General features: G+C 45.3%; 1 protein-coding gene and 3 pseudogenes across 1 annotated transcript in view; 1 reads left to right on the top strand and 3 right to left on the bottom strand.

Annotated features, from left to right (window-relative positions):
• LOC144329094 (regenerating islet-derived protein 4-like) overlaps nt 1-5639 on the bottom strand; it is a 6888-nt pseudogene extending 1249 nt beyond the window's left edge.
• A 12489-nt stretch (nt 5640-18128) lies between these two features.
• On the bottom strand, nt 18129-33794 carry LOC144329106 (C-type lectin BpLec-like; annotated as a pseudogene).
• Nucleotides 33795-42572: 8778 nt separating this feature from the next.
• Nucleotides 42573-57406, bottom strand: LOC144329107 (C-type lectin BpLec-like; annotated as a pseudogene).
• Nucleotides 57407-63766: 6360 nt separating this feature from the next.
• LOC114604842 (C-type lectin lectoxin-Lei1-like) overlaps nt 63767-72089 on the top strand; it is a 10123-nt gene continuing 1800 nt past the window's right edge. The window contains 6 exon segments of the mRNA XM_077935614.1: nt 63767-63839; nt 63842-63893; nt 64771-64874; nt 66895-66989; nt 68385-68534; nt 70073-70175. Coding sequence (XP_077791740.1) covers nt 63767-63839; nt 63842-63893; nt 64771-64874; nt 66895-66989; nt 68385-68534; nt 70073-70175 — 577 coding nt within the window.

Consider the following 72089-nt stretch of genomic DNA (forward strand, 5'->3'; position numbering starts at 1 on the left):
TCTTCCCCAAATCCCCACTTTAGGTTTAGAATGGTTGACTGTCAACTGCTCTTTTGTGCAAAAGACATTCAACTTCCCCAAAAGTCTCCACATCCCAAGTAAGGTAGCAGAAATCAAAACAGTACCGTCGGCATACAAAAGAACTGCGAGTTTGACATCCTCAACAGAAACAGGAAAATATTCTAGACCTCTTAGTTCTTGAACAATATCATTTATATCAAAATTGGGCGGAAAGGGTGCTAGGAGACATCCCTGTCGGACTCCCCTGTCCTTGTGGAGTTGACTAGATAGGCCATTGGCATGACCCAACCGCATTTTCTTATGTTCACATGTACTGAACTTTTCCCCCATAGGGTCGCTGCTTCTATGCTAGTAACCAAGAACCTTTCACTTATCTTTAAGGAAACTTTAATCTTTGTTTCATACAAACCTCATGGTGTACCTTCCAGTGGTGTCCAAACTTTTTTCAAAGAGGGCCAGATTTGATGAAGTGAAGGGCCGTGAGGGCCGACCAAAGGGCCAACCAAAGTTATTGACCTTTTTTTTAACGATTTTACCCCAAACCGGGTTTGGTTGAAGAATGGACTTCTGGAACGGATTAAGTTCATAAACCGAGGTACCACTGTAATATATTTATATGCCACTCATCTGACTGGGTTGCCACAGCCATTCTGGGTGGCTTCCAACAAATTAAACCCATTAAGCACAATCTTTACAACTTGTGGAAACCCCCCTCCTCACCTTCACCATACATCTCGACACAGTGTTTGTCATTTTTGCTGTTGGAGGGTTGTCCAGGTCCCCAATTCACGTAGCCGAACACGGCATTATCGGTCCATAACCACTGTATATTCTGTAAAGGTAAAGGGATCTGTGACCATTAGGTTCAGTCATGGCCGACTCTGGGGTTGTGGCACTCATCTCACTTTACTGGCTGAGGGAGCTGGCGTACAGCTTGCGGGTCATGTGGCCAGCATGACGAAGCTGCTTCTGGCGAACCAGAGCAGCGCACGGAAACACCGTTTACCTTCCCGCCGGAGCGGTACCTATTTATGTACTTCCACTTTGACATGCTTTTGAACTGCTAGGTTGGCAGGAGCAGGGACTGAGCAATGGTAGCTCATTCCGTCGTGGGGATTCGAACCGCTGACCTTCCGATCAGCAAGCCCTAGGCTCTGTGGTTTAACCCACAGCACCACAGCAAAAAGAGTTGGGGTCTGGACTGAGGAAGGGATGTCCCAACGTGAGGTCAGTCTCCCTTCTGCAGTAAGCGACTAATGAAAATATAGTGTCTGGTTTTCAGCTGGAGGGATGGGAACAAATCCCAAGGAAGATGAGGCGGTTGGACCTCTCAGACCTGTAGTGGATGGGGGAGATCTAGGAAGGATCAGCTGTTCCCCATCACCCTTCCTACGCCCCTGTCCCCACCCTTCAGCTCTTCTCCCCAGTGTGATTTTAGAGCAAGGCTGTCAGTGAATTGATTTTCAGCTGGTGGGATCAAATCCCAAGGACTTGTACTGCTTGGGGGAGATCTAGCCAGGATCAGCTGTTCTCCATCACCCAGCACAAGAAATGCACCTGCTACATCCCTGTACTCTGCAGAAGTGTTAAAGGTAGAAAAGACGGTATGTCCTCCTTTCCAACTGGATAGTCAAATACAGTGGTATCTCGGGTTACATACGCTTCAGGTTACAGACTCCGCTAACCTAGAAATAGTACCTCGGGTTAAGAACTTTGCTTCAGGTTGAGAACAGAAATCGTGCTCCTGCGGCGCGGCAGCAGTAGGAGGCACCATTAGCTAAAGTGGTGCTTCAGGTTAAGAACGGACCTCTGGAATGAATTAAGTGCTTAACCCGAGGTACCACTGTATTGCTCCAAGGCTAAGGGGCATATCAACTTTGCTGATTTAAAACCTTATTAAAGTAACATTGCGAGAGTTCTAAATGGGACCTGTGTTGCATCCTGGGGATGCAGGCAGATGGCTACTCTTTGAATTAAGAGCTTCACCAGAGCCCCAGATCCTCCCTTACAGAGATGGGAATATCTGCCCTTCACTTCCCTGCAGGGAGCTCTCGTCTTCTGGACTGCTCCTCTGTGCCCTTGCCGGCTGCTGTTCCTACTGAGAGGCAAATGAAAAAGAGAGTTTGCCCACTTTACTTACCCTCCGGGCCTTTTTCTTTCTGAACAGTCCAATCCAGATGGGGCCTTTGATCTCATATGCCCCCGTTATCGCAGAGGCTATACGTCTGTGCTCTTCCTCGCTAAGGATGGAGGCCAGGTGGCTTTTTTGCCCAAACGTTTGGCAGTCCACCTGGTAGAGAAAAAGAATAAGGGGTTTTACCCTGGAGGTGAGCGTAAGCTGCTTGTTTGCATTGAGCGGCTCCTGTAAGATTTCCCATGCAGGATTGTGCAAGGACCACAGCACAGGGCTTCCAAGAATCTCTCCTTACCTCCGCATCATTCCAACTCCGTGCAGTTTGCCTATATGAATAGCAATTCCACTGAAAGTTGATCCAGTCCTGGGGGCAGCTAAGTGCTTCCGTGCCTGTCGGAGGAGAGGGAACACAATATCAAGGTTGTGGAGAAGGTGGGTGGGTCAGAATCCGGACTATTTGCAGGAAGTGGAGAGGGGCCTCACCCAGGATCTAGGGGTGAGACCTGAAAGGCTGTGTGGCAGGCACAATCTCAAGGTTGCTGAGAACTTGTGGGAAGGGGGATCTAATATCTGCTGTGATTGAGAAGCAAGGATTTGAGCAAAATGGCACTTAGGGAAGAAGATGCAGGAGAGAGGTTGATGCAGCACGCACGGGAGGTAAGCTGGGTGAGGGGAAAGATAAAAGAGCTTTTCCCATATTGTCCAGAAATGAAAATAAAGAGGGCATAGAATTTCTCTCTATTCCCCTCTGAAATTCAGTTAAGGATCTCTCCAAAGATATAGACATTAGTTTAAAGATAAGTTTGGTTCCACCGTTGATGAACTAAGGAGAAATTTTACAACTTAAGTCCTATGAGTTTAGGACAATAAAGCTTACATCAGTATGTTACATTGGTCACAAAAACATATAATGCCCCCGTTTCGTCCTCTGATTGATGTTTGAAATCTATATTACTAGGATTTGCCTCATGAGCCATGCCTTTTCTCCTAATGGTTGCTATCTGCTTGGCTTCTCCCAGTCCAGGTTTGAGGAGCCCAGTTGGGATGTACCTTGCAGAAAGGAGCAGGCAATCAGGAAGCCCGAAATGGAGAGGTGGAAGATAGTGGTGCGTCCCATTGGCACCTGAGAAGAGAGAAGAAAAGAAGAAGAGACTCCTGAGATCTGTGAAATGGGATCGTGCATTTTATAGAATCCTCTAGATCTGTCATCTGTTGATAGAAAGGTTACGGGTGGCAGGCTAAAAGAAGAAGACACCTAATGGAGTTAATGGACAACAGGTCTTTAGCAGACGAAAGGCAGTCCTTGTTCGCACAACTCGTCATGAAAACCCTCTACTTCAAGATATAAGGAAGGCTACTGGGACTGTGGGTTAAACCACAGAGCCTAGGACTTGCTGATCAGAAGGTCGGTGGTTCCAATCCCCGCAACGGGGTGAGCTCCCGTTGCTCGGTCCCTGCTCCTGCCAACCTAGCAGTTCAAAAGCAAGTCAAAGTGCAAGTAGATAAATAGGTGGGAAGGAAACTGCGTTTCTGTGCGCTGCTCTGGTTCGCCAGAAGCAGCTTAGTCATGCTGGCCACATGACCTGGAAGCTGTACGCCGGCTCCCTCAGCCAATAAAGCGAGATGAGCGCCGCAACCCCAGAGTCGGCCACAACAGGGCCTAATGGTCAGGGGTCCCTTTACCTTTACTTACTAACTGAGGAGCAGCTCCCCAGCTGTGAGAGATGGGATGGCAGCTGTAGGGAAGACCACCTGCTTATTATTAAGGCATGGAGAAAGTGGACAGGGACAGGTTTTTTCTCATCACATTGGAAGTCATGGGCATTAAATGGATCTGAATGTTGGAAGAGTCCGGACAGGGAAAAGAAAGAACTTTCTCATGCAGTTCATCATTAAACTATGGAATTCGCTCCTCCAATAGGATTAGACAAATTCACAGAGGCCAAGGCTTTTGATGGCTATTTACTCTGATGTTCTACCTCCCCTGTCTAACGCCACAGTATGGCATTGAGTACCGGTTGCCAGAAACAGCAGGAGGGAATGTGCTGAATAAATTCAGTTTAGGATTTTATTTTATTTTCAATGTTTTTTATTAATTTTCCAAAAAATTAAAACAAACAAACAAATACACACACATCCTATTTATAATTAAACCAATCTTTGAAACATTAATAAGTGACTTCCTCAGATTCCCTTGGCTGAATTTCATTATATATCATTTTAACAGATTTCCAAAATCAATTTTCTCAAAAAATTAACTTGATCACTTAACATCTTCCACTCTTTCTAAATTAGCTTTAAACATCTTGAATCCTATCCTTACATATTTAAATCCCAAGCCTATCTAATATTTGCAAGCTTTTCCAATTAAGTTAACTTAACATATTTAGCTAAATAGTCTTTAAATTTCATCCATTCTCAGTTTAGGATTTATTGCACTCCACTACGCTTGCTTAGAAACAACACACTGTTGGAGGGTGTATTAAGGTAGATGCTTCTTTGAAACATATGTTGACATCATGGGCAACACTCACACATTTTTGGAGAAAAAAACTAAGATGTATAAATACTACTTGGGGGGAGGGAAATAACATTATCAGATGATGATATTATTTTAAACTATATGCCAACTATATGGGGTTTGACAAAGGGTCACCGCAAATGGATTCTCCATGCCCTTATTTCTGCTAAAAGGCTGATTTTAATTCCTTGAAAAGATAATACTATGGCCGCCTTTGATCAATGGATAGAAGATATGACAGTTCTTGCAACATATGAATGGATTGCTTTTAGCTGCAGATTTTGTATGGATAAATACAACCATATGTGAAATCTATTAATAAAGCATATAATGTCTTGATAATAATTTTACATTTATTGGATTAATTGTATTCCTTATATACATATATACTCTATTGTATTGTTTATGGTTATTTTATCTCCCCCCCCCCTATCACATTATTCACTTTTCCTTTCTTTTATATTATTTTTTCACTGAACGCTTATAATAGAATATAAATATTAAAAATTGTATACATTTATTCTCATTATCATATCACATTCTCCCCTGCTCTGAGATTGAAAATATTCAGTTAATAGAAGGTTAGAAAGGAAGAAAAAGGAAGAAATGATGATGACGATGATGATGATGATATAAAGTAAATTATGAAGAATTACAGACAAACAACAGGCCAAGGCATCACATTCATACCCTGCTGAGGGGCTTTCCAAAGGCATCTAAGTGGCTGTTGCTGGCTATTTCTATGAACCTTACTCACCTTGTGGCCTATTAGACTCTTTGTTTGGCAAGTCTGGAGAGATGGGAAGCTGGTCTCTTCTGCAACGGATATTATAAAGTCCTGAAACTCCCTTAGGCGAACTGGTGCGAGTGGTGTGTGCATGTGGCCCCGTCATCAGGAAGAACTACTGAACCCAAAAGCACATCTTGGCCATTTGGGAGTTTCATGGCTGAGCAGTGATCCATACGGAAACTCGGGAGAAGAATGACCAGAAAATATCCAGATTCGAGGAAGGATCTGATAAACCGTTTGCTCAAAATACACCCCTTGCCACTTCTGCAAACTCCTTAACATACCCTCCAACATTTCTCCGATAATAATAGGGATATTCTCTAGGGACATCAGGAAGCTTCTTCTGCGTTTGATCTCGCTGAACACCTAGGCACCAGGCACACGCCTACATTGATCGCCTTGAGCCAGTTGCAACCTATCTGCCTAACCTCCCATGCCAAATTGTTGTAATGAAAAAAATTCGAGGGAAGGGATCTTGTGCAATGCCTTCCCCAGATAAATGGAATAAAAGAAAAGTTCAGCTGTAATCTGCCTGGAGCCCCTGTCAGGGAAAAGGGCAGAATTAATTTTAAGATGTATTTTAATTAATTGATGTCTGTTTTCATGCAATTTGTGTTGTTTTTATGATGTTAGGTGCTCTGAGCCCGGCCTTGGCCGTGGAGGGACGGCTACAAATAAAAATATACTATTATTACCACAACAACAACAACAATGAAAATGCTCAGGAACATATCAAAGAGCAAATCCTATTGAACTCAGTCAGACTTACTTCTGAGTAAGAATGCTCAGGATTGCAGTGTAAGGCTTGCCAGTTTTTACCCAGTTACCTGGGAGTAAGCTCCATAGAACATAGTGGGACTTACTTCTGAGTAGATAGTGTACAATTGAACAGTCCCTGCATTTTTGCTAAGAAATGTCTGGCTGTGGAAGCATTGCAATGTAAGAATTTAAAATGGATTGCTTACATTCCCTTCAGAATGATAGGAAGGGCTTTTTATGACAGCTTCAGTACGTCCTTCATTTGGTGCAGCTATTTTATTTTCAGTAGAAATGGGACTCTGTTTTTGCACCCACACACCCACACACCACTTTGTTTCTGTTGATCTTTTTCCAGCTCTGATTTTATGTTCTCCACATTTCCACATCAGTCTGTATTATTTTTAAGTCCTCGTGAAAATTTGTTGATATTTTGGTGCGGATTTCTCCCAAAGCACACTCCCCCCCTGTGCAATTTTGCCTAATATACTCCCCCCCCCCCGCAAACCAATTTTACCTGATAGAAAGCATAATATACACATTTTTTTTGCATACTTTACCCCAGTGTTTGCATTTCTGCCCATATCGTGTGGCTGGAGTATCGCATTCCAAAACTCAGACAACTCTGGATTTTGAAGGATGGCTGTGTTTTGGTTCGTGGGTTGTTTAGGAAAGTGCAGATGAGTGTGATGTAGTAGTCAGAATGCCTGGCCAGGACTTGAGAGAGACCCGAGTTCAAATCCCACACTCACCCATGAAGCTCACTGCCTCTCAACCTAACCTACCTCTCAGGGTTGTTGCAGGGATCAAATGAGAACTCTCCACACCACCTTTAGCTTGGTGGAGAAAAAGGTGGGATATAAATGTGGTAAAAAACAACAACAAACCAGGTTGGTTCATCTTTAATTTCAAACTGAGCAGTCTCTCCGCTCCCCTAGCTGCAGGGGACTGAAACAGCTTGCTATCTTGAAAAAGTACAGCCATCAATCGATTCCATCTGCCAAGTCCCATTTCTCTGTCCTTCCTGGTACCTAGCTCACTGCTCAACCATGACAGCATGGAAATGGACATTATCCGACTTTGATTTGGTGTTGAAAGACAGCGGTCACTTCCAGCATTGGCCCCCGAGGCAAACAAGAGCACCCACCTTCACCTCGAACCCGTGCAAGAAAGATTGAGTTCTCTAAGGAAGGGAAGTTGTCATCATTTATAACAGACACAGGGATGTTGAGTACACTGCAAAATGGGGGGGGGGATGGGGATATTTTCCAAAGCTATCCCATTGATGATGACTCAGATGTAGAATCTGATGTTGACAGTGACATGGAGAATACTGAGGTGAGTTCCACTGATACAGTGTAGGGCATGCGCCTGATACACAGATCAGAAGGAGCTACGAAGGGTGAGAGACTCACCAGGTATGCGCGCAAGTTTGCTAACACAGTTGTTGCAGTTTTAGCTGCAGCTAGTAGCTTGACGCAGGTCTTGGAACACAAAGTCTTGAAAGAGGTACAAGGTTTGTCCTCAAAGGACGGGAAACCACGCCCAAAGGCTCTAAGGGTAGACACTGCTTCCTCAGAGAGGAACAGAGCTAGTCCCATGGAAGGAGAGTAACCAGAAGTGCAAGATGGTAAGGCCCAAGGCTAGTCCTGTTGCAGGTAGTTCCAAGGGTGGAACGGGGATACAGGGGTATACTATGTGCATGACATCTGTGTGAGGGGAATCAGAGCTTACAGGCATAACAGCTCAGAGTCCAGTGGCAAAAGAGACCATGTCAACAGAGACCAGCTGCGACCAGAGTAACGTGCTGAACTGGGTAATTGACAGTGGAGCTTCACATCACCTGGTGCCATCTGGTGGTTTGCTGCAGAACTGCAAGGCTTTGAAATCTGGACACACAGTTTCTCTTGCAGATGGATCCAAACATGAACTAACCATGTCTGGCTCTCTGTATTGTTCTTTCTTACAGGAGGAGATTCAAGCTTACGTCGTTCCAGAGATGACTTGTTGTCTGTTTTCTGTTCCTGCTCTGGTTGCTGACGGTTTCAGAGTGTGTTTTGAAAATAACATGTGTTCAATTTCCAGGGGTGGGCGTCAACTGGTCAGTGTTGAATGCAAAGACAGGCTGTTTGTCCTAGAAACGCCTGCTGCAGGTAAAAGTCCCACTGAGTCAGCACAAGCACAGTGTGCCAACATCCCCATCCATGATGGGTGTCAGCATCTTTGGCACAGAAGATTAGCACACGTGAACTGGTGTTACGTGAAGAAGATCCCTGGGTGCGCTGAGGGGTGCAAAATGAAGGCATGTGACAAATACCTTGATTGCAGGGCCTGTAAAAAAGCCAAGGTAAAAATGTGCTCTTATCCTAGGTCTGACAGGGTAACCACCAAACCTTTTGAGCTAGTCCATGCAGACCTGTGCGGCCCTATGCTAGTAGCCAGTCTGGGCGGGGGCAAGTTCATTCTTTTGCTAGTGGATGATTTTTCACGAAATGGCTGGGTTTTCATACTGAAGCACAAGGGAGAAGCTGCAGCTCTGGTGAAAGACTGGATAACTGCGGCTGAGTTACAGTTCTTACTGCATGTTAAGATCTTTCAATCAGATCACGGTGGAGAGTTCACCGGGTCTGCACTGAAGAGCTTCTTCCACCAGAAAAGGATATGTCACAGGTTGACTGTTCCGAATTCTCCCCAGGAGAATGGAATTGTGGAATGCTGGAACAGAACGCTGCAGGAGGCATTTGAGGTGCAGCTTTTTGTTTCAGGTTTGCCTCAGCGGTTTTGGGGAGAAGCATGGAAATCCGCAACATTAACTCTTAACTGCTCTTATTGTTCTGTTGTAGGGGACACACCCTATTTTCTGCTGCACGGCAAGAAGCCCAAGGTGCATTTCTTCTGTGTACAGTTGTGCCCCGCAAGACGAATGCCTCGCAAGACGGAAAACCCGCTAGATGAAAGGGTTTTCCGTTTTGGAGGTGCTTCGCAAAACGCAATATTCCTATGGGCTTGCTTCGCAAGACGAAAATGTCTTGCGAGTTCCTGCAGAAATCTGCCCAAAGACTTGCTCCGACCACAATGCCCTGAAAATGGAATTAAGACTTACTCCAGCCGGTTCCTTCAGATGGAAAATGAATGACACCCTCTTTAGAGATCAAGAGATCGTAAAGAAGGCCCAAAAAACTTTAAAGGATTATTTTGAAATCAACTTGAATACCTCAGTGGAGAAAAGAACAATCTGGGACGCCAGTAAAGCTGTAATGAGGGGGTTTCTGATACAACAAAACTCAATTAAGAAAAAACTCTGGAATGGGAAAAAGGATAAAATATTGGAGAAGATAAGAGATGGAGAGAAAAGGTTGAGATCTAAACCAAAATCCAAAGAGATCTTGCGTGAAATTAAATTCCATCAGGCACAATATTTGAAGTTGATAAATCAAGAAGTGGAATGGAAAATTAAACAAATGAGACAAAGATCCTTTGAGTCAGCAAACAAATGTGGGAAACTGCTGGCATGGCAGTTGAAAAAAAGACAGAAACTTAATTACGTTACCAATCTAGAGGTGGAAGGGAAAAATATCCAGAAACCAGGTGAAATTAGAAAGTGTTTCCAGAAATACTTCAAAAAGTTGTATACACAAGGGCCTGAGGAAGTGTCTGAGATGGAACGATTTTTGAAACTCAATGGCTTACCAGAACTGTCTCAGGAGAAGAGATCAATCTTGGATTGTAAAATAACACAACAGGAAATGGAGGATGCCATTCAGAATATGCAGTTGGGCAAATCTCCAGGCCCAGATGGGCTTACCTCCAAATACTATAAGACATTAAAAGACTATTTGATTCTACCACTAATGGAGGTTTGCAATCAGATTATGGGGGGAAGAAGGGCACCGGAAACGTGGAAAGAAGCTTTCATCACATTGATACCCAAAGTGGAAACTGAAAAGACTCAACTTAGGAATTACCGTCCCATCTCACTCCTAAATGTGGATTACAAAATATTTGCAGACATTTTGGCAAGTAGACTGAAAAAGGTGTTAAATGAAGTAATTCATAAGGACCAAGCAGGCTTTCTTCCTGGCAGGCATTTGTTTGACAATACTCGGAATATTATCGATATTCTGGAACTTTTACAAACAAATATTAACACTAAAGCAGTGTTAATCTTTATTGATGCCGAGAAGGCCTTTGACAATATTTCTTGGAAATTTATGAAGAAAAACTTGGAAGGGATGGGAGTGGGACGAGGGTTTGAAAATGGTATAGAAGCAATTTATTCAGAACAAAAAGCTAAGTTGATAGTGAACAATGTGGTGACAGAGGAGTTTTATATTGAAAAAGGAACACGCCAGGGGTGCCCCTTATCCCCCCTACTATTTATATCAGTCCTGGAGGTTTTGCTGAACATGATCAGGAGGGACCGGCAAATACAGGGGATTACGGTCGGAGTGAAACAATATAAACTGAAAGCATTTGCAGATGACTTAGTAATAACATTACAGGAGCCAGAATCTAGTACAAAAAGAGTTCTGGAACTGATACAAGAATTTGGTCGGGTGGCAGGATTTAAGTTGAACAAACAAAAAACTAAAGTTTTGGGGAAAAACTTGACGCCTTTAGAAATAGAGGGGTTTCAGAAGGAAACAGAGTTAACTGTGGTTAAGAAAGTGAAATACCTGGGGGTAAACTTGACGCCTAGAAATTTGAATTTGTTTAAGGACAATTATGAGAAATGCTGGTCAGAAGTTAAGAAAGATTTGGAAACTTGGTCGAGACTGAAGCTTTCCTTGCTGGGCCGAATTGCTGCTGTCAAGATGAATGTTTTGCCAAAAATGTTGTTTTTATTTCAAACCTTGCAGGTCGTGGACAGAGTGGAATGTTTTGGAAAGTGGCAGAGGGATATCTCAAAGTTTGTCTGGCAGGGCAAAAAGCCCCGAATAAAGTTCAAAATACTAACTGATGCAAAAGAAAGAGGGGGGTTTGCCCTGCCAGACTTAAGGTTATACTATGAGGCGGCAGCCTTCTGCTGGTTGAAAGATTGGATTCTATTAGAGAATACAGATGTCCTAGACCTGGAAGGTTTTAATAACTCGTTAGGATGGCATGCTTATCTGTGGTACGGCAAGGCAAAAACACATGGAATGTTCAAAAACCATATTGTCAGGAAAGCAATTTTTATGGTCTGGCTGAAATACAAAGACTTACTTGAAAGTAAGACTCCGAGGTGGTTATCACCAGTGGAGGCTAAGGCGTGGAAAAAACCCAATATGGAGACCGGCTGGCCGAAATATTGGGAACTAATAGAAAAAGTAGGTGACAATTGGAGGTTGCGGAGCTTTGAAAATTTAAAAGATAAGGTGCGAGATTGGTTTCATTATGCCCAAATTAACGAGGTGGTTAAGTTGGACAAAAAAACAGGATTCCAGGTGGAAAAATCGAAACTTGAGACAGAATTGTTAGAACCAAAGACCAAGGTTTTATCGAGAATGTATAACTTGCTGCTTAAGTGGAATACGCAGGATGAGACAGTTAAATCAGCCATGATAAAGTGGGCTCAGGACATTGGTTACAATATCATGTTTGAAGACTGGGAAAGGTTATGGACCACCGGTATGAAATTTACGGCATGTAATGCCTTGAAAGAAAACATTATGAAAATGGTATACAGGTGGTACATGACCCCAGTCAAGCTTGCTAAGATATACCATTTGTCTGATAACAAATGTTGGAAGTGCAAAGAGGCTGAAGGAACATTCTTTCACCTTTGGTGGACTTGCCCAAGAGTGAAGGCCTTCTGGGAAATGATCTACAACGAGTTAAAAAAGGTGTTTAAGTACACCTTCCCTAAAAAACCGGAGGCCTTCCTCTTGGGTATTGTCGGCCAAAAGGTTTTAAAGAAGGATAGAACGTTTTTTATGTATGCTACCACTGCAGCAAGAATTTTGATCGCCAAACACTGGAAGACTCAAGATTTACCCACGCTGGAAGAGTGGCAAACGCAACTGATTGACTACATGGAATTGGCCGAAATGACTGCCAGAATCCGAGACCTGGGAGAAGAAGCAATGGAGGAGGACTGGAAAAAATTCAAGAATTACTTGCAAAGATTTTATAAGTTATATGAACTATAAAATGATGCATAATTTGAAATGCTAGCCCCAGCAATGAGAATGCAACATTTACGGAATTGGATAACGTTATTGAAAGAATCAATGTTTAAATGTTAAAAATGATAATATATTCTGTTTTTAGAGTAAATGGACAACAAGGGATTTAAACTTAAACTGTAATTGAAAGTATAAAAGAAACACACGAAACAAGGTTATAATTTGCTGATAAATTTATTGTTAAGAATGCATTGTGCGGGAGATGCGGGGAAGCTCGATAGAAATAAGTTGTTGAAAGGTCATGATTCTTTGTATCTGCTTTTTGTTTTTTTTTCTTTCCTTTTTTTTTCTTTTTTTTTCTGTCTATGTCTGAAAAAATGCAATAAAAATTATTTAAAAAAAAAAAAAAGAGAAGCATGGAAATCCGCAACATTAACTCTTAACCGCTCTTATTGTTCTGTTGTAGGGGACACACCCTATTTTCTGCTGCACGGCAAGAAGCCCAAGGTGCATTTGTTCTGTGTTCAGTGGTAGAATCATAGAATCATAGAATCATAGAATCATAGAATCATAGAATCATAGAGTTGGAAGAGACCACAAGGGCCATCGAGTCCAACCCCCTGCCAAGCAGGAAACACCATCAGAGCACTCCTGACATATGGTTGTCAAGCCTCTGCTTAAAGACCTCCAAAGAAGGAGACTCCACCACACTCCTTGGCAGCAAATTCCACTGTCGAACAGCTCTTACTGTCAGGAAGTTCTTCCTAATGTTTAGGTGGAATCTTCTTTCTTGTAATTTGGATCCATTGCTCCGTGTCCGCTTCTCTGGAGCAGCAGAAAACAACCTTTCTCCCTCCTCTATGTGACATCCTTTTATATATTTGAACATGGCTATCATATCACCCCTTAACCTCCTCTTCTCCAGGCTAAACATGCCCAGCTCCCTTAGCCGTTCCTCATAAGGCATCATTTCCAGGCCTTTGACCATTTTGGTTGCCCTCCTCTGGACACGTTCCAGTTTGTCAGTGTCCTTCTTGAACTGTGGTGCCCAGAACTGGACACAGTACTCCAGGTGAGGTCTGACCAGAGCAGAATACAGTGGCACTATTACTTCCCTTGATCTAGATGCTATACTCCTATTGATGAGGCCCAGAATTGCATTGGCTTTTTTAGCTGCCGCGTCACATTGTTGGCTCATGTCAAGTTTGTGGTCAACCAAGACTCCTAGATCCTTTTCACATGTACTGCTCTCAAGCCAGGTGTCACCCATCTTGTATTTGTGCCTCTCATTTTTTTTGCCCAAGTGCAATACTTTACATTTCTCCCTGTGCCCCGCAAGATGAATGCCTCACAAGACGGAAAACCCGCTAGACGAAAGGGTTTTCCGTTTTGGAGGTGCTTCGCAAAACGAATTTCCTATGGGCTTGCTTCGCAAGACGAAAATGTCTTGCGAGTTCCTGCAGGGTTTTTTTCCTCCCCCCCTTTTCCCCAAGCCGCTAAGCCGCTTATCAGCTGATCCGCTAAGCCGCTAAGCCGCTTAACAGCTGATCTGCTAAGCCGCTAAGCCGCTTAACAGCTGATCCGCTAAGCCGCTAAGCCGCTTAATAGCTGTGCGGTAAGCCGCTTATCAGCTGATCCGCTAATCCGCTAAGCCGCTTATCAGCTGATCCGCTAATCCGCTAAGCCTCTTATCAGCTGATCCGCTAAGCCCACTAAGCCGCTAATAGCGCTAAGCCGCTAAGCCGCTAATGGGCTTGCTTTGGAAGACGAAAAAACCGCAAGACGAAGAGACTTGCGGAACGGATTCTTTTCATCTTGCGAGGCACCACTGTATTTGCCTGTGAGCCTTGGGTCCTTGTTCCAAAGGCCAAGCACAGAAAAGGTGGACCTAGGTCCCGAAGGATGATCTTCTGTGGGTATAAGGCAGGAACCAAGGGGGGGAGGTTTGCCTATCCAGAAGGCAATCAGTCCAGGGTTCTATTCAGCAGGAGTGCTGAGTTCTCTGAGCAGAGTGGGTGGAAATGCATACATGGGAATCCCGATGTTCTTTCAGAGAGGCTGCTTGCCTCTGCTGATGAGGGAGAGCTAGAAACTGATCCTGCTGCTGAGGCACAGAGTCCAGACCCAGAGCAGGAACAGCCAAGGGCATCTCCTAAAGTTGTCAAGTTAGTGGAAAAGCGTGCGCTTTCCTCACCCACAAGTCCAGTTGAGAAGTTCAGGAGGCACAGAAAGGCAGAGGGGGAGTTCTCTGAAGCCAAGGACACCCTAGTGGGTTAGAGGGGGTACCTGAAGTTTTGCTGAGGCGTTCAACTCGCGCCACTAAGGGTAAACCACCCTACAGGTTTGAGGTCACTAGTGTGTAGGTTGGTGTAGCTCACTGTGAACCTGAGAGTTATGAGGAAGTTCAGAAATTCCCTGAAGCAGAACCCAGGAAATGGCAAGAGGCAATGCAGAAGGAGATGAACTCAATGGAGTCTCGAGGTGCGTTCTCCATCACGACACTGCCAGCAGGTAAACAGGCTGTGAGCAGCTTTTGGGTTTACCATCTTAAACCCACAGCAACTGGAGAACCACAGTACAAGGCTAGGCTGGTAGCCAGAGGCTGCATTACACTGAGGTGTATGCTCCTACTGCCCGGAGTAAAACTCTGCACATGCTCTTAGCCAATGCTGCACAGAGAGGTCATCAAGTGCATCACTTTGATGTGGATGTAGTCTACTTAACTCAGACCTCCAAGAGGATCTGTACATGCTTCCTCCTCCAGGGTTAGAGGGCAATAGGCCAGATGCAATGTGGAAACTTCACAAGTCCATTTACGGACTGAAACAGGTGGCCAGGAACTGCAACTTGTGTCTGAATGAAGCCTTAGAGAGTTTAGGTTTCAAGAGGAGTCTTGCTGACAGCTGCCTGTACCTGAAAGGGTCAGGAGAGTCACAAGAACTGGTCTTGATCTTTGTGGATGATATAGTTTATGTGGCAAGGACAGAGAAGCAGGTTCAAGGCTTTGCCACAAGGCTTGGAAAAGGGTTGCAACTCAAGAACCTAGGTTCAGTGAAAGTTTACCTCGGAGTCCAGATAGAGCGATCTGAAGATGGAAGCTTCTTGCTCAGTCAAAAAGGCAAGATTGAGCAGTTGCTTGAGAAGTTCAGAATGTCTGAATGTGCAAGGGTCAGAACACCCATGGAGACAAGCTACGTGGAAACCTCAAACTGGGGGTGTTAAAGGGAAAGGGACATGCCACCTAACTCCTCGAAATACAATTGTCTTCCGCATTTCCACTACATACCACAATTTAAGAAGGATGTTGACAAGCTGGAACGTGTCCACCGGAGAATGACCAGGATGATCAGGGGCCTGGAAATGGTTATGAAGAATAGTTAAGGCAGTGATGGCCAAACTCAGCCCTCCGGATGTTTTGGGACTACAACTCCCATCGCCCCTACTAACAGGACCAGTGGTCAGGGATGATGGGAACTGTAGTCCCAAAACAGCTGGAGGGCCAAGTTTGGCCATCACTGCGTTAAGGGAACTGGGCATGTTTAGCCTGGAGAAGAGGAGAGCCATAGGAGAAATCTGAAGGGCTGTCACAAGGAAGATGGAGCAAGCTTGTTTTCTCCTGTTCTGGAGGGCAGGACTCGGATTCAAATTGCAAGAATGGAAATTCCGACTAAACATCAGGAAGAACGTTCTGACAGTAAGAGCTGCTCAGCAGTGGAACTGTCTCCCTCTGGAGGTGGTGGACTCTCCTCCTTCCTTGGAGGTTTTTAAGCAGAGGTTGGATGGCCATCTGTCATGGATGCTCTAGTTGAGATTCCTGCATTGCGGGGGGTTGGACTAGATGACCCCTGGGGTCCCTTCCAACTCTACAATTTTATGATTCTATGTTTCTATACTTGGTGGGTAGGGCTGCTAGTTTCTATGCATCTTCTCCATGATTACTTAGGGGTTTCCCATTATTTCTCTGCATCCACTAGTAGTAGCAGGACTGTTTATAGTCAAATTAAAAACATAAGAAGAGTGCTGGATTAGGCCAATGGCCCATCTAGTCTAAGGTTACCAGACGTCCCCGTTTCCCGGAGACAGTCCCTGGATTTACAAATCAGTCCCCGTACAAAATCCATTGAAGTCCCTGGATTCATTGAAAAAAATCTGGTAACCTTAATCTACCCCAGCATCCTGTTCTCAGAGGGGCCAAGCAGATGCCCCAGTGGGAAGCCCGTGAGCAGGATCCGAGCACAAGAGCCCTCTCCCCTCCTGTCGTTTCTACCAGCTGGGATTCAGAAACATTAATGCCTCTGACCGTTGAGCCTGAGCACAGCCATCCTGGCTGCTAACACTCTCCTCCGCGAATCTGTCCAATTCCCTTTTAAAGCCAACTATGTTGGTGACCTTCACGGCCTCCGGTGTTATACCATTGGGGGAGTGGTGCAGGAAAAACAACTTACTCCTTAACTTAAAGAAAAATTAGATTATTGTGGACTTTAGGAAATGTAAATTGAATATTCAGCCACTCATTATTGAGGGGAAGTGTGTGGAACAGGTCCTGGTGTTTTGATTTCTGGGAATGGAGTTGAGAGATGATCTAACCTGTGGAGAAAACAGAGAAGACCTGATGAAGAGAGCACTGCAGAGGTTATATTTTCTGAGAATCCTCCGGGAAAACAATCTCTCAAAGGACCTGTCGATGGCATTTTACCATTGTACCGTTGAGAGTGTATTATGGTCAGCTGCACGGTCAGGGGAAAAACAATGCTGTCCAGGGTTGTGAAGACTGCGGAGAGAATAATTGGGTGCCCTCTTCCCACCTTGGATCAAATCTATGCTTCCAGGTGCCATAAGAAAGTGGCAGAGATAGCGCAGGATAGTGCACACCCTGGAAAGGATCTCTTTCAGCTTCTGCCTTCTGGAAGAAGGTCCAGGGTTATAAAGACTAGGACTAGCCGCCTGAGAAACAGTTTCTATCCAAATGTGATTTTGGTTTTAAACGCAGTGTAAGGTAGTCTCTGTGGGAGTATATTGTATTTAAAAATGGGGCATCAGAGTTTTTAGGGGGCTAACCAGGTTGGGATAGTTGGAATAGCAGGCTTGTTGGTTTTTGAATGTCTTATGTAGATTTTTTCAATTTCGTTGTTCTGTATGGGACAATGACAATAAAGATTATTGCACTGTATTGTATCATAATATAAGCCTCATTTCCCCCCCAAATTCCGAACATGAAAAGTTAAAGTGCGGCTTATATTCGCGACCTTACTGTATGAAGCCAGGAGCATGGGGGAAACAGCGCCAGGAGCGTGGCAAAACGGCGCCCAACCTGTGCGTAGGCCCCCGTCTGGAAAGGGAGAGAAAGGAAGGGGAAAGGCCGCCAGCAACGCAGCATCGCTCCCCCCCCCCCGCACGCCCAGTATGCAGCCAGGAACAGCGAGGAAGAGAGCAAATAATATTCAGGTATTTTTTTTCCTCCCCACCCCCTCCAATTTTCAAGGTGCGGCTTATATTCAGGTGCGGCTTATATTCGGGCCAATACGGTATGTGTTTTGTTTGTGGTGATGTAATTTCTCTCCACCCCAAAAACATTACGAGTCCTCTAGTATCCCCATGGACAATTTGAAGGAGACAGAGGCCGACGTGTAGGAGAATCGCTTTATTAATGTCTCGACACAGAGAAGAGCAAGTCTGGTTCACGAGCGATCTCGAAAGCTGTGACGGCTGGGCAGGCAGGTGGACTTGGGCAACTGTGGAAGACAAGGACCTACAACTTGGTCCCATTCTCCAAAGCGCTGAAATTGCCGAAGCCCATTCCTACAGCGGGAGTTTGCAGATGTAGTAATTCTCAGTATCGCATTGAGTATCATTCCAGTCCAACAATTCTAGAAAGACGAGGAAGAAGAAACATCAGTTGGAGGAAACAGTGTTTCTGAACAACATCTGCTGGAAGCCAGAGGAAGAGAGAGGACTCAGAGTCCTACTTGTGGGTTTGCAATTGCAATTGCTCTAGGAAGCATTTTTTTAAAGGGAACCTAGTATTACTCATAGGGACGTGGGTGGCGCTGTGGGTAAAAGCCTCAGCACCTAGGGCTTGCCGATCGAAAGGTCGGCGGTTCGAATCCCCGTGGCGGGGTGCGCTCCCGTTGCTCGGTCCCAGCGCCTGCCAACCTAGCAGTTCGAAAGCACCCCCGGGTGCAAGTAGATAAATAGGGACCGCTTACTGGCAGGAAGGTAAACGGCGTTTCCGTGTGCGGCTCTGGCTCGCCAGATGCAGCTTTGTCACGCTGGCCACGTGACCCGGAAGTGTCTCCAGACAGTGCTGGCCCTCGGCCTCTTAAGTGAGATGGGCGCACAATCCTAGAGTCTGTCAAGACTGGCCCGTACGGGCAGGGGTACCTTTACCTTTACCTAGTATTACTCATGCTAGCCACTTTCATCCAGTATAGGGCTAGAGCTACATGCACACTGGTTTGTAAGGAGAAGGGTCTTCTCGGTGGTGACGCCCGCCCTATGGAGTGCCCTCCCATCAGATGTCAAGGAAATAAACAACTATCTGACATTTAGAAGACATCTGAAGGCAGCCCTGTTTAGGGAAGTTTTTAATGACTGATGTTTTAATGCAGGCTTCCTCAACCTCGGCCATCCAGATGTTTTGGACTACAATTCCCAACATCCCTCACCACTGGTCCTGCTAGCTAGGGATCATGGGAGTTGTAGGCCAAAATCAACTGGAGGGCTGAGGTTGAGGGAGACTGTTTTAATGTATTTTTAATCTTTTGTTGGCAGCCGCCCAGAGTGGCTGGGGAAACCCCGCCAGATGAGCAGGGTATAAATAATAAATAATAAATTAAGATTATGATTCTTAGCCCTGTTTCAGCTCTTAAAAAGGGGGCGGGTGTAGCTTTGGAGACAAACAGCAGTGATTTCAGGAAGGCGTTCTGACGGGAGGAGATTCCTATATCCCCAGATCTCTGCACCGTACAATAATTGTGGCACTATCTTCTTTAGAAATACCTCAACTGTGGGAGCTACTAAGCTCCCCCCGTCCTGAACTCTGGAAAACCGTAATAAAGAGTGGATAGAGAGAGAGGATTTCAATTTAGCTGCGATTATGTGTGACTTCCAGGATAGTTTTGAATTAAAACCCAAGCCCAGGTACTTATAATAGCATTGTTGTTCAATAGGTTTACAGTGGCACCTCCGGTTGGGAACTTAATTCGTTCTGGAGGTCCATTCTTATCCTGAAACTGTTCTTAACATGAGGCGCCATTAGCGAAAGGGCGCCTCTCGCTGCACGCAGGCCTCCAGTGCGCGATTTCGGCTCACATCCCAGGGCAAGGTTTGCATCCGGGAGCAACTACTTCCGGGTTAGCGCAGCTCGTAATCCGACGCGTACGCAACCAGAAGCGTTCATATCTAGAGGTATCTGTGAGGTTTTCTCCTCTTCCCCAAATCCCCACTTTAGGTTTAGAATGGTTGACTGTCAACTGCTCTTTTGTGCAAAAGACATTCAACTTCCCCCAAAGTCTTCACATCCCAAGTAAGGTAGCAGAAATCAAAACAGTACCGTCGGCATACAAAAGAACTGCGAGTTTGACATCCTCAACAGAAACAGGAAAATATTGTAGACCTCTTAGTTCTTGAACAATATCATTTATATCAAAATTGGGCGGAAAGGGTGCTAGGAGACATCCCTGTCGGACTCCCCTGTCCTTGTGGATTTGACTAGATAGGCCATTGGCATGACCCAACCGCATTTTCTTATGTTCATATGTACTGAAATTTTCCTCCATAGGGTCGCTGCTTCTATGCTAGTAACCAAGAACCTTTCACTTATCTTTAAGGAAACTTTAATCTTTGTTTCATACAAACCTCATGGTGTCCCTTCCAGTGGTGTCCAAACCTTTTTCAAAGAGGGCCAGATTTGATGAAGTGAAGGGCCGTGAGGGCCGACCAAAGGGCCAACCAAAGTTATTGACCTTTTTTTAAAACGATTTTATCCCAAAGGTTTTTTTAAAGATTGATGTTGTTGAGTTTTCTTAGGGTTGAAATTCTTGAGCATTTTTTAGGATGGAAGTTGTTGAGGTTTTTTTAAGATTTTACACCAGGAAACAAACCGCCACAGCGGCCGGATTAAACTGACCAGCGGGCTGAATTAGGTCCCCAACACGGACTTTGGACATGCCTGTGAGTTGTTCTAGAGGAGAGAGAAAACATCTGAGAAACCCTGGTTGCCATATATCTGGGAAACCCAGGACATGTCCTCTTTTTGGGGGGACACATACCCATCCGGGCAGATTTTCCCATTTTATTTTATTTATTTTTTTCAAATGATATTTATTCAAAGTTTCATCAATACATATAAAAACCCCCAACCCTAACCCAAAAAGGAAAACAGAAAAAATAAAAAGAAAAAAGAAAGAAAAAATTACAAATCTCAAGTTACAGTTTTTCATTTCCTTAATTCTTGAACCTCCTCACACCTCCCTTTTAGTATTCTAGTTTAGTTCGTTATTTCAGCAAATTCTTCCCATATTTCTCAATTTTATTTTAAATAATTAATCTTCACACCCTATCTTATTTATCAATCAACATAACCTTTCCCTCTTTTAATATAATCTATTATTCAATTTACCTTACTCTCTTTAACCTTATCTTATCTTAAAAATCTTAAAATTTCAAAATCACATCACATTCATGCATTTCTCCTTAAAATCATTTCTACTAAAGCCAATTTAGTTCCTTTCCAGCATAATCCCTCAAATTTCAATAATATTACACTGATTCCAAAATTAACACAAGAATTTCCCTTCATATCTCTGATTTTCATCCAGCGTCCCTTCTTCCTGGTTTCAGGTCATATCAGTCCTTTCTATCCATTACATAGTCCATCAATCTGGTGTTCTAATGTCCGAGGCCCTTAAATCTCTTCTAGGCCCCTTCTGCAAATTTTTTTGTTCTTGTTTGTGCTTACGCAGTTCTTTGTCTATTGTTAGTTTCTGAGGGAGTGGGTCTCCGGAGGGTTCCATCCAGTAATGATTTCCATTTTCCTTCATCCGATTGTCCCCTTCCCCCCAGTCCTACTCCCAATCTTCATCTTTGTAATCCAAAAAGTATTTGTCCAGATTGTTGTTCACCTGTTTCACAGTCCCACTAGAGTAAAAAGCTTCCTTGACTTAAAATACTTCCCAGCACTCTCCAAGTTCAATCTTCCAACGCAGTAGCTTTTGTTCCTGCAGAACTTTGGATCTTTCCATTTGTGTTGTATAGGGAATAGCTACTACCTCTTCCTTCTCCATCTGCCCTTGGACTTGCCTTGTCAAACCAGATTCCTGAGTTGATCGCTGTGTAGCTTCTTTATCCTTGTTCCCTGTTAAATCATATTCACTGGCCACAGCACTCATGAAGTCCAATTCTTCATTCATCAGGCTCATTTTCTCGTACAGCTGCTCCAGCAAAGCATTAGTCCTGCCAAGGGCAGACACCAAACCTTCCTGCCAACACATTTCTGTTCAAGAACAAGGTCAAACGGCTGTTGCCACGGTCCAAATCTCACATATGTAAGCTGCAACCGCAAACTGACAGGCTCCCTCTAGGGGACACAATTTCTATTTGTATCCATTTTTTAAGAAAGTATTGAACAAAGAAAATTACCGTATTTTTCGCTCTATAACACGCAGATTTTTTCTCCTAAAAAGGAAGGGGAAATGTCTGTGCGTGTTATAGAGCGAATGTGTGGTCCCTGGAGCCAAAAAATCAAGCAAAAGTCAAACCGCGAGTCACGAGAAGGGAAACCTGAAAAGAGGAAGTGGCAGCTTTCCTGCATTCTGCCTCAGGGTCTTACTGCCCACCCTCCTCTGTTTCGTTGCTGTGATTGCTGAAACGGAACAAAGAGCAGGGAAAGCCCCTCCCCTCCAGGCAAGCAGAGTGCCGTTCTTTCTAATTCCTCTCTGTGCTCCGGTGCTGCTGGGGGAGAGGGAGAGAGAGTGGGGGAGGGAGAGGGAGAGGGGGGGAGGGAGAGGGAGAGAGGGGGGGAGGGAGAGAGGGGGGGGAGGGAGGGAGAGAGAGATGGCTGGCTTGGGGGGGAACTTTTGCCTTTCTTTCCTCCCACCCCAAATCCCTCTCCAGCATTCTTAGCCAGCTGCTTCTCTGCACACCCCTCTCATGTCCCTTCTTTGTTTTTCCTTCGCTCCCCACTTAAAATGTGGTTACAAAGCATAGATCAACATGGATCCTCAGGATCTTTGCATTGGGTCACCCCAAATTCACCATCAGATCACATAGCATGTCCATGGCTACAGCCTGCACCCAAAAAAAGCAAGCACCCACTGTTGCCTGGGGCTGCAATGGTGCAAAAACGTGGTTACAAAGCATGGATCCTCAGGATCTTTGCATTGGGTCACCCCAAATTCACCATCAGATCACATAGCATGTCCATGGCTACAGCCTGCACCAAAAAAATCACGCACCCACTGTTGCCTGGGGCTGCAATGGTGCAAAAACGTGGTTAAAAAGCATGGATCCACAGGGATTCTCAGGATCTTTGCATTGGGTCACCCCAAATTCACCATCAGATCACATAGCATGTCCATGGCTACAGCCTGCACCAAAAAAATCACGCACCCACTGTTGCCTGGGGCTGCAATGGTGCAAAAACATGGTTAAAAAGCATGGATCCACATGGATCCTCAGGATCTTTGCATTGGGTCACCCCAAATTCACCATCAGATCACATAGCATGTCCATGGCTACAGCCTGCACCCAAAAAATCACGCACCCACTGTTGCCTGGGGCTGCAATGGTGCAAAAACGTGGTTACAAAGCATGGATCCACAGGAATTCTCAGGATTTTTGCATTGGGTCACCCCAAATTCACCATCAGATCACATGTCTGTGGCCACAGCATGAAGCACAAAAATGATACATCCACTGTTTCATTCAGAATGTTTTTTCCCTTGTTTTCCTCCTCTAAAAATGATGTGCGTGTTATGGTCAGGTGCGTGTTATAGAGCGAAAAATACGGTACTTTCCATTTCAAGTCCTTTCGATTTCAAATACTTTGTTTCTTTAAAGGGCAAAAATGCAGAAGGTAGCGTTGAAGTTAGTTTGTTTATTTTTTATTTTTTTCTATCTGTCAAAGTACTCCACTTTCAATCAATGAACGTCTCAAACAGTTTCTGTCCCGACACCCCGTCCCCAGGTTTGGGACGGTGGAAACTTATATTCCTTTTCTCACTTCCTGCAGGATTAAACAGTCAAATCCCCCCCCCTTTTCTCCTGCTTCCAAGGGGGTTTTGTCCAAATGTCATCAGGAAAAAGTCAGCGCTCTCCGGCGATGGCTGTGCGGCTTCCCTCCATGGAAATAGCTATCGGTTCGATGCACCACGCTGCTCACCCCACTTCACTCCGGAGCCCCAAAATGGGTTTCCTCGTGAGTAGGGGAGGCGCTCTTGGTGCTCTGCCGAACCCCACGTTCCCAGGCTTCCTCCGCCTGGGATTTCTAGCAGGCCCCCAGAGAAAGGGTGAAGATTCCCCACCCCACAGAGGACAATATACTGCTGTCCTGCACTGAGGGTTCCAGGAGACAGAAGGAATCGGATGAAGACCACCTGCGGCAGATGTGGAGAAGCCTTGGACTGCAAGCCAGATTTGACCCGCCATTTGGCCCACAAGACAATGTTGGCCAAGCCATGTCCACCTCTACTAGCCCTGATGTACAACCCTGTCAAATGTTGGACCATGGAGGGGTGAGGTGAAGTGAGCATCTCATCCACAAGTCTGAGCCAATTCCCCACCTCTGACCAAAGGGCCCCATCTAATAATAATAATAATAATAATAATAATAATAATAATAATAATAATAATACAGTGGTACCTTGGTTTAAGAACAGGCCGGTTTAAGAACGATTCCATTTACAGACTCTGTCAAACCGGGTTTGGTTGAAGAATGGACTTCTGGAACGGATTAAGTTCATAAACCGAGGTACCACTGTAATATATTTATATGCCACTCATCTGACTGGGTTGCCCCAGCCATTCTGGGTGGCTTCCAACAAATTAAACCCATTAAGCACAATCTTTACAACTTGTGGAAACCCCCCTCCTCACCTTCACCATACATCTCGACACAGTTTTGGTTATTTCCGCAGTTGGAGGGTTGTCCAGGTCCCCATTTCATGTAGTCGAACGCGGCATTATCGGTCCATTCCCAGTGTACATTCTGTAAAGGTAAAGGGACCTCTGACCATTAGGTTCAGTCATGGCCGACTCTGGGGTTGTGGCGCTCATCTCAAGGGAGGCAGCGTACAGCTTCCGGGTCATGTGGCCAGCATGACTAAGCTGCTTCTGGCGAACCAGAGCAGCGCACGGGAACGCCGTTTACCTTCCCACCGGAGGTACCTATTTATCTACTTCCACTTTGAGGTGTTTTCGAACTGCTAGGTTGGCAGGAGCAGGGACCGAGCAATGGGAGCTCATCCCGTCGTGGGCATTCGAACCGCTGACCTTCCGATCAGCAAGCCCTAGGCTCTGTGGTTTAACCCACAGCACCACAGCAAAAAGAGTTGGGGTCTTGACTGAGGAAGGTATGTCCCTACGTGAGGTCAGTCTCCCTTCTGCAGTAAGCGGCTCATGAAAATACAGTGTCTGGTTTTCAGCTGGAGGGATGGGAACAAATCCCAAGGAAGATGAGGCGGTTGGACCTCTCAGACTTGTAGTGGATGGGGGAGATCTAGGAAGGATCAGCTGTTCCCAATCACCCTTCCTACGCCCCTGCCCCCACCCTTCAGCTCTTCTCCCCAGTGTGATTTTACAGCAAGGCTGTCAGTGAATTGATTTTCAGCTGGTGGGATCAAATCCCAAGGACTTGTACTGCTTTGGGGAGATCTAGCCAGGATCAGCTGTTCTCCATCACCCAGCACAAGAAATGCACCTGCTACATCCCTCTACTCTGCAGAAGTGTTAAAGGTGGAAAAGACGGTATGTCCTCCTTTCCAACTGGATAGTCAAATACAGTGGTATCTCGGGTTACATACGCTTCAGGTTACAGACTCCGCTAACCCAAAAATAGTACCTCGGGTTAAGAACTTTGCTTCAGGTTGAGAACAGAAATCGTGCTCCTGCGGCGCGGCAGCAGTAGGAGGCCCCATTAGCTAAAGTGGTGCTTCAGGTTAAGAACGGACCTCTGGAATGAATTAAGTGCTTAACCCGAGGTACCACTGTATTGCTCCAAGGCTAAGGGGCATATCAACTTTGCTGATTTAAAACCTTATTAAAGTAACATTGCGAGAGTTCTAAATGGGACCTGTGTTGCATCCTGGGGATGCAGGCAGATGGCTACTCTTTGAATTAAGAGCTTCACCAGAGCCCCAGATCCTCCCTTACAGAGATGGGAATATCTGCCCTTCACTTCCCTGCAGGGAGCTCTCGTCTTCTGGACTGCTCCTCTGTCCCCTTGCCGGCTGCTGTTCCTACTGAGAGGCAAATGAAAAAGAGAGTTTGCCCACTTTACTTACCTTCCGGGCCTTTTTCTTTCTGAACAGTCCAATCCAGACAGGGCCTTTGATCTCATATGACCCTGTTATCGCAGAGGCTATACGTCTGTGCTCTTCCTCGCTAAGGATGGAGGCCAGGTGGCTTTTTTGCCCAAACATTTGGCAGTCCGCCTGGTAGAGAAAAAGAATAAGGGGTTTTACCCTGGAGGTGAGCGTAAGCTGCTTATTTGCATCGAGCGGCTCCTGTAAGATTTCCCATGCAGGATTGTGCAAGGACCACAGCACAGCTGTAAGATTTTTGTGTAGATCACCGTGACCTCACAACCATGGATGGATCTGCAGTACCAGGTGCCAGGGATACACAAAGCAGTGTGATCAATACAGTGATTGGTTCTGCTTCTCTCAAAGAAGGCACCCCAATTTCTCATTTTTCCAACGTTAAGTTTAGCCCCATCAGATGTCCACATCATTTTGCGACTGATTGATTGATTTATTGATTAAAAACGAATTCCTCATGGAAATTCATCGATGAGACTTTCCACTTAGATACACATTTTTGCAAGCAATTTCCCCTAACATGATTCAAGTTTGCACATTTCCCCCCACTAATATCTTCTTTGTGTACTGTGCAGCCACCTTTGTGGACATCATTTGGATGGAGAACTTCATGTGTTGGCAACTTCAAGGCTGGATTGCTGCAATGTGCTCTATGTGGGGCTACCCTTGCGCTTGGTCCAGAGGAATATCAATGGAGGAAGCATATAATCCTGTCCACACACATGTCTATCCTCATTCAGGCAGGAATTGAAGAAATAAAGATGGATTTGATGTGCTTGCCTTTCTGTGGCATCCATGGCACACAGTAGGATCGATTCAGTGGGCTTCTGATTTTGCTGCACTCGTTAAAGCACACTTAAGACAGTCATGGCTGCCTGCAGAGAACCCTGGGAAATGTAGTTTGTTAAGAGTGCTGATGTCACGGAGCTCCAATTCCCAGCATCCTTATCAAACCACAGTTCCCAGGATTATCTAGAATTGTCAATATGATAAAGGAGTGTTTTAAATGTGGTGCGGATGTGAGCCTTATCTTCCGATTCAGAAGGAAAATAATCAACTGGTATCTACTCTTCATTGAGAAACCAGTTTTATATATTCCTTTTGTTATGTACTGAGTTGAATAGGATTCAGAATGAGGCAATCGGATTGGTTCTAGAACAATAGCATTCAGAATGCAGCAGTCTGATTGGTCCTAGAACAATAGGATCACGATTGCAGCAGTCTGATTGGTCCTAGAACAATAGGATTCAGAATGCAGCAGTCTGACTGGTTCTAGAACAATAAGATCCAGAATGCAGCAGTCTGATTGGTCCACAGGAGCCACCCAATCCAGCTCCAGGTGGAAGTGAATCCGCAACCTGATTGCCCTACAGGAGAATCCCAGAATTAGCCAATCATGTGGGGCCCATTGTGTAAATAATGTCTATAAAGCAGACATTTCGGGGGAACTCCCATTCCTCACTACTATAAGCCAAATAAAGAGCATGAAATCCACAATCGACTCCGAGTATCTTTCACCTTTATAGCAGCAGCAGCATCTTCCTTTCATTTTTTTTTTAACCTGCCATGTGACATATGCAGGGATAACTTTGAATCCCAAGACTATGCTTCATTTGCTGTGAGTTGCTTGCCAGGGAGGAGAGGAAGGGTGGATGGGTGTTTGACATTTGACCGGAAACATGGTGTCTGGAGGAATTTGCTACACAGGGCTTCCAAGAATCTCTCCTTACCTCCGCATCATACCAATTCCGTGCAATTTGCCTATATAAATAACAATTCCTCTGAAAGTTGATCCAGTCCTGGGGGCAGCTAAGTGCTTCTGTGCCTGTCGGAGGAGAGGGAACACAATGTCAAGGTTGTGGAGGAGGTGGCTGGGTCAGAATCTGGACTATTTGCAGGAAGTGGAGAGGGGCCTCACCCAGGACCTAGGGGTGAGACCTGAAAGGCTGTGTGGCCGGCACAATTTCAAAGATGCTGAGGACCTGTGGGAAGGGGGATCTAATATCTGCTATGATTGAGAAGCAAGGATTTGAGCAAAATGGCACTTAGGGAAGAAGATGCAGGAGAGAGGTGGATGCAGCACCCACGGGAGGTAAGCTGGGTGAGGGGAAAGATAAAAGAACCTTTCCCATATAGAATCATAGAATCCTAGAGTTGGAATAGACCACAAGGGCCATCGAGTCCAACCCCCTGCCAAGCAGGAAACACCATCAGAGCACTCCTGACATATGGTTGTCAAGCCTCTGCTTAAAGACCTCCAAAGAAGGAGACTCCACCACACTCCTTGGCAGCAAATTCCACTGTCAAACAGCTCTTACTGTCAGGAAGTTCTTCCTAATGTTTAGGTGGAATCTTCTTTCTTGTAGTTTGGATCCATTGCTCCGTGTCCGCTTCTCTGGAGCAGCAGAAAACAACCTTTCTCCCTCCACTATATGACATCCTTTTATATATTTGAATATGGCTATCATATCACTCCTTAACCTCCTCTTCTCCAGACTAAACATGCCCAGCTCCCTTAGCTGTTCCTCATAAGGCATCGTTTCCAGGCCTTTGACCATTTTGGTTGCCCTCCTCTGGACACGTTCCAGTTTGTCAGTGTCCTTCTTGAACTGTGGTGCCCAGAACTGGACACAGTACTCCAGGTGAGGTCTGACCAGAGCAGAATACAGTGGCACTATTACTTCCCTTGATCTAGATGCTATCCTCCTATTGATGCAGCCCAGAATTGCATTGGCTTTTTTAGCTGCCGCGTCACACTGTTGGCTCATGTCAAGTTTGTGGTCAACCAAGACTCCTAGATCCTTTTCACATGTACTGCTCTCAAGCCAGGTGTCCCCCATCTTGTATTTGTGCCTCTCATTTTTTTTTGCCCAAGTGCAATACTTTACATTTCTCCCTGTTAAAGTTCATCTTGTTTGTTTTGGCCCAGTTCTCTCATCTGTCAAGGTCGTTTTGAAGTGTGATCCTGTCCTCTGGGGTGTTAGCCACCCCTCCCAGTTTGGTGTCACCTGCAAATTTGATCAGGATGCCCTTGAGTCCATCATCCAAGTCGTTGATAAAGATGTTGAATAAGACCGGGCCCAAGACAGAACCCTGTGGCACCCCACTAGTCACTCTTCTCCAGGATGAAGAGGAACCATTGATGAGCACCCTTTGGGTTCGGTCAGTCAGCCAGTTACAAATCCACTGAGTGGTAGCATAGTCAAGACCGCATTTTACCAGCTTCTTTACAAGAATATCATGGGGCACCTTGTCAAATGCCTTGCTGAAATCAAGGTAGACTACATCCACTGCGTTCCCTTCATCTACCAGGCTTGTAATTCTGTCAAAAAACGAGATCAGGTTAGTCTGACATGACTTATTTTTCAGAAATCCATGCTGACTATTGGTGATCACAGCATTCCTTTCTAGGTGCTCACAGACTGTTTGCTTAATGATCTGCTCCAGAATCTTCCCTGGTATTGATGTCAGACTGACTGGGTGATAATTATTTGGGTCCTCTCTTTCCCCCCTTTTGAAAATAGGGACAACATTTGCCCTCCTCCAGTCTGCCGGGACTTTGCCTGTTCTCAAGGAATTCTCAAAGATGACTGCCAGTGGTTCTGAGATCACATCTGCCAGTTCTTTTAATACTCTTGGATGCAGTTCATCTGGCCCTGGAGACTTGAATACATCTAAACTAGCCAAGTATTCTTGTACTATCTCCTTAGTTATTCTGGGCTGTGTTTCCTCTGCTGAATCATTTGCTCCAAATTCTTCAGGTCGGTCATTGTTTTCTTTATCGGAGAAGACTGAGGCAAAGAAGGCATTGAGGAGTTCAGCCCTTTCTGTGTCCCCTGTTCGCATTTCATCATCTTCTCCTCATCTTCAATTTCCTGCCCAGAGCCTCGTAGTCTCTTTTGATCTTCTGGAGACTATTGCTTGCAGTGTCATTGGTTCCCACATGAACCAAGAGGAAGGGGTATTTGTCAGTGGGTTTTATGATTCCTTGCAGTCGTTCAGTTACATCTTGGATCTTAGCCCCGGGGAGACAGCACACCTCCCGAGACATCTTGTCAGGCCCACAGATCGCTGCTTCTGTTCCCCTCAGTAGGGAATCCCCTATCACCACTACACACCTCCTCTTAGGTTTGGTCGGGGTTCTTCCGTGAGCTGTCTGTTCCAAGGTCGCCTGCACATTCCCTGAGGACTGACTTTGCTGCTCGTCTTCATATACCTGATTGACTGTAATGAGGGAGCGATCCTCAAATGGAGTCTGTTCTTCGTCTTCCATGCTAGGGGAGAGGACTTCAAAGCGATTGTGTATTTCTAAACAATCAGAGCGAACCCTGGGCCTCCTACTTCTTTGAGTCACGTTTCTCCATATATCTGGCACCTGTGTTGGTGAACTAGCCTCCTTCTCAGGGGTGTCCCCTGTCTCCTCCTTGGTGGAGACGGTGTTCTCTGTTGCTTCCAAGAATTGCTCCAGCTCTTTAATTCTTTGGAGCGTAGCTACACATTCCTCCAGTTGCTGGACTTTGTCTTCTAAGAGGGCAATCAACATACAATTGCTGCAGGTAAAGCTGCCTGCAACCTTTGGCAAGATGGCAAACATTGCGCAGGAACCGCAGGTGACTTCAGCTGTTCCCTCACCCTCCATCTTGAGAACGTGTCATTGGGGGTGGCTACAGTGGTCCTCCATCTTAAAAAGCGTGAAGACAGGACAAATAACCCCCCCAAAAAACCTAGGTCTCCCCCAACAAACGTTTGAGACTAGCTCCCCTAAATCTAAAAGATGGATCAAACTGCACATGCTGCCAGGTGCGTGCCACTGCCCTGCAAGCTCTGATAAGCTCCTCCCACAGCTAATCATCTGACTCAACAGAAACCCTGCCCCCTCTGACCTTTGCACAGGGAGAGCAGGTAATCTGCCACAAAGAAACCACACACAAGAAAACCCTTTTGCTCCTCCTTCAGCTGCTGCCCTGCAAGCTCTGATAAGCTCCTCCCACAGCTAATCACCTGACTCAACAGAAACCCTGCCCCCTCTGACCTTTGCACAGGGAGAGCAGCACACACACAAGAAACATGCACACAAGAAAACCCTTTTGCTCCTCCTTCAGCTGCTGCCCTGCAAGCTCTCCAGAAGAGTCCAGAAATTGTCCAGAAATGAAAATAAAGAGGGCATAGATTTTCTCTCTATTCCCACCCCCTCTGAAATTCAGTTAAGGATCTCTCCAAACAAATAGACAATAGGTTAAAGATAAGTTTGGTTCCACCGTTGATGAACTAAGGAGAAATTTTACAACTTAAGTCCTATGAGCTTAGGACAATAAAGCTTACATCAGTATGTTACGTTTGTCACAAAAACATATAATGCCCCCGTTTCGTCCTCTGATTGATGTTTGAAATCTATATTACTAGGATTTGCCTCATGAGCCATGCCTTTTCTCCTAATGGTTGCTATCTGCTTGGCTTCTCCCAGTCCAGGTTTGAGGAGCCCAGTTGGGATGTACCTTGCAGAAAGGAGCAGGCAATCAGGAAGCCCGAAATGGAGAGGTGGAAGAAAGTGGTGCGTCCCATTGGCACCTGAGAAGAGAGAAGAAAAGAAGAAGAGACTCCTGAGATCTGTGAAATGGGATCGTGCATTTTATAGAATCCTCTAGATCTGTCATCTGTTGATAGAAAGGTTACGGGTGACAGGCTAAAAGAAGAAGATACCTAATGGAGTTAATGGACAACAGGTCTTTAGCAGACGAAAGGCAGTCCTTGTTCGCACAACTCGTCATGAAAACCCTCTACTCCAAGATATAAGGAAGGCTACTGGCGCTGTGGGTTAAACCACAGAGCCTAGGACTTGCTGATCAGAAGGTCGGTGGTTCGAATCCCCGCAACGGGGTGAGCTCCCGTTGCTCGGTCCCTGCTCCTGCCAACCTAGCAGTTCAAAAGCAAGTCAAAGTGCAAGTAGATAAATAGGTTGGGAGGAAACTGCATTTCTGTGTGCTGCTCTGGTTCGCCAGAAGCAGCTTAGTCATGCTGGCCACATGACCTGGAAGCTGTATGCCGGCTCCCTCAGCCAATAAAGCGAGATGAGCGCCGCAACCCCAGAATCGGCCATGACAGGGCCTAATGGTCAGGGGTCCCTTTACCTTTACTTACTAACTGAGGAGCAGCTCCCCAGCTGTGAGAGATGGGATGGCAGCTGTTGGGAAGACCACCTGCTTATTATTAAGGCATGGAGAAAGTGGACAGGGACAGGTTTTTTCTCATCACATTGGAAGTCATGGGCATTAAATGGATCTGAATGTTGGAAGAGTCCGGACAGGGAAAAGAAAGAACTTTCTCATGCAGTTCATCATTAAACTATGGAATTCGCTCCTCCAATAGGATTAGACAAATTCACAGAGGCCAAGGCTTTTGATGGCTATTTACTCTGATGTTCTACCTCCCCTGTCTAACGCCACAGTATGGCATTGAGTACCGGTTGCCAGAAACAGCAGGAGGGAATGTGCTGAATAAATTCAGTTTAGGATTTTATTTTATTTTCAATGTTTTTTATTAATTTTCCAAAAAATTAAAACAAACAAACAAATACACACACATCCTATTTATAATTAAACCAATCTTTGAAACATTATTAAGTGACTTGCTCAGATTCCCTTGGCTGAATTTCATTATATATCATTTTAACAGATTTCCAAAATCAATTTTCTCAAAAAATTAACTTGATCACTTAACATCTTCCACTCTTTCTAAATTAGCTTTAAACATCTTGAATCCTATCCTTACATATTTAAATCCCAAGCCTATCTAATATTTGCAAGCTTTTCCAATTAAGTTAACTTAACATATTTAGCTAAATAGTCTTTAAATTTCATCCATTCTCAGTATAGGATTTATTGCACTCCACTACGCTTGCTTAGAAACAACACACTGTTGGAGGGTGTATTAAGGTAGATGCTTCTTTGAAACATATGTTGACATCATGGGCAACACTCACACATTTTTGGAGAAAAAAACTAAGATGTATAAATACTACTTGGGGGGAGGGAAATAACATTATCAGATGATGATATTATTTTAAACTATATGCCAACTATATGGGGTTTGACAAAGGGTCACCGCAAATGGATTCTCCATGCCCTTATTTCTGCTAAAAGGCTGATTTTAATTCCTTGAAAAGATAATACTATGGCCGCCTTTGATCAATGGATAGAAGATATGACAGTTCTTGCAACATATGAATGGATTGCTTTTAGCTGCAGATTTTGTATGGATAAATACAACCATATGTGAAATCTATTAATAAAGCATATAATGTCTTGATAATAATTTTACATTTATTGGATTAATTGTATTCCTTATATACATATATACTCTATTGTATTGTTTATGGTTATTTTATCTCTCCCCCCCCATCACATTATTCACTTTTCCTTTCTTTTATATTATTTTTTCACTGAACGCTTATAATAGAATATAAATATTAAAAATTGTATACATTTATTCTCATTATCATATCACATTCTCCCCTGCTCTGAGATTGAAAATATTCAGTTAATAGAAGGTTAGAAAGGAAGAAAAAGGAAGAAATGATGATGACGATGATGATGATGATATAAAGTAAATTATGAAGAATTACAGACAAACAACAGGCCAAGGCATCACATTCATACCCTGCTGAGGGGCTTTCCAAAGGCATCTAAGTGGCTGTTGCTGGCTATTTCTATGAACCTTACTCACCTTGTGGCCTATTAGACTCTCTTTGTTTGGCAAGTCTGGAGAGATGGGAAGCTGGTCTCTTCTGCAACGGATATTATAAAGTCCTGAAACTCCCTTAGGCGAACTGGTGCTAGTGGTGTGTGCCTGTGGCCCCGTCATCAGGAAGAACTACTGAACCCAAAAGCACATCTTGGCCATTTGGGAGTTCCATGGCTGAGCAGTGATCCATACGGAAACTCGGGAGAAGAATGACCAGAAAATATCCAGATTCGAGGAAGGATCTGATAAACCGTCTGCTCAAAATACACCCCTTGCCACTTCTGCAAACTCCTTAACATACCCTCCAACATTTCTCCGATAATAATAGGGATATTCTCTAGGGACATCAGGAAGCTTCTTCTGCGTTTGATCTCGCTGAACACCTAGGCACCAGGCACACGCCTACATTGATCGCCTTGAGCCAATTGCAACCTATCTGCCTAACCTCCCATGCCAAATTGTTGTAATGAAAAAAATTCGAGGGAAGGGATCTTGTGCAATGCCTTCCCCAGATAAATGGAATAAAAGAAAAGTTCAGCTGTAATCTGCCTGGAGCCCCTGTCAGGGAAAAGGGCAGAATTAATTTTAAGATGTATTTTAATTAATTGATGTCTGTTTTCATGCAATTTGTGTTGTTTTTATGATGTTAGGTGCTCTGAGCCCGGCCTTGGCCGTGGAGGGACGGCTACAAATAAAAATATACTATTATTACCACAACAACAACAACAATGAAAATGCTCAGGAACATATCAAAGAGCAAATCCTATTGAACTCAGTCAGACTTACTTCTGAGTAAGAATGCTCAGGATTGCAGTGTAAGGCTTGCCAGTTTTTACCCAGTTACCTTGGAGTAAGCTCCATAGAACATAGTGGGACTTACTTCTGAGTAGATAGTGTACAATTGAACAGTCCCTGCATTTTTGCTAAGAAATGTCTGGCTGTGGAAGCATTGCAATGTAAGAATTTAAAATGGATTGCTTACATTCCCTTCAGAATGATAGGAAGGGCTTTTTATGACAGCTTCAGTACGTCCTTCATTTGGTGCAGCTATTTTATTTTCAGTAGAAATGGGACTCTGTTTTTGCACCCACACACCCACACACCACTTTGTTTCTGTTGATCTTTTTCCAGCTCTGATTTTATGTTCTCCACATTTCCACATCAGTCTGTATTATTTTTAAGTCCTCGTGAAAATTTGTTGATATTTTGGTGCGGATTTCTCCCAAAGCACACTCCCCCCCTGTGCAATTTTGCCTAATATACTCCCCCCCCCCGCAAACCAATTTTACCTGATAGAAAGCATAATATACACATTTTTTTTGCATACTTTACCCCAGTGTTTGCATTTCTGCCCATATCGTGTGGCTGGAGTATCGCATTCCAAAACTCAGACAACTCTGGATTTTGAAGGACGGCTGTGTTTTGGTTCGTGGGTTGTTTAGGAAAGTGCAGATGAGTGTGATGTAGTAGTCAGAATGCCTGGCCAGGACTTGAGAGAGACCCGAGTTCAAATCCCACACTCACCCATGAAGCTCACTGCCTCTCAACCTAACCTACCTCTCAGGGTTGTTGCAGGGATCAAATGAGAACTCTGCACACCACCTTTAGCTTGGTGGAGAAAAAGGTGGGATATAAATGTGGTAAAAAACAACAACAAACCAGGTTGGTTCATCTTTAATTTCAAACTGAGCAGTCTCTCCGCTCCCCTAGCTGCAGGGGACTGAAACAGCTTGCTATCTTGAAAAAGTACAGCCATCAATCGTTTCCATCTGCCAAGTCCCATTTCTCTGTCCTTCCTGGTACCTAGCTCACTGCTCAACCATGACAGCATGGAAATGGACATTATCCGACTTTGATTTGGTGTTGAAAGACAGCGGTCACTTCCAGCATTGGCCCCCGAGGCAAACAAGAGCACCCACCTTCACCTCGAACCCGTGCAAGAAAGATTGAGTTCTCTAAGGAAGGGAAGTTTTCATCATTTATAACAGACACAGGGATGTTGAGTACACTGCAAAATGGGGGGGGGGGAGATGGGGATATTTTCCAAAGCTATCCCATTGATGATGACTCAGATGTAGAATCTGATGTTGACAGTGACATGGAGAATACTGAGGTGAGTTCCACTGATACAGTGTAGGGCATGCGCCTGATACACAGATCAGAAGGAGCTACGAAGGGTGAGAGACTCACCAGGTATGCGCGCAAGTTTGCTAACACAGTTGTTGCAGTTTTAGCTGCAGCTAGTAGCTTGACGCAGGTCTTGGAACACAAAGTCTTGAAAGAGGTACAAGGTTTGTCCTCAAAGGACGGGAAACCACGCCCAAAGGCTCTAAGGGTAGACACTGCTTCCTCAGAGAGGAACAGAGCTAGTCCCATGGAAGGAGAGTAACCAGAAGTGCAAGATGGTAAGGCCCAAGGCTAGTCCTGTTGCAGGTAGTTCCAAGGGTGGAACGGGGATACAGGGGTATACTATGTGCATGACATCTGTGTGAGGGGAATCAGAGCTTACAGGCATAACAGCTCAGAGTCCAGTGGCAAAAGAGACCATGTCAACAGAGACCAGCTGCGACCAGAGCAACGTGCTGAACTGGGTAATTGACAGTGGAGCTTCACATCACCTGGTGCCATCTGGTGGTTTGCTGCAGAACTGCAAGGCTTTGAAATCTGGACACACAGTTTCTCTTGCAGATGGATCCAAACATGAACTAACCATGTCTGGCTCTCTGTATTGTTCTTTCTTACAGGAGGAGATTCAAGCTTACGTCGTTCCAGAGATGACTTGTTGTCTGTTTTCTGTTCCTGCTCTGGTTGCTGACGGTTTCAGAGTGTGTTTTGAAAATAACATGTGTTCAATTTCCAGGGGTGGGCGTCAACTGGTCAGTGTTGAATGCAAAGACAGGCTGTTTGTCCTAGAAACGCCTGCTGCAGGTAAAAGTCCCACTGAGTCAGCACAAGCACAGTGTGCCAACATCCCCATCCATGATGGGTGTCAGCATCTTTGGCACAGAAGATTAGCACACGTGAACTGGTGTTACGTGAAGAAGATCCCTGGGTGCGCTGAGGGGTGCAAAATGAAGGCATGTGACAAATACCTTGATTGCAGGGCCTGTAAAAAAGCCAAGGTAAAAATGTGCTCTTATCCTAGGTCTGACAGGGTAACCACCAAACCTTTTGAGCTAGTCCATGCAGACCTGTGCGGCCCTATGCTAGTAGCCAGTCTGGGCGGGGGCAAGTTCATTCTTTTGCTAGTGGATGATTTTTCACGAAATGGCTGGGTTTTCATACTGAAGCACAAGGGAGAAGCTGCAGCTCTGGTGAAAGACTGGATAACTGCGGCTGAGTTACAGTTCTTACTGCATGTTAAGATCTTTCAATCAGATCACGGTGGAGAGTTCACCGGGTCTGCACTGAAGAGCTTCTTCCACCAGAAAAGGATATGTCACAGGTTGACTGTTCCGAATTCTCCCCAGGAGAATGGAATTGTGGAATGCTGGAACAGAACGCTGCAGGAGGCATTTGAGGTGCAGCTTTTTGTTTCAGGTTTGCCTCAGCGGTTTTGGGGAGAAGCATGGAAATCCGCAACATTAACTCTTAACCGCTCTTATTGTTCTGTTGTAGGGGACACACCCTATTTTCTACTGCACGGCAAGAAGCCCAAGGTGCATTTGTTCTGTGTACAGTGGTAGAATCATAGAATCATAGAATCATAGAATCATAGAATCATAGAATCATAGAGTTGGAAGAGACCACAAGGGCCATCGAGTCCAACCCCCTGCCAAGCAGGAAACACCATCAGAGCACTCCTGACATATGGTTGTCAAGCCTCTGCTTAAAGACCTCCAAAGAAGGAGACTCCACCACACTCCTTGGCAGCAAATTCCACTGTCGAACAGCTCTTACTGTCAGGAAGTTCTTCCTAATGTTTAGGTGGAATCTTCTTTCTTGTAGTTTGGATCCATTGCTCCGTGTCCGCTTCTCTGGAGCAGCAGAAAACAACCTTTCTCCCTCCTCTATGTGACATCCTTTTATATATTTGAACATGGCTATCATATCACCCCTTAACCTCCTCTTCTCCAGGCTAAACATGCCCAGCTCCCTTAGCCGTTCCTCATAAGGCATCATTTCCAGGCCTTTGACCATTTTGGTTGCCCTCCTCTGGACACGTTCCAGTTTGTCAGTGTCCTTCTTGAACTGTGGTGCCCAGAACTGGACACAGTACTCCAGGTGAGGTCTGACCAGAGCAGAATACAGTGGCACTATTACTTCCTTTGATCTAGATGCTATACTCCTATTGATGAGGCCCAGAATTGCATTGGCTTTTTTAGCTGCCGCGTCACATTGTTGGCTCATGTCAAGTTTGTGGTCAACCAAGACTCCTAGATCCTTTTCACATGTACTGCTCTCAAGCCAGGTGTCACCCATCTTGTATTTGTGCCTCTCATTTTTTTTGCCCAAGTGCAATACTTTACATTTCTCCCTGTGCCCCGCAAGATGAATGCCTCGCAAGACGGAAAACCCGCTAGACGAAAGGGTTTTCCGTTTTGGAGGTGCTTCGCAAAACGAATTTCCTATGGGCTTGCTTCGCAAGACGAAAATGTCTTGCGAGTTCCTGCAGGGTTTTTTCCTCCCCCCCTTTTCCCCAAGCCGCTAAGCCGCTTATCAGCTGATCCGCTAAGCCGCTAAGCCGCTTAACAGCTGATCTGCTAAGCCGCTAAGCCGCTTAACAGCTGATCCGCTAAGCCGCTAAGCCGCTTAATAGCTGTGCGGTAAGCCGCTTATCAGCTGATCCGCTAATCCGCTAAGCCGCTTATCAGCTGATCCGCTAATCCGCTAAGCCTCTTATCAGCTGATCCGCTAAGCCCACTAAGCCGCTAATAGCGCTAAGCCGCTAAGCCGCTAATGGGCTTGCTTTGGAAGACGAAAAAACCGCAAGACGAAGAGACTTGCGGAACGGATTCTTTTCATCTTGCGAGGCACCACTGTATTTGCCTGTGAGCCTTGGGTCCTTGTTCCAAAGGCCAAGCACAGAAAAGGTGGACCTAGGTCCCGAATGATGATCTTCTGTGGGTATAAGGCAGGAACCAAGGGGGGGAGGTTTGCCTATCCAGAAGGCAATCAGTCCAGGGTTCTATTCAGCAGGAGTGCTGAGTTCTCTGAGCAGAGTGGGTGGAAATGCATACATGGGAATCCCGATGTTCTTTCAGAGAGGCTGCTTGCCTCTGCTGATGAGGGAGAGCTAGAAACTGATCCTGCTGCTGAGGCACAGAGTCCAGACCCAGAGCAGGAACAGCCAAGGGCATCTCCTAAAGTTGTCAAGTTAGTGGAAAAGCGTGCGCCTTCCTCACCCACAAGTCCAGTTGAGAAGTTCAGGAGGCACAGAAAGGCAGAGGGGGAGTTCTCTGAAGCCAAGGACACCCTAGTGGGTTAGAGGGGGTACCTGAAGTTTTGCTGAGGCGTTCAACTCACGCCACTAAGGGTAAACCACCCTACAGGTTTGAGGTCACTAGTGTGTAGGTTGGTGTAGCTCACTGTGAACCTGAGAGTTATGAGGAAGTTCAGAAATTCCCTGAAGCAGAACCCAGGAAATGGCAAGAGGCAATGCAGAAGGAGATGAACTCAATGGAGTCTCGAGGTGCGTTCTCCATCACGACACTGCCAGCAGGTAAACAGGCTGTGAGCAGCTTTTGGGTTTACCATCTTAAACCCACAGCAACTGGAGAACCACAGTACAAGGCTAGGCTGGTAGCCAGAGGCTGCATTACACTGAGGTGTATGCTCCTACTGCCCGGAGTAAAACTCTGCACATGCTCTTAGCCAATGCTGCACAGAGAGGTCATCAAGTGCATCACTTTGATGTGGATGTAGTCTACTTAACTCAGACCTCCAAGAGGATCTGTACATGCTTCCTCCTCCAGGGTTAGAGGGCAATAGGCCAGATGCAATGTGGAAACTTCACAAGTCCATTTACGGACTGAAACAGGTGGCCAGGAACTGCAACTTGTGTCTGAATGAAGCCTTAGAGAGTTTAGGTTTCAAGAGGAGTCTTGCTGACAGCTGCCTGTACCTGAAAGGGTCAGGAGAGTCACAAGAACTGGTCTTGATCTTTGTGGATGATATAGTTTATGTGGCAAGGACAGAGAAGCAGGTTCAAGGCTTTGCCACAAGGCTTGGAAAAGGGTTGCAACTCAAGAACCTAGGTTCAGTGAAAGTTTACCTCGGAGTCCAGATAGAGCGGTCTGAAGATGGAAGCTTCTTGCTCAGTCAAAAAGGCAAGATTGAGCAGTTGCTTGAGAAGTTCAGAATGTCTGAATGTGCAAGGGTCAGAACACCCATGGAGACAAGCTACGTGGAAACCTCAAACTGGGGGTGTTAAAGGGAAAGGGACATGCCACCTAACTCCTCGAAATACAATTGTCTTCCGCATTTCCACTACATACCACAATTTAAGAAGGATGTTGACAAGCTGGAACGTGTCCACCGGAGAATGACCAGGATGATCAGGGGCCTGGAAATGGTTATGAAGAATAGTTAAGGCAGTGATGGCCAAACTCAGCCCTCCGGATGTTTTGGGACTACAACTCCCATCGCCCCTACTAACAGGACCAGTGGTCAGGGATGATGGGAACTGTAGTCCCAAAACAGCTGGAGGGCCAAGTTTGGCCATCACTGCGTTAAGGGAACTGGGCATGTTTAGCCTGGAGAAGAGGAGAGCCATAGGAGAAATCTGAAGGGCTGTCACAAGGAAGATGGAGCAAGCTTGTTTTCTCCTGTTCTGGAGGGCAGGACTCGGATTCAAATTGCAAGAATGGAAATTCCGACTAAACATCAGGAAGAACGTTCTGACAGTAAGAGCTGCTCAGCAGTGGAACTGTCTCCCTCTGGAGGTGGTGGACTCTCCTCCTTCCTTGGAGGTTTTTAAGCAGAGGTTGGATGGCCATCTGTCATGGATGCTCTAGTTGAGATTCCTGCATTGCGGGGGGTTGGACTAGATGACCCCTGGGGTCCCTTCCAACTCTACAATTTTATGATTCTATGTTTCTATACTTGGTGGGTAGGGCTGCTAGTTTTTATGCATCTTCTCCATGATTACTTAGGGGTTTCCCATTATTTCTCTGCATCCACTAGTAGTAGCAGGACTGTTTATAGTCAAATTAAAAACATAAGAAGAGTGCTGGATTAGGCCAATGGCCCATCTAGTCTAAGGTTACCAGACGTCCCCGTTTCCCGGAGACAGTCCCTGGATTTACAAATCAGTCCCCGTACAAAATCCATTGAAGTCCCTGGATTCCTTGAAAAAAATCTGGTAACCTTAATCTACCCCAGCATCCTGTTCTCAGAGGGGCCAAGCAGATGCCCCAGTGGGAAGCCCGTGAGCAGGATCCGAGCACAAGAGCCCTCTCCCCTCCTGTCGTTTCTACCAGCTGGGATTCAGAAACATTAATGCCTCTGACCGTTGAGCCTGAGCACAGCCATCCTGGCTGCTAACACTCTCCTCCGCGAATCTGTCCAATTCCCTTTTAAAGCCAACTATGTTGGTGACCTTCACGGCCTCCGGTGTTATACCATTGGGGGAGTGGTGCAGAAAAAACAACTTACTCCTTAACTTAAAGAAAAATTAGATTATTGTGGACTTTAGGAAATGTAAATTGAATATTCAGCCACTCATTATTGAGGGGAAGTGTGTGGAACAGGTCTCGGTGTTTCGATTTCTGGGAATGGAGTTGAGAGATGATGCAACCTGTGGAGAAAACAGCAAAGACCTGATGAAGAGAGCACTGCAGAGGTTATATTTTCTGAGAATCCTCCGGGAAAACAATCTCTCAAAGGACCTGTCGATGGCATTTTACCATTGTACCGTTGAGAGTGTATTATGGTCAGTGTGTGTGGTTTGGGAGCTGCACGGTCAGGGGAAAAACAATGCTGTCCAGGGTTGTGAAGACTGCGGAGAGAATAACTGGGTGCACTCTTCCCACCTTGGATCAAATCTACACTTCCAGGTGTCATAAGAAAGCTGCAGGGATAGCGCAGGAAAGTGCACACCCTGGAAAGGATCTCTTTCAGCTTCTGCCTTCTGGAAGAAGGTCCAGGGTTATAAAGACTAGGACTAGCCGCCTGAGAAACAGTTTCTATCCAAATGTGATTTTGGTTTTAAACGCAGTGTAAGGTAGTCTCTGTGGGAGTATATTGTATTTAAAAATGGGGCATCAGAGTTTTTAGGGGGCTAACCAGGTTGGGATAGTTGGAATAGCAGGCTTGCTGGTTTTTGAATGTCTTATGTAGATTTTTTCAATTTCGTTGTTCTGTATGGGACAATGACAATAAAGATTATTGCACTGTATTGTATCATAATATAAGCCTCATTTCCCCCCCAAATTCCGAACATGAAAAGTTAAAGTGCGGCTTATATTTGCGACCTTACTGTATGAAGCCAGGAGCATGGGGGAAACAGCGCCAGGAGCGTGGCAAAACGGCGCCCAACCTGTGCGTAGGCCCCCGTCTGGAAAGGGAGAGAAAGGAAGGGGAAAGGCAGCCAGCAACGCAGCATCGCTCCCCCCCCCCCCGCACGCCCAGTATGCAGCCAGGAACAGCGAGGAAGAGAGCAAATAATATTCAGGTATTTTTTTTCCTCCCCACCCCCTCCAATTTTCAAGGTGCGGCTTATATTCAGGTGCGGCTTATATTCGGGCCAATACGGTATGTGTTTTGTTTGTGGTGATGTAATTTCTCTCCACCCCAAAAACATTACGAGTCCTCTAGTATCCCCATGGACAATTTGAAGGAGACAGAGGCCGACGTGTAGGAGAATCGCTTTATTAATGTCTCGACACAGAGAAGAGCAAGTCTGGTTCACGAGCGATCTCGAAAGCTGTGACGGCTGGGCAGGCAGGTGGACTTGGGCAACTGTGGAAGACAAGGACCTACAACTTGGTCCCATTCTCCAAAGCGCTGAAATTGCCGAAGCCCATTCCTACAGCGGGAGTTTGCAGATGTAGTAATTCTCAGTATCGCATTGAGTATCATTCCAGTCCAACAATTCTAGAAAGACGAGGAAGAAGAAACATCAGTTGGAGGAAACAGTGTTTCTGAACAACATCTGCTGGAAGCCAGAGGAAGAGAGAGGACTCAGAGTCCTACTTGTGGGTTTGCAATTGCAATTGCTCTAGGAAGCATTTTTTTAAAGGGAACCTAGTATTACTCATAGGGACGTGGGTGGCGCTGTGGGTAAAAGCCTCAGCACCTAGGGCTTGCCGATCGAAAGGTCGGCGGTTCGAATCCCCGTGGCGGGGTGCGCTCCCGTTGCTCGGTCCCAGCGCCTGCCAACCTAGCAGTTCGAAAGCACCCCCGGGTGCAGGTAGATAAATAGGGACCGCTTACTGGCAGGAAGGTAAACGGCGTTTCCGTGTGCGGCTCTGGCTCGCCAGATGCAGCTTTGTCACGCTGGCCACGTGACCCGGAAGTGTCTCCGGACAGTGCTGGCCCTCGGCCTCTTAAGTGAGATGGGCGCACAATCCTAGAGTCTGTCAAGACTGGCCCGTACGGGCAGGGGTACCTTTACCTTTACCTAGTATTACTCATGCTAGCCAGTTTCATCCAGTATAGGGCTAGAGCTTCATGCACACTGGTTTGTAAGGAGAAGGGTCTTCTCGGTGGTGGCGCCCGCCCTATGGAATGCCCTCCCATCAGATGTCAAGGAAATAAACAACTATCTGACATTTAGAAGACATCTGAAGGCAGCCCTGTTTAGGGACGTTTTTAATGACTGATAGTTTAATGCAGGTTTCCTCAACCTCGGCCCTCCAGATGTTTTGGACTACAATTCCCAACATCCCTCACCACTGGTCCTGCTAGCTAGGGATCATGGGAGTTGTAGGCCAAAAACAACTGGAGGGCTGAGGTTGAGGGAGACTGTTTTAATGTATTTTTAATCTTTGGTTGGCAGCCGCCCAGAGTGGCTTGGGAAACCCAGCCAGATGAGCAGGGTATAAATAATAAATAATAAGTTAAGATTATGATTATTAGCCCTGTTTCAGCTCTTAAAAAGGGGGCGGGTGTAGCTTTGGAGACAAACAGCAGTGATTTCAGGAAGGCGTTCTGACAGGAGGAGATTCCTATATCCCCAGATCTCTGCACCGTACAATAATTGTGGCACTATCTTCTTTAGAAATACCTCAACTGTGGGAGCTACTAAGCCCCCCCCCCGTCCTGAACTCTGGAAAACCGTAATAAAGAGTAGATAGAGAGAGAGGATTTCAATTTAGCTGCGATTATGTGTGACTTCCAGGACAGTTTTGAATTAAAACCCAAGCTCAGGTACTTATAATAGCATTGTTGTTCAATAGGTTTACAGTGGCACCTCCGGTTGGGAGCTTAATTCGTTCTGGAGGTCCATTCTTATCCTGAAACTGTTCTTAACATGAGGCGCCATTAGCGAAAGGGCGCCTCTCGCTGCACGCAGGCCTCCAGTGCGCGATTTCCGCTCGCATCCCAGGGCAAGGTTTTCATCCGGGAGTAACTTCTTCCGGGTTAGCGCAGCTCGTAATCCGACGCGTACGCAACCAGAAGCGTTCATATCTAGAGGTATCTGTGAGGTTTTCTCCTCTTCCCCAAATCCCCACTTTAGGTTTAGAATGGTTGACTGTCAACGGCTCTTTTGTGCAAAAGACATTCAACTTCCCCCAAAGTCTTCACATCCCAAGTAAGGTAGCAGAAATCAAAACAGTACCGTCGGCATACAAAAGAACTGCGAGTTTGACATCCTTAACAGAAACAGGAAAATATTGTAGACCTCTTAGTTCTTGAACAATATCATTTATATCAAAATTGGGCGGAAAGGGTGCTAGGAGACATCCCTGTCGGACTCCCCTGTCCTTGTGGATTTGACTAGATAGGCCATTGGCATGACCCAACCGCATTTTCTTATGTTCATATGTACTGGAATTTTCCTCCATAGGGTCGCTGCTTCTATTCTAGTAACCAAGAACCTTTCACTTATCTTTAAGGAAACTTTAATCTTTGTTTCATACAAACCTCATGGTGTCCCTTCCAGTGGTGTCCAAACCTTTTTCAAAGAGGGCCAGATTTGATGAAGTGAAGGGCCGTGAGGGCCGACCAAAGGGCCAACCAAAGTTATTGACCTTTTTTTAAAACGATTTTATCCCAAAGGTTTTTTTAAAGATTGATGTTGTTGAGTTTTCTTAGGGTTGAAATTCTTGAGCATTTTTTAGGATGGAAGTTGTTGAGGTTTTTTTAAGATTTTACACCAGGAAACAAACCGCCACAGCGGCCGGATTAAACTGACCAGCGGGCTGAATTAGGTCCCCAACACGGACTTTGGACATGCCTGTGAGTTGTTCTAGAGGAGAGAGAAAACATCTGAGAAACCCTGGTTGCCATATATCTGGGAAACCCAGGACATGTCCTCTTTTTGGGGGGACACATGCCCATCCGGGCAGATTTTCCCATTTTATTTTATTTATTTTTTTCAAATGATATTTATTCAAAGTTTCATCAATACATATAAAAACCCCCAACCCTAACCCAAAAAGGAAAACAGAAAAAATAAAAAGAAAAAAGAAAGAAAAAATTACAAATCTCAAGTTACAGTTTTTCATTTCCTTAATTCTTGAACCTCCTCACACCTCCCTTTTAGTATTCTAGTTTAGTTCGTTATTTCAGCAAATTCTTCCCATATTTCTCAATTTTATTTTAAATAATTAATCTTCACACCCTATCTTATTTATCAATCAACATAACCTTTCCCTCTTTTAATATAATCTATTATTCAATTTACCTTACTCTCTTTAACCTTATCTTATCTTAAAAATCTTAAAATTTCAAAATCACATCACATTCATGCATTTCTCCTTAAAATCATTTCTACTAAAGCCAATTTAGTTCCTTTCCAGCATAATCCCTCAAATTTCAATAATATTACACTGATTCCAAAATTAACACAAGAATTTCCCTTCATATCTCTGATTTTCATCCAGCGTCCCTTCTTCCTGGTTTCAGGTCATATCAGTCCTTTCTATCCATTACATAGTCCATCAATCTGGTGTTCTAATGTCCGAGGCCCTTAAATCTCTTCTAGGCCCCTTCTGCAAATTTTTTTGTTCTTGTTTGTGCTTACGCAGTTCTTTGTCTATTGTTAGTTTCTGAGGGAGTGGGTCTCCGGAGGGTTCCATCCAGCAATGATTTCCATTTTCCTTCATCCGATTGTCCCCTTCCCCCCAGTCCTACTCCCAATCTTCATCTTTGTAATCCAAAAAGTATTTGTCCAGATTGTTGTTCACCTGTTTCACAGTCCCACTAGAGTAAAAAGCTTCCTTGACTTAAAATACTTCCCAGCACTCTCCAAGTTCAATCTTCCAACACAGTAGCTTTTGTTCCTGCAGAACTTTGGATCTTTCCATTTGTGTTGTATAGGGAATAGCTACTACCTCTTCCTTCTCCATCTGCCCTTGGACTTGCCTTGTCAAACCAGATTCCTGAGTTGATCGCTGTGTAGCTTCTTTATCCTTGTTCCCTGTTAAATCATATTCACTGGCCACAGCACTCATGAAGTCCAATTCTTCATTCATCAGGCTCTTTTTCTCGTACAGCTGCTCCAGCAAAGCATTAGTCCTGCCAAGGGCAGACACCAAACCTTCCTGCCAACACATTTCTGTTCAAGAACAAGGTCAAACGGCTGTTGCCACGGTCCAAATCTCACATATGTAAGCTGCAACCGCAAACTGACAGGCTCCCTCTAGGGGACACAATTTCTATTTGTATCCATTTTTAAAGAAAGTATCGAACAAAGAAAATTACTTTCGATTTCAAGTCCTTTCGATTTCAAATACTTTGTTTCTTTAAAGGGCAAAAATGCAGAAGGTAGCGTTGAAGTTAGTTTGTTTCTTTTTTATTTTTTTCTATCTGTCAAAGTACTCCACTTTCAATCAATGAACGTCTCAAACAGTTTCTGTCCCGACACCCCGTCCCCAGGTTTGGGACGGTGGAAACTTATATTCCTTTTCTCACTTCCTGCAGGATTAAACAGTCAAATCCCCCCCCTTTTCTCCTGCTTCCAAGGGGGTTTTGTTGGTTATGGGTGCAGGAAATTTCCAACTTTAAAAGAACTTTTTAGGCTATTAGGTTGCAAGATCATTGCTTCAATCTGTATACAAGAACGGGAGGCGGACTTCCTGTTTACACCTTCCCGCTTCGTGCCTAATTCATAAATTTGCAGATTTCTTAATCCGATTCTCTGTTTATACTCACGGGTACTTGATTTAAAGTCCAAATGTCATCAGGAAAAAGTCAGCGCTCTCTGGCGATGGCTGTGCGGCTTCCCTCCATGGAAATAGCTATCGGTTCAATGCACCGCGCTGCTCACCCCACTTCACTCCGGAGCCCCAAAATGGGTTTCCTCGTGAGTAGGGGCAGAGCTCTTGGTGCTCTGCCGAACCCCACGTTCCCAGGCTTCCTCCGCCTGGGATTTCTAGCGGGCCCCCGCCTTCACCGTGGCGGGAAGACCCAATTTCCACGGAGCCCGTACCTCCGGTCTGAGGAACTCTGCCATTCGCGGATGGCGCTAACCCGGAAGTTCCAGATTTTTCCCATTTTAAAGGAAATGGGTTTTTTTGTTTGTTTCTTGGGGGGCGGGTTAGAGTTTTTTGGGGGGCCACACACATGCTTGGGAGGGCCCTGTGCCCCAGAAGTGGAAGCACCACAGGAGAGTGAGGCTGTTGCAGCAAATATCAGGTAGGAGCTGGGGTTCTTCCTCTGCTTGGGTCACCAGCAGCTTGGGCTTGGGCTGCCCTGCACGCCACTGCCCCTGCCAGCCCAAGCTGGCTGTTTTGGTGAAAGGCAGCCGGGGGGGGGGCTTGAATACTTTTCACCCAGTGACAGGAGAAAGGGTGAAGATTCCCCACCCCACAGAGGACAATATACTGCTGTCCTGCACTGAGGGTTCCAGGAGACAGAAGGAATCGGATGAAGACCACCTGCGGCAGATGTGGAGAAGCCTTGGACTGCAAGCCAGATTTGACCCGCCATTTGGCCCACAAGACAATGTTGGCCAAGCCATGTCCACCTCTACTAGCCCTGATGTACAACCCTGTCAAATGTTGGACCATGGAGGGGTGAGGTGAAGTGAGCATCTCATCACAAGTCTGAGCCAATTCCCCACCTCTGACCAAAGGGCCCCATCTAATAATAATAGTAATAATAATAATAATAATAATAATAATAATAATAATAATAATACAGTGGTACCTTGGTTTAAGAACAGTCTGGTTTAAGAACGATTCCGTTTACAAACTGTGCAAAACCGGGTTTGGTTGAAGAATGGACTTCTGGAACGGATTAAGTTCATAAACCGAGGTACCACTGTAATATATTTATATGCCACTCATCTGACTGGGTTGCCCCAGCCATTCTGGGTGGCTTCCAACAAATTAAACCCATTAAGCACAATCTTTACAACTTGTGGAAACCCCCCTCCTCACCTTCACCATACATCTCGACACAGTTTTGGTTATTTCCGCAGTTGGAGGGTTGTCCAGGTCCCCAAGTCATGTAGTCGAACGCGGCATTATCGGTCCATTCCCAGTGTACATTCTGTAAAGGTAAAGGGACCTCTGACCATTAGGTTCAGTCATGGCCGACTCTGGGGTTGTGGCGCTCATCTCACTTTACTGGCCAAGGCAGGCGGCGTACAGCTTGCGGGTCATGTGGCCAGCATGACTAAGCTGCTTCTGGCGAACCAGAGCAGCGCACGGGAACGCCGTTTACCTTCCCGCCGGAGGTACCTATTTATCTACTTCCACTTTGAGGTGCTTTCGAAGTGCTAGGTTGGCAGGAGCAGGGACTGAGCAATGGGAGCTCACCCCGTCGTGGGCATTCGAACCGCTGACCTTCCGATCAGCAAGCCCTAGGCTCTGTGGTTTGACCCACAGCACCACAGCAAAAAGAGTTGGGGTCTTGACTGAGGAAGGGATGTCCCAACGTGAGGTCAGTCTCCCTTCTGCAGTAAGCGGCTCATGAAAATACAGTGTCTGGTTTTCAGCTGGAGGGATGGGAACAAATCCCAAGGAAGATGAGGCGGTTGGACCTCTCAGACTTGTAGTGGATGGGGGAGATCTAGGAAGGACCAGCTGTTCCCAATCACCCTTCCTACGCCTCTGCCCCCACCCTTCAGCTCTTCTCCCCAGTGTGATTCTACAGCAAGGCTGTCAATGAATATTTTTTTTCACCTGGTGGGATCAAATCCCAAGGACTTGTACTGCTTGGGGGAGATCTAGCCAGGATCAGCTCTTCCCCATCACCCAGCACAAGAAATGCACCTGCTACATCCCTCTACTCTGCAGAAGTGTTAAAGGTGGAAAAGATGGTATGTCCTCCTTTCCAACTGGATAGTCAAATACAGTGGTATCTCGGGTTACATACGCTTCAGGTTACAGACTCCGCTAACCCAGAAATAGTACCTCGGGTTAAGAACTTTGCTTCAGGTTGAGAACAGAAATCGTGCTCCTGCGGCGCGGCAGCAGTAGGAGGCCCCATTAGCTAAAGTGGTGCTTCAGGTTAAGAACGGACCTCTGGAATGAATTAAGTGCTTAACCCGAGGTACCACTGTATTGCTCCAAGGCTAAGGGGCATATCAACTTTGCTGATTTAAAACCTTATTAAAGTAACATTGCGAGAGTTCTAAATGGGACCTGTGTTGCATCCTGGGGATGCAGGCAGATGGCTACTCTTTGAATTAAGAGCTTCACCAGAGCCCCAGATCCTCCCTTACAGAGATGGGAATATCTGCCCTTCACTTCCCTGCAGGGAGCTCTCGTCTTCTGGACTGCTCCTCTGTGCCCTTGCCGGCTGCTGTTCCTACTGAGAGGCAAATGAAAAAGAGAGTTTGCCCACTTTACTTACCTTCCGGGCCTTTTTCTTTCTGAACAGTCCAATCCAGACAGGGCCTTTGATCTCATATGACCCTGTTATCGCAGAGGCTATACGTCTGTGCTCTTCCTCGCTAAGGATGGAGGCCAGGTGGCTTTTTTGCCCAAACATTTGGCAGTCCGCCTGGTAGAGAAAAAGAATAAGGGGTTTTACCCTGGAGGTGAGCGTAAGCTGCTTATTTGCATCGAGCGGCTCCTGTAAGATTTCCCATGCAGGATTGTGCAAGGACCACAGCACAGCTGTAAGATTTTTGTGTAGATCACCGTGACCTCACAACCATGGATGGATCTGCAGTACCAGGTGCCAGGGATACACAAAGCAGTGTGATCAATACAGTGATCGGTTCTGCTTCTCTCAAAGAAGGCACCCCAATTTCTCATTTTTCCAACGTTAAGTTTAGCCCCATCAGATGTCCACATCATTTTGCGACTGATTGATTGATTTATTGATTAAAAACGAATTCCTCATGGAAATTCATCGATAAGACTTTCCACTTAGATACACATTTTTGCAAGCAATTTCCCCTAACATGATTCAAGTTTGCACATTTCCCCCCACTAATATCTTCTTTGTGTACTGTGCAGCCACCTTTGTGGACATCATTTGGATGGAGAACTTCATGTGTTGGCAACTTCAAGGCTGGATTGCTGCAATGTGCTCTATGTGGGGCTACCCTTGCGCTTGGTCCAGAGGAATATCAATGGAGGAAGCATATAATCCTGTCCACACACATGTCTATCCTCATTCAGGCAGGAATTGAAGAAATAAAGATGGATTTGATGTGCTTGCCTTTCTGTGGCATCCATGGCACACAGTAGGATCGATTCAGTGGGCTTCTGATTTTGCTGCACTCGTTAAAGCACACTTAAGACAGTCATGGCTGCCTGCAGAGAACCCTGGGAAATGTAGTTTGTTAAGAGTGCTGATGTCACGGAGCTCCAATTCCCAGCATCCTTATCAAACCACAGTTCCCAGGATTATCTAGAATTGTCAATATGATAAAGGAGTGTTTTAAATGTGGTGCGGATGTGAGCCTTATCTTCCGATTCAGAAGGAAAATAATCAACTGGTATCTACTCTTCATTGAGAAACCAGTTTTATATATTCCTTTTGTTATGTACTGAGTTGAATAGGATTCAGAATGAGGCAATCGGATTGGTCCTAGAACAATAGGATTCAGAATGCAGCAGTCTGACTGGTTCTAGAACAATAAGATCCAGAATGCAGCAGTCTGATTGGTCCACAGGAGCCACCCAATCCAGCTCCAGGTGGAAGTGAATCCGCAACCTGATTGCCCTACAGGAGAATCCCAGAATTAGCCAATCACGTGGGGCCCATTGTGTAAATAATGTCTATAAAGCAGACATTTCGGGGGAACTCCCATTCCTCACTACTATAAGCCAAATAAAGAGCATGAAATCCACAATCGACTCCAAGTATCTTTCACCTTTATAGCAGCAGCATCATCTTCCTTTCATTTTTTTTTTAACCTGCCATGTGACATATGCAGGGATAACTTTGAATCCCAAGACTATGCTTCATTTGCTGTGAGTTGCTTGCCAGGGAGGAGAGGAAGGGTGGATGGGTGTTTGACATTTGACCGGAAACATGGTGTCTGGAGGAATTTGTTACACAGGGCTTCCAAGAATCTCTCCTTACCTCCGCATCATACCAATTCCGTGCAATTTGCCTATATAAATAACAATTCCTCTGAAAGTTGATCCAGTCCTGGGGGCAGCTAAGTGCTTCTGTGCCTGTCGGAGGAGAGGGAACACAATGTCAAGGTTGTGGAGGAGGTGGCTGGGTCAGAATCTGGACTATTTGCAGGAAGTGGAGAGGGGCCTCACCCAGGACCTAGGGGTGAGACCTGAAAGGCTGTGTGGCCGGCACAATTTCAAAGATGCTGAGGACCTGTGGGAAGGGGGATCTAATATCTGCTATGATTGAGAAGCAAGGATTTGAGCAAAATGGCACTTAGGGAAGAAGATGCAGGAGAGAGGTGGATGCAGCACCCACGGGAGGTAAGCTGGGTGAGGGGAAAGATAAAAAAACCTTTCCCATATAGAATCATAGAATCCTAGAGTTGGAATAGACCACAAGGGCCATCGAGTCCAACCCCCTGCCAAGCAGGAAACACCATCAGAGCACTCCTGACATATGGTTGTCAAGCCTCTGCTTAAAGACCTCCAAAGAAGGAGACTCCACCACACTCCTTGGCAGCAAATTCCACTGTCAAACAGCTCTTACTGTCAGGAAGTTCTTCCTAATGTTTAGGTGGAATCTTCTTTCTTGTAGTTTGGATCCATTGCTCCGTGTCCGCTTCTCTGGAGCAGCAGAAAACAACCTTTCTCCCTCCACTATATGACATCCTTTTATATATTTGAATATGGCTATCATATCACTCCTTAACCTCCTCTTCTCCAGGCTAAACATGCCCAGCTCCCTTAGCCGTTCCTCATAAGGCATCGTTTCCAGGCCTTTGACCATTTTGGTTGCCCTCCTCTGGACACGTTCCAGTTTGTCAGTGTCCTTCTTGAACTGTGGTGCCCAGAACTGGACACAGTACTCCAGGTGAGGTCTGACCAGAGCAGAATACAGTGGCACTATTACTTCCCTTGATCTAGATGCTATCCTCCTATTGATGCAGCCCAGAATTGCATTGGCTTTTTTAGCTGCCGCGTCACACTGTTGGCTCATGTCAAGTTTGTGGTCAACCAAGACTCCTAGATCCTTTTCACATGTACTGCTCTCAAGCCAGGTGTCCCCCATCTTGTATTTGTGCCTCTCATTTTTTTTTGCCCAAGTGCAATACTTTACATTTCTCCCTGTTAAAGTTCATCTTGTTTGTTTTGGCCCAGTTCTCTAATCTGTCAAGGTCGTTTTGAAGTGTGATCCTGTCCTCTGGGGTGTTAGCCACCCCTCCCAGTTTGGTGTCACCTGCAAATTTGATCAGGATGCCCTTGAGTCCATCATCCAAGTCGTTGATAAAGATGTTGAATAAGACCGGGCCCAAGACAGAACCCTGTGGCACCCCACTAGTCACTCTTCTCCAGGATGAAGAGGAACCATTGATGAGCACCCTTTGGGTTCGGTCAGTCAGCCAGTTACAAATCCACTGAGTGGTAGCATAGTCAAGACCGCATTTTACCAGCTTCTTTACAAGAATATCATGGGGCACCTTGTCAAATGCCTTGCTGAAATCAAGGTAGACTACATCCACTGCGTTCCCTTCATCTACCAGGCTTGTAATTCTGTCAAAAAACGAGATCAGGTTAGTCTGACATGACTTATTTTTCAGAAATCCATGCTGACTATTGGTGATCACAGGATTCCTTTCTAGGTGCTCACAGACTGTTTGCTTAATGATCTGCTCCAGAATCTTCCCTGGTATTGATGTCAGACTGACTGGGTGATAATTATTTGGGTCCTCTCTTTCCCCCCTTTTGAAAATAGGGACAACATTTGCCCTCCTCCAGTCTGCCGGGACTTTGCCTGTTCTCAAGGAATTCTCAAAGATGACTGCCAGTGGTTCTGAGATCACATCTGCCAGTTCTTTTAATACTCTTGGATGCAGTTCATCTGGCCCTGGAGACTTGAATACATCTAAACTAGCCAAGTATTCTTGTACTATCTCCTTAGTTATTCTGGGCTGTGTTTCCTCTGCTGAATCATTTGCTCCAAATTCTTCAGGTCGGTCATTGTTTTCTTTATCGGAGAAGACTGAGGCAAAGAAGGCATTGAGGAGTTCAGCCCTTTCTGTGTCCCCTGTTCGCATTTCATCATCTTCTCCTCATCTTCAATTTCCTGCCCAGAGCCTCGTAGTCTCTTTTGATCTTCTGGAGACTATTGCTTGCAGTGTCATTGGTTCCCACATGAACCAAGAGGAATGGGTATTTGTCAGTTGGTTTTATGATTCCTTGCAGTCGTTCAGTTACATCTTGGATCTTAGCCCCGGGGAGACAGCACACCTCCCGAGACATCTTGTCAGGCCCACAGATCGCTGCTTCTGTTCCCCTCAGTAGGGAATCCCCTATCACCACTACACACCTCCTCTTAGGTTTGGTCGGGGTTCTTCCGTGAGCTGTCTGTTCCAAGGTCGCCTGCACATTCCCTGAGGACTGACTTTGCTGCTCGTCTTCATATACCTGATTGACTGTAATGAGGGAGCGATCCTCAAATGGAGTCTGTTCTTCGTCTTCCATGCTAGGGGAGAGGACTTCAAAGCGATTGTGTATTTCTAAACAATCAGAGCGAACCCTGGGCCTCCTACTTCTTTGAGTCACGTTTCTCCATATATCTGGCACCTGTGTTGGTGAACTAGCCTCCTTCTCAGGGGTGTCCCCTGTCTCCTCCTTGGTGGAGACGGTGTTCTCTGTTGCTTCCAAGAATTGCTCCAGCTCTTTAATTCTTTGGAGCGTAGCTACACATTCCTCCAGTTGCTGGACTTTGTCTTCTAAGAGGGCAATCAACATACAATTGCTGCAGGTAAAGCTGCCTGCAACCTTTGGCAAGATGGCAAACATTGCGCAGGAACCGCAGGTGACTTCAGCTGTTCCCTCACCCTCCATCTTGAGAACGTGTCATTGGGGGTGGCTACAGTGGTCCTCCATCTTAAAAAGCGTGAAGACAGGACAAATAACCCCCCAAAAAAACCTAGGTCTCCCCCAACAAACGTTTGAGACTAGCTCCCCTAAATCTAAAAGATGGATCAAACTGCACACGCTGCCAGGTGCGTGCCACTGCCCTGCAAGCTCTGATAAGCTCCTCCCACAGCTAATCATCTGACTCAACAGAAACCCTGCCCCCTCTGACCTTTGCACAGGGAGAGCAGGTAATCTGCCACAAAGAAACCACACACAAGAAAACCCTTTTGCTCCTCCTTCAGCTGCTGCCCTGCAAGCTCTGATAAGCTCCTCCCACAGCTAATCACCTGACTCAACAGAAACCCTGCCCCCTCTGACCTTTGCACAGGGAGAGCAGCACACACACAAGAAACATGCACACAAGAAAACCCTTTTGCTCCTCCTTCAGCTGCTGCCCTGCAAGCTCTCCAGAAGAGTCCAGAAATTGTCCAGAAATGAAAATAAAGAGGGCATAGATTTTCTCTCTATTCCCACCCCCTCTGAAATTCAGTTAAGGATCTCTCCAAACAAATAGACAATAGGTTAAAGATAAGTTTGGTTCCACCGTTGATGAACTAAGGAGAAATTTTACAACTTAAGTCCTATGAGCTTAGGACAATAAAGCTTACATCAGTATGTTACGTTTGTCACAAAAACATATAATGCCCCCGTTTCGTCCTCTGATTGATGTTTGAAATCTATATTACTAGGATTTGCCTCATGAGCCATGCCTTTTCTCCTAATGGTTGCTATCTGCTTGGCTTCTCCCAGTCCAGGTTTGAGGAGCCCAGTTGGGATGTACCTTGCAGAAAGGAGCAGGCAATCAGGAAGCCCGAAATGGAGAGGTGGAAGAAAGTGGTGCGTCCCATTGGCACCTGAGAAGAGAGAAGAAAAGAAGAAGAGACTCCTGAGATCTGTGAAATGGGATCGTGCATTTTATAGAATCCTCTAGATCTGTCATCTGTTGATAGAAAGGTTACGGGTGACAGGCTAAAAGAAGAAGATACCTAATGGAGTTAATGGACAACAGGTCTTTAGCAGACGAAAGGCAGTCCTTGTTCGCACAACTCGTCATGAAAACCCTCTACTCCAAGATATAAGGAAGGCTACTGGCGCTGTGGGTTAAACCACAGAGCCTAGGACTTGCTGATCAGAAGGTCGGTGGTTCGAATCCCCGCAACGGGGTGAGCTCCCGTTGCTCGGTCCCTGCTCCTGCCAACCTAGCAGTTCAAAAGCAAGTCAAAGTGCAAGTAGATAAATAGGTGGGAAGGAAACTGCGTTTCTGTGCGCTGCTCTGGTTCGCCAGAAGCAGCTTAGTCATGCTGGCCACATGACCTGGAAGCTGTATGCCGGCTCCCTCAGCCAATAAAGCGAGATGAGCGCCGCAACCCCAGAGTCGGCCATGACAGGGCCTAATGGTCAGGGGTCCCTTTACCTTTACTTACTAACTGAGAAGCAGCTCCCCAGCTGTGAGAGATGGGATGGCAGCTGTTGGGAAGACCACCTGCTTATTATTAAGGCATGGAGAAAGTGGACAGGGACAGGTTTTTTCTCATCACATTGGAAGTCATGGGCATTAAATGGATCTGAATGTTGGAAGAGTCCGGACAGGGAAAAGAAAGAACTTTCTCATGCAGTTCATCATTAAACTATGGAATTCGCTCCTCCAATAGGATTAGACAAATTCACAGAGGCCAAGGCTTTTGATGGCTATTTACTCTGATGTTCTACCTCCCCTGTCTAACGCCACAGTATGGCATTGAGTACCGGTTGCCAGAAACAGCAGGAGGGAATGTGCTGAATAAATTCAGTTTAGGATTTTATTTTCATTTTTTTTTATATAAATTTTCCAAAAATTTAAAACAAACAAACAAATACACACACATCCTATTTATAATTAAACCAATCTTTGAAACATTATTAAGTGACTTGCTCAGATTCCCTTGGCTGAATTTCATTATATATCATTTTAACAGATTTACAAAATCAATTTTCTCAAAAAATTAACTTGATCACTTAACATCTTCCTCTCTTTCTAAATTAGCTTTAAACATCTTGAATCCTATCCTTACATATTTAAATCCTAAGCCTATCTAATGTTTGCAAGCTTTTCCAATTAAGTTAACTTAACATATTTAGCTAAATAGTCTTTAAATTTCATCCATTCTCAGTATAGGATTTATTGCACTCCACTACGCTTGCTTAGAAACAACACACTGTTGGAGGATGTATTAAGGAGGATGCTTCTTTGAAACATATGTTGACATCATGGGCAACACTCACACATTTTTGGAGAAAAAAACTAAGATGTATAAATACTACTTGGGGGGAGGGAAATAACATTATCAGATGATGATATTATTTTAAACTATATGCCAACTATATGGGGTTTGACAAAGGGTCACCGCAAATGGATTCTCCATGCCCTTATTTCTGCTAAAAGGCTGATTTTAATTCCTTGAAAAGATAATACCATGGCCGCCTTTGATCGATGGATAGAAGATATGACAGTTCTTGCAACATATGAATGGATTGCTTTTAGCTGCAGATTTTGTATGGATAAATACAACCATATGTGAAATCTATTAATAAAGCATATAATGTCTTGATAATAATTTTACATTTATTGGCTTAATTGTATTCCTTATATACATATATACTCTATTGTATTGTTTATGGTTATTTTATCTCCCCCCCCCCTTTCACATTATTCACTTTTCCTTTCTTTTATATTATTTTTTCACTGAACGCTTATAATAGAATATAAATATTAAAAATTGTATACATTTATTCTCATTATCATATCACATTCACCCCTGCTCTGAGATTGAAAATATTCAGTTAATAGAAGGTTAGAAAGGGAAAAAAAGGAAGAAATGATGATGATGATGATGATGATGATGATGATGATATAAAGTAAATTATGAAGAATTACAGACAAACAACAGGCCAAGGCATCACATTCATACCCTTCTGAGGGGCTTTCCAAAGGCATCTAAGTGGCTGTTGCTGGCTATTTCTATGAACCTTACTCACCTTGTGGCCTATTAGACTCTCTTTGTTTGGCAAGTCTGGAGAGATGGGAAGCTGGTCTCTTCTGCAATGGATATTATACAGTCCTGAAGCTCCCTTAGGCGAACTGGTGCAAGTGGTGTGTGCATGTGGCCCCGTCATCAGGAAGAACTACTGAACCCAAAAGCACATCTCGGCCATTTGGGAGTTTCATGGCTGAGCAGTGATCCATAAGGAATCACAGCAGTAGAACGATCAGGAAACTCTCTCCTTCAGTACAACAGTGGGAGATTATTGAGTCGAGTAGCACATCACAGCAAAAGTGGCGCCACTGCTCCCATCATCCTTGACCATTGGTCTTGCTGGTTGGGATTGATGGGAGTTTGTAGCCCACCAACATGCAGAGGGCAGCACCTTGGCTTGGTGTGATGAAAAGTGGTCTTCCCAGGAGAGCGGCTCTGCTGTTCTGCTAGGGAATTCAGAACCCTGGACAGCTCCCAGTGGACTCTTCCAGCATAGCTCGGTTTGGGGAGTCTTTTAAAACAGGCTGGCAGGCCTTGGCCTTCTGCTGGTCTCCCTCTTCTGGGAGAGCTGTTCACAGTGTTTGAAGTTCTGGTTGTCTGTCTGGCAATCTTCCTCTCCAAGATGGTGTACCTGATTCATGTCCCAGAATTTTTTTATCTCTGGGCACAACCACCACATGTGATAAAAAGTTCCTATTTAGTTTTTACACCTCCAACAATTATTGTTGTGAGATTTATTTATTTTAACCAACTTAACAGGGGTTAGATACCACCTGTATTTCATTTTCATGAAATATTCCCTTATTAAGTAGCAGGCTATAAATTTAACTGTTTTATCCAGAGCTCTTTCCATTTGTCCAATTCAATCATATAACCTAGGTCTTGGTCCCATTTTCTCATAACCTCTTTAATTTCCTCATTCCTCAACTTCCAGTTTATAAATTTTTGAAAGAGTCTTCTGGTTATTATATAGAATGTCCTCCAAATTTGATATTTTATTGTCAAAACCCTTCATTCCATTGTCTTTTTCAAAAATGGCATTTAATTGATGGATTTCTTCCAACTACAATTCTATGATTCTGTGAATTGGGCAGTGAGCAAAACGTGTTAAATAAATGATAACGTGATAAAATGTCAAAGAAAAACAAGACTGCATTCCACTAAATATCCTACTTTTTAAAGGGATTTGATAAATCATATGCCCCATAGCTGAGGCTCCAGTACTTTGGCCACCTCATGAGAAGAGAAGACTCCCTGGAGAAGACACTGATGCTGGGAAAGATGGAGGGTACAAGGAGAAGGGGGCGACAGAGGACGAGATGGTTGGATAGTGTTTTCGAGGTTACCAGCATGAGTTGGACCAAACTGCGGGAGGTAGTGGAGGACAGAGGTGCCTGGCGTGCTCTGGTCCATGGGGTCACGAAGAGTCGGACACGACTAAACGACTAAACAACAACAACAACAAAAATGCCCCAAGTACATTCCTTGAAACGTCTGCAACAATTTTGATTAAACTTAGTTCTGCTATCATTAAAGTAAAATAATTGTAAAGGTAAAGGGACCCCTGACCATTAGGTCCAGTCGTGACCGACTCTAGGGTTGCGGCGCTCATCTCGCTTTATTGGCCGAGGGAGCCGGCGTACAGCTTCCGGGTCATGTGGCCAGCATGACTAAGCTGCTTCTGGCGAACCAGAGCAGCACACGGAAACGCCGTTTCGCTTCCCGCTGGAGCGGTACCTATTTATCTACTTGCACTGGTGTACTTTTGAACTGCTAGGTTGGCAGGAGCAGGGACCGAGCAATGGGAGCTCACCCCGTTGCGGGGATTCGAACCGCCGACCTTCTGATCGGCAAGTCCTAGGCTCTGTGTTTTAACCCACAGTGCCACCCGTGCCCCTTAAAATAATTGTAGTAACATCTTATAAAATTATATCAAAAACAAGCAGCTGCTATTAAAAGAAAAGGCATATCTGAATGGAAGTTTCAAAGGCCTATTATCAAAACCTAAATTATACAAATACTGCCTACTAACGGTATCAATTCTAATAATTGCTGTCGCATTCTGAAATGTCAAAAAGATGTGCTTGGGCTCTGTGCCTTCAAATCATGTTGCCTGGCTGTACCACAGCATCATGGAGATGTTCTCTGTGCAGTTCACTGACTACCAAATGCCCCAAAACGTAAAGGATTATTGACCCAAGTTATGCTCATATCTCAGAAATGTTAATTTGAAAGGAAATTTCTTCATGATCCAAGGGGCATAAGCAAGATTTAGATTGTTTTGATTAGCATTAAGCTTCCTGAAGAAACTCACCAGGCATACATCAACTTTGGTTGCAACAACTTGCGTGGTGCTGATAATGTGATGGTTGCAAGTTCAGTCCTTGCATGGGACAACGCCATATCCCTGCACTGCAGGGGGTTGGACTAGAATCAGTCTTTCTCAACCTGTGGGTCCCCAGATGTGGTTGAACTACAACTCCCATCACCCCTAGCTAGCAAGGCCAGAGCTCAGGGATGATGGGAGCTGTAGTCCAACAACATCTGGGGACCCACAGGTTGAGAACCACTGGACTAGATGATTCTATGATTCTATGACTTCAGCATTAAGAAGTTGATGAGATTAGAAAAAGCTTTGTAACCTGGAGTAAATTAAAATTAACATTTCTGGGTAGGATTTCCATTATAAAGATGAATGTGCTTCCAAAATTAATTTTTTTATTTCAAATGATTCCAATACTGGGCAAAGCAGGTTGTCTCAAGATATGGCAAAGACAAATTTCCAAATTCCTGTGGGAAGGGAAGAAACCTAGGATTAAACACCTGGTCTTAATAGACATAAAAGAGAGAGGAGGCTTTTCTCTACCCGACCTAAAACTTTATTATGAGGCAGCCTGTTTCACCTGGCTAAAAGATTGGTGCACGTTGCAGGATCCGGATCTCCTGGACCTGGAAGGTTTTGACAACCGTTGGGGATGGCACACCTACCTGATATATGGAAAAGCGAAAATTCATAAAAATTTTACTAACCATATAATAAGAAAGTCACTTTTTGCTGTATGGAAAAAATATAAAGACCTGATGGCGTCTAAAGTCCCGTGGTGGACTTCTCCAATAGAAGCCATAGCAGTAAAATGGAAAAATACTCAGGAAAGCTGGCCAACATATAAAACACTTCTAAAAACGAAGATAACCAAATAAAATTAAAAACCTTTGTGGAAATAAGAGAACACATCTCAGACTGGTTCCAATACCATCAGTTATTTGAAAAATTTAAATCTGAAAAACAAAAGGGGTTCTCAACAGAAATTTCCCGATTCGAATCTGATCTTGTAAATTCTAAAAGAAAAACTCTTTCCAAAACTTATCGACTCCTCCTTGACTGGACAGTCAAGGAGGAGAAAGTAACAGTGGCAATGGTGAGGTGGTCCCAGGATTTTGGCCATTCAATAACCATGGCCCAATGGGAAAATTTATGGAAGATCAACTGGAAATTTACAAATTGTTACACGATTAGAGAGAACTTTCAAAAAATGCAACATCGATGGTATCTAACACCATGGAAACTTTCAAAAATGTATAAAAATGTGTCAAGTAATTGTTGGCGATGCGGAGACTCAGGAACATTCTACCACATGTGGTGGACATGTAGGAAAATGCAGGTATTCTGGGAGGGTATCCATGCAGAACTGCAAAAAATGCTAAAGATCTCTTTCAATAAAAAACCAGAGGCCTACCTCCTGGGAATAACAGATTCGGATATTCCACAAAAGAGAAAGGGTATCGTTTTATATGCGACTGCGGCAGCAAGAGTTTTGATCGCAGCAAAATGGAAGAGTAATGAAATCCCCTCTATACAAGATTGGATCAAAAGCTGACAGAATATGCCGAATTAGATGGTTTATCAGAAAAAATAAAGAATAAATCAAAACAGGAATTTGTTTCAAAGTGGGAGGTTTTCAAAGAATATCTGAAAAATAAATATAGTAGTTTAAATTCTGTTGCAGCATTCGAGGAACTTCAGAAATAGTTGTAAGGTAGATATAAGAAATTAGATTTATTAAGAATAAGTTTAATTATGATAAAAGTGTATATTGGCAATAAGTAAAATGAATTTGAAATAGAATTTGGAATAGACGGGAGGCTGGGTCTTGAGTGTTAAAGTGTTAAGACCAATAGATGTTTTATTGTTTGCTAAGAAAATTGTGTGTCTATGGTTATTCTTGTGTGTAATTTGGTATTTGTGTTTTTTTCCTTTTTTCTTGTATCAATAAAAAACTTTATTAAAAAAGAAGAAGTTGATGAGCCTTCCTATTCTGCCACTCAAAGGACCATTATTTTGGGGGAAGGTGCCCCGAATTAGGCCCACTCCATTTTCACACCATGAAAAAAGAAGGGTAACATGCCCATACCTTGTGAAGCAATTTCACAAGATCAGTTAACAATGGGGGGCGGGGAGGAAAGAGTGGATCTAACTGAGGACATCCCCCACAAATGATCCTTTGAGATATAAAATGGAAAGGTATGTCATGTCCTTAGCCCTGAAGTAATTGAAACCAAATGCCTGGTGAATTTGTCCAGGAAGATAATGCCTAATCAAAACAATCTAAATATTGTTCATGCTCTTTGGGTCATGAAGAAATTTCCTTTCGCATTAACATTTCTGAACAATAAGCATAAGTTGGGTCAGTGGTTGTTGATATTTTAGGGCATTTGGTAGTCAATGACCTGTACATTGGAGGCATCAGAACGATGCTGTGGTACAACCAGGCAACATTATTTTAAGGTACATAGCCCAAGCACATCATCTCCAAGGTTCAGAATGTGATGGTATCATCCACAGTAGTCCTTCTGAAGGAAGGTCAGAGTGGTAACTTACAGATCACCCTAAAAGAGGAAATGTTGTTTAGTCATTTAGTCGTGTCCAACGCTTTGTGACCCCATGGACCAGAGCACGTCAGGCACTCCTGTCTTCCACTGCCTCCCGCAGTTTGGTCAAACTCATGCTGGTCTCTTCGAGAACACTGTCCAACCATCTCGTCCTCTGTTGTCCCCTTCTCCTTGTGCCCTCCATCTTTCCCAACATCAGGGTCTTTTCCAGGGAGTCCTCTCTTCTCATGAGGTGGCCAAAGTATTGGAGCCTCAGCTTCAGGATCTGTCCTTCCAGTGAGCACTCTGGAAAGAGGAAATACACCACCCCAAAAAATGAAAATGAAGACACAGGTATATGTAAGATTTGTGTTTGCTAATTTAAATGCAAATCTAGAAATGGTTACTATAATCTAACTAGAAATTAGGGATGCTGTAGAAGAAAAAGAAGAGTTTGGATTTGATATCCTGCTTTATCACTACCCAAATGAGTGTCAAAGCGGCTAACATTCTCCTTTCCCTTCCTCCCCCACAACAAACACTCTGTGAGGTGAGTGGGGCTGAGAGACTTCCAAGAAGTGTGACTAGCCCAAGGTAACCCAGCAGCTGCATGTGGAGGAGCGGAGACATGAAACCAGATTACGAGTCTGCCGCTCTTAACCAGTACAGCACACTGGAGAATTCCACAGGAAATGGAAATGCTCCCCATAGGAGCAAGCCACTGCCAAATGTTAAACAATGTGAACAGCTTTCCCAGAAGAATGAGAGCACAGGAAGGTCAAGGCTTGCCAGCCTGTTTTTAAGGCTTCAGGTGACTGTTAGCGTTTTGCTGCAACATCATCTCCCCAAGCCCAGCTATGCTGGAAGAGTCCACTGCGAGCTGTCCAGGGTTTTGATTTCCTTAGCCTAACATACCCAGCTCTGCTGGGAAGACCTAATAATAATAATAATAATAATAATAATAATTACAACCACCACCACCCCAATTTATTATTTATACCCCACCCATCCAGCTAGCTTTCCCCAGCTACTCTGGGTGACACCCAATAGAATATTAAAAACTTTTACAATAAAACATCAAACAATTAAAAACTTCCCTAACGTGGGGTGCCTTCAGATGTCTTCTAAAAGTCAGATAGTGGTTTATTTCCTTGACATCTGATGGGAGGGAACCGCCAGAAGGCCCTCGGAGCTAGACCTCAGTGTCTGGGCTGAACAATGTGGGTGGAGATGCTCCTTCAGGTATACTGGGCTGATGCCATTTAGGGCTTTCAAGGTCAGCACCAACACTTTGAATTGTGCTCAGGAATGTACTGGGAGCCAATGTAGGTCTTTCAGGACCTGTGTTATGTGGTCTTGGTGGTCGCTGCCACATTCTGGATTAGTTGTAGTTTCCAGGTCACCTTCAAAGGTAGCCCCACATAGAGCACGTTGCAGTAGTCCAAGCAGGAGACAACCAGAGCATTACATTCCACCAAAACAGGGATAACCAACATGGCAACCTCTGGATGCTGGGGGAATACAAACTCCCATTGGTTCCAACCGACAAAGCCAACAGTCAATGAAGGATGACTAGTGGCACCATGTTTTCTGTGAGATTTTGTCTAGATGAGCTACTCAACCAGCCACAGGACTCAATAGTCTCCCGCTGCTGAACCAGAGGAGAGAGTTTCCTGATCGATCTACTGCTGTGATTCCTTATGGATCACTGCTCAGCCATAGAATTCCCAAATGGCCTGGATGTGCTTTTGGGTTCAGTAGTTCTTCCTGATGACGGGGCCACATGCACACACCACTCCCCACCAGTTGCTCTATAAAACTGCAGGAGTATCTCACATCCTTCACAGAAGACCTAGACTAGCCAAACAAGTGCAGTCGAAAAGGACACCTGGTGAGTAACTTCCATAGCTAGCTTTTATGGGAATGGCCACAGCTGCTTAGTTTCCTTGGAAATCCCATCAGCAAGATATGAAGGAGTGTTGTTGGCTATAGTATTTGGTATTCAGATCTAGAGGCTCTCTCTAGGTGAGAAGTTTTTTGAGATATTGGGACTCATGAAAATTAAAGGGGAGATCTTCATTATTTTATATGATTCTTATTTTTGGCATTTCTAGGTCCTGCCCCCCTTAGAGCCAAACTAGACAATATCATAAAATGCATGGCTTCGTTTCACATATCTGGGGTGTGTTGTGGTAAAATAACAGCTGTGGAGAAACCTGATTGGGAGTTACTCCTTTGTCACTGTGCTGTTTTCTTAAGAACCATCCCCTCGCCCTTGAACCCTCTATTTGCCGCAGAAGGAACATTAATCTTGCCTTCCCACCAGATTCCAGAAGATGACTGAGGTTTCCCAGCTGCTCTTTAGTTTTAATTCAATATTTATTAGATGTCACAGAGTCCCTCTTGAGGGCTTAGGGTGGGTGGGCAGTCTTCTGAACATTGTGGGATAGGGTAGGAAAGGAAAGGATGAAGAACAGCCAAGCTGAAAACTTCATCAAGTTAATGATGTTGGGTCCCAAGCCAGAATCTTCTCTGCACCCCAGTTCACACTGCTTAGGAGCCCCTCTCCCAACTGAGCCTCAGGGGAACCACCAGAGATGCTCCATCAGAGTATCTTAGTGATCGAGGTGCAGCATAAGGAATCATAGTCCTCTTTTTAGAAGAATGGCAGAGATTGCATGAGAGCATCTGTTCTACTAACCAGAACTTCCTCTTCTTTGATTTTCCCACCTCAGCTGAAGATGAGTCCTACCACTTTCTTCCATCTCTCCATTTTGGGCTTCCTGGCTGCCTGCTTCTTTCTGCAAGGTACATCCCAGCTGGGCTCCTCCATCTCTGGCTGAGAAAGGCCAAGCAAACTATAGTAGTTCTCGGGAGGAATGGCATGGCTTGATGCCTAGCCAAGTGGGGTTTCTGCCGTGCTTGAGTCAATGTGCACATACAGAGGGCACAGGGAGAAGAAGGGTCCTTTTTAACTTCCCTTCAGGGAAGCGGGGCATTCGTGATAATAATAATAACAATAATAAATTTATATTTATATCCCGCCCTCCCCAGCCGAAGCCGGGCTCAGAACGGCTAACAACAATAAAAGTAACACAATTTACATAAAATCACAATAAATTGATTGAAATGCATTCTAAAACCAATTCAAAATCAAGTTAATGGCAACCAGAGTTCTATGAGGATCACCAAAGGAGGCGGTCAGATTGTGCCTTGGCCAAAGGCCTGGTGGAACAGCTCCATCTTGCAGGCCCTGCGGAAAGATGTCAAGTCCCACAGGGCCCTGGTCTTTTGGGACAGAGCGTTCCACCAAGTTGGGGCCGCGGCCAAAAAAGCCCTGGCTCTGGTTGAGGCCAGCCTAACCTCCCTGTGGCCCGGGATCCCCAAGATGTTTTTGTTTGAAGACCGTAAGGTCCTCCGTGGAACATACCTGGAGAGGCGGTCCCATAGGTACGAGGGTCCTAGGCTGTATAGGGCTTTAAAGGTTAAAACCAGCACCTTGCCCTCCTCCAGGAGAAAATCATGCTAAGCATGATGGTCGGCAGTGCTGGAGATGGTTTGGAAGGGCTGCCCAGTGCAGCCAAAGAAAGAACATAAAAAGGGCTCAGGTCAATGGTCCATCTAGTCTAGCATCCTTTTCTCATAGTGGCCAAACAAAAGCCAGCAAGCAGAAGATGAGCACAAGAGCTCTCTCCCCTCCTGTGGTTCCTACCAAGTTTGATTCGGAAGGCTGCCTCGAGCTGTGGAGACAGAGCAGAGCCATCATGGCTGGTAGATTCTCCATAAATGAGCTACATGAATATTCAAATGCAACTTTCTAGCCCGCTAGGAGTTTGGGGGTAAGGTGGACAGAGGAAGTTTTCTGAGACTCTCACCTCAATATCTGGCTGGTGAAAATGTTGCTGGAAGACCTTTCTGATGGTAAGAGCTGTTTGACAGCGGAACAGGCTTTCATTTGAGGTTCTGAAACGGAGGCTGGATGGCCACCTGTCAGGGATTATTTAGTTGTGATTCATGTATTTCAGGGGATTGGATTAGATGACCCTTGGGTCTCAAACTAAAACTAAAACTAAAACAACTAAAACTAAAACTAAAACTAAACAACTAAAACAACTAAAACTAAAACTTTTATTATTTAAACCCTGCCCATCTGGCTCAGTTTCCCCTGCCACTCTGAGCGGCTTCCAAAAGAACGTTAAAAACGCAATAAAACATCAAACATTCAAAACTTCCCTAAACAGGTTTGCCTTCAGATGTCTTCTAAACGTTGTATAGTTCTTTATCTCCTTGACATCTGATGGGAGGGCATTCCACAGGGCAGGAACCACCAGTGAGGGAACCAGGCAGAGGGCCTTCTCGGTGGCGGCGCCCGCCCTGTGGAATGCCCTCCCGTCAGATGCCAAGGAGATAAACAACTATCTGACTTTTAGAAGAGATCTGAAGGCAGACCTGTTTAGGGAAGCTTTTAATATTTGGTAAATTATTGTGTTTTAATATTTTGCTGGAAGCTGCGCAGAGTGGCTGGGGAAACCCAGCCAGATGGGTGGGGTATGAATAAATTATTATTTTTATTATTGTTGTTATTGTTACTGTTGTTATTGTTCAATAAGTGTCTTTTTGCACAAATCCTTGCTTCTCAATAGCACATATATTAGATCCCCCTTCCCACAGGTCCTCAGCATCTTTGAAATTGTGCCGGCCACACAGCCTTTCAGGTCTCACCCCTAGGTCCTGGGTGAGGCCCCTCTCCACTTCCTGCAAATAGTCCAGATTCTGACCCAGCCACCTCCTCCACAACCTTGACATTGTGTTCCCTCTCCTCTGACAGGCACGGAAGCAGTTAGCTGCCCCCAGGACTGGATCAACTTTCAGAGGCATTGCTATTCATTAAAGAAATTTGCGCGGAATTGGTATGATGCGGAGGTAAGGAGAGATTCTTGGAAGCCCTGTGTAGCAAATTCCTCCAGGCACCATGTTTCCAGTCAAATGTCAAACACCCACCCACCCTTCCTCTCCTCCCTGGCAAGCAACTCACAGCAAATGAAGCATAGTCTTGGGATACAAAGTTATCCCTGCATATGTCACATGGCAGGTTAAAATAATAATGAAAGAAAGATGACGACGCTGCTATAAAGGTGAAAGATACTCGGAGTTGAGTGTGGATTTCATGCTCTTTATTCGGCTCATAGTAGTGAGGAATGGGAGTTTCCCCCGAAATTTCTGGTTTATGTACATTATTTACACAATGGGCCCCACGTGATTGGCTAATTCCAGGATTCTCTTGTAGGGCAATTAGGTTGCGGATTCATTTCCACCTGGAGCTGGATTGGGTGGCTCCTGCGGACCAATCAGACTGCTGCATTCTGGATCCTGGTTTATGTGGATCCTATTGTTCTAGGACCAATCAGACTGCTCCATTCTGAATCCTATCATTCTAGGACCAATCAGACTGCTGCATTCTGAACCCTATTCTTCTAGGACCAAGCAGACTGCTGCATTCTGAATGCTATTGTTCTAGAACCAATCAGACTGCTGCATTCTGAATCCTATTCAACTCAGTACATAACAAAAGGAATATATAAAACTGGTTTCTCAATGAAGAGTAGAGTTGATTATTTTCCTCCTGAATCAGAAGATAAGGCTCACATCCGCACCACACATTTAAAACACTCCTTTACCATAGTGACAATTCTAGATAATCCTGGGAACTGCAGTCTGATAAGGATGCTGGAAATTGGAGCTCTGTGACATCAGCACCCTTAACAAACTACATTTCCCAGGATTCTCTGCAGGCAGCCATGACTGCCTAAGCGGTTACCTCCCTGATGCCGGCTGATGCCGTTTAGGGCTTTAAAGGTCAGCACCAACACTTTGAATTGTGCTCGGAAACGTACTGGGAGCCAATGTAGGTCTTTCAAGACCAGGGTTATGTGGTCTCGGCGGCTGCCCCCAGTCACCAGTCTAGCTGCCGCATTCTGGATTAATTGCAGTTTCCGGGTCACCTTCAAAGATAGCCCCACATAGAGCGCATTGCAGTAGTCCAAGCGAGAGATAACCAGAGCATGCACCACTCTGGCAAGACAGTCCATGGGCAGGGAAGGTCTCATCCTGCGTACCAGATGGAGCTGATAAACAGCTACCCTGGACACACCTGCACCTCCATGGACAGCTGTGAGTCCAAATGGACTCCCAGATCAAGTCTCATCTTTGAGACCCCACATAATCCTTCTTGGGAAATCTTGCAGGAGTCACTCGCTGCAGCCAAGCAGCTAGCCCTCATCTCCAAGGTAACCCCCCCATGTTCTTTTCCTCTCACAGGCAGACTGCCAAACGTATGGGGAAAAAAGCCACCTGGCCTCCATCCTTAGCGAGGAAGAGAACAAGCGTGTGGCCGCTGTTATAGCAGGAGGAAATGATCCCGGAATTCGTATCTGGATTGGACTGTTCAGAATTAAAAAGGGCGGGAGGGTAAGTAAAGGGGGCAAACTCTCTTTTTCATTTGCCTCTCAGTAGGAATAGCAGCCGGCAAGGGCACAGAGGAGCAGTCCAGAAGACGAGAGCTCCCTGCAGGGAAGGGAAGGCCAGATATTCCCATCTCTGTAAGGGAGGATCTGGGGCTCTGGTGAAGCTCTTAATTCAAAGAGTAGCCATCTGCCTGCATCCCCAGGATGCAACACAGGTCCCATTTAGAACTCTCGCAATATTACTTTAATAAGGTTTTAAATCAGCAAAGTTGATATGCCCCTTAGCCTTGGAGCAATACAGTGGTACCTCGGGTTAAGCACTTAATTCATTCCAGAGGTCCGTTCTTAACCTGAAACTGTTCTTAACCTGAAGCACCACTTTAGCTAATGGGGCCTCCTGCTGCTGCTGTGCTGCCGGAGCACGATTTCTGTTCTCATCCTGAAGCAAAGTTCTTAACCAGAGGGAGTATTTCTGGGTTAGCGGAGTCTGTAACCTGAAGCGTATGTAACCCGAGATACCACTGTATTTGACTATCCAGTTGGAAAGGAGGACATACCGTCTTTTCTTCCTTTAACACTTCTGCAGAGTAGAGGGATGTAGCAGGTGCATTTCTTGTGCTGGGTGATGGAGAACAGCTGATCCTGGCTAGATCTCCCCCAAGCAGTACAAGACTGAGAGGTCCATCCGCCACATCTTCCTTGGGATTTGATCCCACCAGCTGAAAATCAATTCATTGACAGCCTTGCTCTAAAATCACACTGGGGAGAAGAGCTGAAAGGTCGGGGCAGGGGCGTAGGAAGGTGGGTGCAGGGGGTGCGGACCGCCCTGGGTGTCATCCGTGGGGGTGTGTGACAAAAACACACCACCGCCGCTGTTGTGCGCCATGGATCGCCCTGCCTCGCGCAGCAGATCACTCCACCGCCACCGCTGTGTGCCTTGGATTGCCGTGTGTGGCGGGTCACCCTGCTGCCATTGCATGCTGCATGCACGGCGGTTCGCGCCCCCAGCTTGCACCGCCCCTGCCGAGTGCATGGCATGGTTGTCGCTCCAGGTGCCCATGCAGCTAGCTCCGCCACTGGGTCAAGGTCCTCGAATCAATGCGGCTCACTGCTGCCGCCAGAAGTCTTAAGGAATGGGTGCCCTCGCAGCACCCCTGGCCTCAAATGGAGTCCTTGCAGCTCCTCTCAAGGATGGGCAAAGTCTCAGGGAGGCATCCCAGTGTGTCTCAGGCTGAAGCTGCTTGGGGGCGATTGCTTGGTGCCACAACAAATGATCCCTTTGGACTCATGTCCCTGGGAGTCATTTGGTAGAACAATGGGAATCTTCATCTCATGGTTGTGGGTCCGAGCCCCACGCTGGGCAAGAAATTACTGCATTGCAGGAGGTTGGGTCCCTTGCAACTCTACGATTCTAGGAATGTGCCCCCAAAGCTCCACGCCCAGAGACGCCAAACCAGCCACGCTCCCCTAAATCCGATTCTGAATGAGGCAACTGGAAGCTCCTGTTCCTTCCTCAGCAAAGACTTTTTGCTCTCTCTACAGAACATACAGTTAAGATGGTCTGATGGTGCCAATTTTGACTACACAGCTTGGGGAGATGGACAGCCAGACAAGAGCGGATACTGTGTCGAGATATTTGGGGATGGTAAGAAGGGTGCTTCATAAACTGAAGACCATTGCTTCTTTGTATTCTGTGAACCTTGATTCCATTCTATTGATTACTGTTATCTATATAAGGCCTTTCAGGACACACTGTATTTTTCGCTCTATAGGATGCACTTTTCCCCCTCCAAAAATTAAGGGGAAATGTGTGTGTGTCCTGGAGCGAATGCAAGCTCCATGGCTTCAGCGATAGCAATGTGAAGCCTCCAAAGCCTGTGCTCTGGAGGCTTCACGTTGCTTTCGCTGAAGCCAGGAGAGTCTGGTCTTTGAGGCTGGCAGTGGGGGAAAGCAGTGTTGGGATACTGCCAGGGAGACAAAGTCCATCATGGCCCCACGTTGCCTCCGGACGTCCATCGATCTCCCGTAGACATGCAGTATCAGCAATTAGCGACACGAGCTCCAGAAATAGCTTGTCACATTCCAGAGCTGATGCACACTCTTATCAGCAGATAATGCACAGCGAAAGATGCACGCAGGAGAGCATTATTTAAGTTTATTCAGCGTGCTCCTTCAGCTGAGCTAGGGTGCTTTGGTAGGGTGCTTTGGTAGGGTGCTTTGGTAGAAAGCCTGATTCTTCCAAAACATCAGAAGATCATCAACAAAACATAAACAATACAGTTTGTTTTGCCCCTCCTCCTTTACAAACACACATGGATCAGCTTTGCCCTGGTGAAAACCTAGAGAAAGCACCGTCTCAGTGAGTTTTGTGTTCCAACACCTAGCACTCTGCTTGAGACCATATAAGGATTTCCGTAGTTTACAGACCATTCCCTTCTGTAGCTGCATTCCATCAGGTGGAAGCATAAACAGCTCCTCCCCCAAAACCCCGTACAAAAAAGCTGTAGTAATGTCATGATGGGAAACATGCAGTTTCTCCTCCGCAGCAATCTTGAGCATCAGCCGAATGCTCTCATATTTGACGGTGGGAGAGTAGGTCTTGTGGTAATCCTGTCCTGGTACCTGTGAAAAACCTCTGGCAACCAATCTGGCTTTGTGTCTGACAACCTTGCCATTCTGGTCCGTCTTGGCCTTAAAGACCCATTTGCTGCCAACCAGTCTCATCCCTGGGACTACCGGTACCAGTTCCCAAGTTTGGTTCCTATTCAAGGAATCAACTTCAGCCTTCATGGCATTAAGCCAAGGCTCAGCATCTTTAGAGGTTAACTCCTGAACCTCTTTGAAGCTTGAAGGTTCCCACACCTTCTCTGAGCTACTAAGAACAGCAGTTGCCATCTTAGCAAACTCATCAGCAAATCTCTTTGGAGGTTTGCCCTTCGTGGCTCTCTCTGCGTACTAGACGCAAGTCTTCTGGACTCATCTCCTCCTTCTTAGGAGAAAAGTGACCAATGGTGAACAGTGGTTCTTCCAGTTCATTGTCAGACGCATCAGATGGTCTGACTGAGGTCTTTGCGCTCTTGTAGTCTGTTGTGTCATCACTGTCGCTGACATCAGCAGCAGCGCCGCCCATTGAGCTGGAATCCGAACTCTGATCATCATCATCATCATCATCCTCAGCTTCCTCAGCTTCCTCAGCATCTTTCACATCACCTTCATCTTCCTTTGGGTAACTCTGGAAAATTCCGCCCCACTTAGGATTGTACTCAACACTCTTTGTGAACTTAATGGACTTAGAGTCAGTCATCCATACCCTGTATGCACCTTTTTCGTACCCCATGAACAAACCATGTGCCCCACGCTTCCCAAGCTTGTTGCTTTGTGGGGTGTGTACCCACATGTCAGAACCAAAGATTCTCATGTGCTCGACATAAGGTTTCTTATCAAACATCTTCTCATAGGGAGTACAACCAATAGGTGATGACAATCTGCGATTATAAGTATAAACAAAAGTCGACAGAGCCTCCCCCCAAAACTTTTCAGGGAGATTGGCATCATGCAA

Source organism: Podarcis muralis, chromosome 10 (assembly GCF_964188315.1).
Source record: "Podarcis muralis chromosome 10, rPodMur119.hap1.1, whole genome shotgun sequence".
NCBI lineage: Eukaryota > Metazoa > Chordata > Lepidosauria > Squamata > Lacertidae > Podarcis > Podarcis muralis.